Genomic DNA, 72,089 nt, shown 5'->3' with positions numbered 1-72,089 from the left:
AAATATTTTTGTACAATTTCCCCCTTTTCTCTTTTTCATGATTACGATTGTTAACTGTTTCCCTTCCATCCTATTCCCTTCCCCTGATATTTATTCTATTATCCATCTTCTTTCATCCTGTCCCTCTTCAAAAGGGATTTGCTTCTGTTTGTCCCCTTCCCCAATCTGCCCTTCCTTCTTTTGCCCCTCTGTTTTTATCCCCTTCCCCTCCTATTTTCCTGCAGGGTTAGAGAGATTACTACACCCAATTGAGTGTCTATGTTATTCCTTCCTTGAACCAATTCTGATGAGATTGAGGTCTTTGAGCCAATTCTGATGAGTGTTAAACTCATTTACTGCCCAGATTAAGTAGATTACTCCACCAAATTGGGTGTGTGTGATAGTCCCTCCTTGAACCAATTCTGATGAGATTGAGGTCTTTGAGCCTTTTCTGATGAGTGTAAAATTCATTTACTACCTTCCTCCTCCCCCATTCCATAAGCCCTTTCCTTGTGACTTTCATGTAGGATTTCACCTCATGCTACCTCTGCCCTTTCCCCTCCCCCAGTGCATTCCCCTAACCCCTCAATTTAACCCTAAAGATGTCATCATGGGGCAGCTAGGTGACAGTGGACAAAGCATCCACCCTGGACCCAAGGGGATCCCAGCCAAAACCCAGCCTCAGACACAAGACAGTCACCCACGGCACGGTCCCAGGTATGACCCTCAACTCTAATTTTTTATGGTTCTCTAGGGTCTTGTATTTGAAAGTCAAATTTGCCATTCAGTTCAGGTCTTTTCATCACAAATACCTGAAAGTCCTCTTTTTCATTAAAGTTGCATTTTTTCCTTTGAAATATTATGGTCAGTTTTGCTGTATATGTGATTCTTGGTTGTAATCCCAATTCCTTTGCCCTCTGGAATATCATATTCCATGCCCTCCAGTTCTTTAATGTAGAAGCTGCTAGATCTTGTGCTATCCTGACTGGGGCTCCACAGTACTTGAAATCTTTCTTTTTGGCAGCTTGCCATATTTTCTCCTTGACCTGAGAGCTCTGGAATTTGGCTATAATATTCCTAGAAGTTTTCCTTTTGGGATCTCTTGCTGGAGGTGATCGGTGGATTCTTTCAATTTCTATTTTAGCTTCTTCTTCTAGAATTTCAGGACAATTTTCCCTGAGAATGGCTTGGAAGATGGTGTCTAAGCTCTTTCCTTGATCATGGTTTTCAGGTAGACCAATAATTTTCAAATTCTCTCTCCTGGACCTATTTTCCAGGTCAGCAGTTTTTCCCAGAAGATATTTGACATCGCCCTCTTTTTTTTTTATTCATTTGGATTTTCTTTATTGTGTCTTGGTTTCTCATAAAGTCACTGGCTTCCATTTGTTCAATCCTAATTCTTAGGCAGTTATTTTCATCAGAGAGCTTTTTTACTTCCTTTTTCATTTGGCCAATTTGACTTTTCAAGCTGTTGCCTTTTTTCTCATGTTTTTCCTGTATCACCCTCATTTCTCTTTCCATTTTTTTCCTCTACCTCTCTAACTTTATCTTCAAAGTCCTTTTTGAGTGTTTCTATGGCCTGAGACCAACTCATATTTTTCTTGGAAGCTTTAGATACAGGGGCCCTAACATTGCCATCTTCCTCTGAGGGTGCACCTTGGTCTTCCTTGTCACTGAAGAAAATTTCTATGGTTGTCACCTTTCTCTGACTGCTCATCTTGCATTTCTTTTACTTTGACTTTTAGCTCCTTAAAGTGGGGTACTGTTTCCAGGCTGCACTATCCCCAACTTCAAAAGTCCCAAGTGGTATGGTTTAAGGAGAATCAGGTTCTTCACTCATCTGGCCTGTTCCCTGGTCCATGGATGACCCCAGACCAACTTGATAATCAACCAGCTTTGTGTGTTGTGGTTGTCAGCTCTGATGAGCCTGTACTCCTTCCCCACCTGGGACACTGCTACTTGATCCTACCTCCTGGTTCCCAACAGGGGTGAAAAACCCAATTTCTGCCTCAGGACCAGCATAGACCCCTGTAGTCTCCCCCCTGCCAAGGGCTCAGCCCTCTCATCAAACTGTGAGCTTAGTTCCAGATGGCACTGGTGCTTAAGTTGATTCAGAGGTTCTGGGGGTCTCCTTCTCTGGTGAGGACTTCCTGGGACTGAACCTGTGTCAGGGTGACTGTGGGGTTGGTCTCAATTCCTGTCTCAGCACAGCAGCTCCCTCCTTCTGATCTTCCAACCATTTCTTGGTTGGGAAATGATCTTAGCATATTCTTCTGTTGGTTTTGCTGCTCCAGGGATTGTCCTAAGGCATTATTTGGATTTTTTTGAGCAATCATGTCATGAGTTCGAGAGCTCACTGCCTTTCCTCCACTATCTTGGCTCCCAGGTTTCCTGTTCTATAAAACAATGGGGTTGAGCTAGTTGCTCCCAGGTCCCCTCCAGGGACCTTTACCTTCATTCCGTGCCCTCCTAGAGCCATATCTAAAAGGAAGCAAAAGGAATGGGAGAGCCCATGGAGAACAGCACTGAGACCAGACAAGGAAAATTCTCAGTCAGTAGGCAGAGGATGTGAGTCACTTGAGTCTTGTCTGAGGATGTAGCTGTGGTTCTCCAACAGTTGTTTCAAATTGATTTTGCAGATTTTATTTGGTGACAAAGCATTCTTCACGAATACTCATTTGAAGAAATTCATTGCCACCCAACTCTGTGGCCGCAAGATTCTTGATGAAATTTGTTTAAGAGCCTTATTCATCATAGGTGGATACAACCAAAAGAACTTTAATATGGTTTGTATGAATTATGGCTCCTCCTCTGACCCCACCCCTGGAGTTTTTAAGCTACATGGTTGCAGAGAATTTGCCCTGTCCTTCCATGAAAAGAGTCCTTTGGGGCTCTCCTATCCATGGGACATGGATCCTGCCCCCACCCCCAAACACCAACTCTCATCCCAACCATCTCCTCAGGGCAGCAAGGTGGTGAAGTGGATAAAGGATAGGACCTGGGATCAGGAAGGTGAGGTCAAATCTGGCCTCAGATTCGAGTTATGTGACTCTGGGAAAGCCACAACCTCTGTTTCTTTATCTGCAAAATGGGAATCATGACAGCACCCACCTCTTAGGGTTGTTTTGAGGGTCACATGAGGTAATGATTGCTCACACAGTGCTTGGAACATAGTCAGCACGATGTAAACATTAGCTCTTATGACAAGTATTCTGGGGACAGCTCTAGGTCCATGGCTATGAAATAGCCAACCATAGCCCACTGGGGTCACCTACTTTCCTCCTACCCACTACTTGAAGAAAATGGCATGTGGAAGAATACCGATTGTGGGGCATGACCTCGTCTTCTCTCCCTGACAGCATCCAGCTTCCTTCTCAGCATCCTCTATGGCCCAGTGGAGAGAACAGGTCTGGGGATCAGAGGACCTTCATTCAAATCGTGACTCTGTCCCCCAAAACTATGACCTTGGGAGGGGGTGGGGCAGACCACAAGTGAAGGAGCATATCTTTTTCATGGTGTCCTGAGGTTTAACAGATTTACAAGGAAAACCGGCCTCATCTAATGACCTTCCAAGCAGCCTTGGGCCCCTGCTCAGTGCTGCTCCAGCTCCCCTCCTTGAGACAATCGCCTTCCCCTGCTGTGTGTTTCTTCCAGAGTCGCTTGGATGTGTACTTTTCTCATATATCGGGAACATCGACACAGACTATGTTTCACTGGCAGCAGGTAAAGATTGGCGAGGAAGCAACGGATCCCAGGACCCTTGCTCATGATTCCACGTCACTCTGAGTAAAGGAGAGACAATTCCCTCAGCCGGACAGGGCATCCAAGTCTCCTCCATAGCCCCGCTGACCTGTCTGGCCTTACTTCACATTCTTCTCCTCTCTGGACTCTGTGCTCCAGCCAAACTGATCCCTAAACTTCCAAATTCATCTCCTCCCTCTGTGCACCTGACCTCATGGCTGTTGTGCATCTCTTTGGCACCTCTGCTTGTCTGAACTGTCATCCCTCACTCCTCTGTGAGGCCTTCTCTGCTCCTCCCTGCCCAAACTTTGCGCTCTCCCCCTTGCAGATTCAGAGATTCCTTTCTCTGCTCCCTTGCTGTGTCCTCTCAGCAGACTGGGCTCCTAGAAGCCTGGCTCATTTGTATGTTTAGCACAGGGGGCATTTGCTTGGTAAGAGCTTGGTTGATTGAAATGGGACACATTAAGCCTTTTTCTCGCATGCATTTCTCTAATGCAGGAGGTTTTGCCCTTACTTGTGTCTTGGACCTGTTGGGCAGGTTAAGCCCGTGAGCCTCTTCTCAGAGTCAGGTTCCAAATGCATGAAACAAAATACATTGGAAAACACAAAGGAAATTAATTCTCTCATGAAATACAGTTATTGGAACCCTAAAGACTCCACTACTACCACAAGTTCTTGGGCCCCTTGTTAGATCCCCTGCTCTAAGGAATTCTTTGACCATTCATTGATAGATATAACAATTCAGCTAAGGCCTTTGATGTCACCTAGAGAAGGACACTGATGTAGGGGCTGGAGGGGGCGGGGGCTCATCTGTTGTTTTCTTTCTCATTCTAGTATTTGCAAACCGGAGAGTTCCAAGCTTATGATTGGGGAAGCCCAATCCAGAACATGATGCACTTTAATCAGGTACATCTGCCTGAGCATTTGGCTTGTGACCCAAGATCTTTCTGTGGCTTTAATCCTGAGAGATGGGAGGGTCCCAAACTAAAACCTTCCTCATCTAATCCCTCATCCCTGGTGAGGAGGGGACCCTGGTCACCAAAGGGTTCTGCTAGCAGATAACAAGCACGAAGGGGAACAAGACTTCCCTAAGTGAAAGTCTCTGAATCTGGACAGTAAATGGATGGCCACAGTTGGCCAGCCTCATCCTCAATCTGACCCCACAATGAGGCATTTTTTGATCAAAGTAATTTTCAAGTACAATTGCCAAGCAGTTACAATTGGCAATAGTGTATGTGTGTATGGGGGGGGGGGTGGTCATTTATTCTTTGTCTTTGCCCTCTCCATACAGTATCTGGTACACAGTAGGTGCTTAACAAATGTTTGTTGATCGATTGATTATTATCTATATCAAAGAGATCCTGCAGATATGAGAAGAATGGAAATCTATTATGCCCCAGGGCTGTGCCAGGCATGATTTTACTCTGGCCCCCTACAACCAGCTTCCTCAGTGCCATTGTATCTCTACTCCCTATTTCTCTCCTTCAAATTTAGCATCTTTGTTCTCTTACGTGGCTATCTTTACTTGGGCTAGTCTATCCTGTTTGTTTCAGGTCTTCCCTTGCTTCTTGGTACCTTTCCAAGTTTGAGCTCAACTCCAAACTCTTCTCCATCTCTTTAGTTGCTACTCTTTGTTTTACATGGCTAAAATCTAGGAATTTGATCAATGGTCACATTATGAAGAGTTACATTTGTTCATTGTACCCCTTATAGAAGAGGGGCAGTGGGTAGAATAGCTAGAGGGCTGACTTAGGGGTCAAAGAAACCAGGCTTGTGGTTCTGCCTATGATTCATCTTCTGGTTGTATGACCCAAGGCAAATTGCATTATTTCTCAGTGTCCCAGGCAACAATCCATGACCATAAGTTCCAGAGCTAGTGCTGATCTGAATTGGTAGATGAATTTCCTGACTGGGAGTTATGGATACCAATGAAAGCAGAGATCTGTTTCAAAAAATAAGAAACCAAAAGATATTTGTTGACTTATTGAATGGAGCTAACAGAAGAAGCTATTTGCAGCTATGGGTCTCTGGGCCTCATTTATAAAATGAGAGGCTTGGATTTGACAATTTCTAAGATCCCTTCCATCTCAGATCTTGAGATGGGATGGGATGGGATCTTGAGATCCCATGACTGCTTGGATGTTCCTCCCTTCCGAGAAAAGAAGAATCAATAACACTTCTCAAGCAACCCTGAGGTTTGCAAAGCACTGTACCCACATAATCTCATTTGAGCCTCCCAAGCTCTTGTAAGATGGACATTGAAGACATAATCCCCATGTTAATCAACTCTGTGATAACAGAACTAATAAACACTGGAGAAAATCAATGAACCGAGATCTCTCCTGACTTGAAGTCAAGAACTCCACCACAAGAGACTCCATAGCTCATACTCACTTTAAAACTGATATTCTGCACAAAATTCCCTCCCTTAAAAAACAACAACATTGAACCCAGACACATGGCATGGGTGGTAGGCATGTCAAGATTAGCATAAGGGAGAAGTAGATCCATCCTAAGGACAAATATGGCAGGATTGGAGCTTGTAGATTCTTCCAAATTTTTTTCTTGAACCAGACTTGGAGCAGAGAATAGGAAAGAAAATAGAGAATTCTCCTGAAGAAATCTTTTCACTTCAAGCCTTTAAAGATCTGGGATTCAATCCAAGAAGCTGCTTTCTCCACCCACCCACACCTCACATAGGTCTACAAATAGAAAATAGTTTTAGAAACACAAAGGACTCACTTCCCTTCAATCAGTGTGGAATAAGATTTTTCAGTGCTTGTGGGAAGTATCTATATGGAGAGGAAGTTCAGTGCAGTAGCCAGGGTCAGGACACGGGATTTGGGAGACCTGAGTACAAATCTTTTGGAATTTACTAGCTATTTGGACCCTAGGCTAGTCTGTAGATTTCAATTTCCACATGTGTAAAATGAGAATACCTATCGGTATAATATTATGGTAAGATTCAAAAAAGATCATACCTACAAAGTATTTTACCAACCTTAAAGTGCTTAGCACAGTGCTTGGTACACAGTAGGTGCTTAATGTTTATTTACTGACTCTACATAAATGTCAATGCTGTTATGAGCTATGGAGGTAGTTCTCCTAGTGTTACTCATTTTTAGAAACTCATAAACCAAGCAATACCTGAGGCATTCCCTTAAAGAAAGGGTTCTTAACTTGGAGTCCATGAACTTTTTCTTTTCTTTAAATATTTTGGTAACTATTATTTCAATGTACTTGGTTTTCCTTGTTATCCAATATAGTTTATTTTATGTATTTAAAGATGTGATTCTGAGGCATGCATAGATTTCATCAGGACACAAAGAAAAATGAAGAACCCTGTCCTAGAGAATTAATGTTGGATTTGCCTCAAAGCTCTCACTGAAAATGTTCATTTGTCTTCTTTTTGCCTCCAGACCACACCTCCCTTTTATAGAGTAGAGGACATGAAGGTACCTGCTGCCCTGTGGAGTGGGGGCAGTGACTTTATGACTCCCAGTAATGATACGGAGAATTTGCTCCGTCGACTTCCTAATGTCATTTACCACAAGAAGATTCCCTCCTATACCCATATGGATTTTATATGGGGCATGGATGCCTCAGAACAGATTTATAATGAACTCATTCAGATGATGAAGCAAAATGTGTCAAACTTCCCAATGCTTTAGATGGAAGGAGTTCTGTTCTCCTTTGTCATTGATGTTTCCTATATTGGGCATTGGAACATGCATGCTGTCTTTTCCGGAATACTCCAGACTCAGTGTTGCTCATGCTTGAAGAAATAAAGCTATGGAAATAATCCATTATTAACTGTTTTTTTCATTGGTAATTTTTAGTCTCAGAGAATTTGATTTTCTTTTTGGCATTCACAGAAACTGCTGTGGCATAACAGCTGGCTAGATAACTAGCTTTAGAGCAAGGGAGACTTGGGTTCAAGTTCTCTCTCTGACACAGACTTGCTGTGTGACACTGGGCAAGTCATTTAACATCAGTCCTACAGGTAACTCCCTAAGGCTATAAGTGCCAATTGGCACCAATGGAAGGAGTTCCCCCTTTCATTGACATCACAAGTTTGGTCCCTATCCCCCAATTCACTGAGGAAATATGAAGTTGAAGATAGAAAAGCCTAGTCCTGAGTAGAATGCCCCTCTAAATGTTCATCTGAAGCCTGAATGATGTAAGACTTGAGGAGAGGACTTATCTCTTTTTTGTTTGTTTTTTGAGACAATTGGGGTTAAGTGACTTGCCCAGGGTCACACAGCTAGTAAGTGTCAAGTGTCTGAAGCCGGTTTTGAACTCAGGTCTTCCTGAATCCAGGGCCAGCGCTTTATCCACTGTGCCACCTAGCTGTTCCATGAACACTGATTTTAGAGAGTAGTGGAATAGCTAGAGAGTAGAATAAATGGTTACCTTTATAGAGGAATAACAAAACAGATGGGACTTTAACAAATTAAAGTAAATTAGCATGATTTGTTTTGAGAATGCCATGGTATCATTTTAGGTGTCCTTGTATGGACCAATCCTGTATAACCTATAATAAAGTCTCTTCAAAGGCATGGGATGTGATTGTTATTTCTATATATTGCTCACAGTACCAGCATAGTGTCTTGTTCATCAACATCAATAAGAGGTGATTAATGGGGAATACTATTGTGCTATAAGAAATGATGAGGGGCAGCTAGGTGGTGCAGTGGATAGAGCACCGACCCTGGATTCAGGAGGACCTGAGTTCAAATCCGGACTCGGACACTTGATGCTTACTAAATGTGTGACCCTAGGAAAGTCACTTGACCTCAATTGCCTCACCAAAAAAAAAAAAAAATGATGAGCACGATGTTTTTTTTTAAAACCTGGGAAGACATATAAACTGATGCAAAAATAAAGTGAGCAGAACCAGGAGAACATTGTACACAGCAACAATATTGTAAGGATGATCAACTATGAAAGACTTAGCTGCTCTAATCAAAGCAATGATCAATACAATTTAAAAGGACCTATAATGATAAATGTTCTCCACCAATGCAGTCTACCGATACTCAGTAAATGATACTATGTCTACTGATACTCAGTAAATATTTCTCGGGTTAGTCTGGTATTGTGAACATAAACAAAATTAACTTATCAATGGCTTCATTAATCACTTTAAAAATATTTTAGAATGTATTTTGTTAAATATTTCCCAATTGCATGTAAATATTTTAGCATGTGCTTTAAAAATTGTTTCAAATTCTCTCCCTCCTTCTTACCCCTTGAGAAGGCAAGGAATAGAATATTGATTATATATGTGAAATCAAACAAAACATATTTCCATATTAGACTTGTTGTGAAAGAAAACATATATACACACAAAATCAAGAAAAATAAAGTGTTTTCTTTTAAACAGTATACTTCAATATGCACTCAGAATACATCAGTTCTCTCTAAAAATATTTATCTTTATGGGTCCTTTGAAATTGTGTTGGATCACCATCTTGATTAGAGCAGCTAAGTTTTGCACAGTCGATCATCCTTATAATAATGTTGTTGCTGTATATAATGTTCTCTTGCTTCTGCTCCTTTCCCTTTACAGTGGTTCACATGTCTTCCCAGGTTTTTCTGAAACCATCCTGCTCATCATTTCTTAAAGCACAATACTATTCTACATTGATCACCTTTTGTTGATGTTGATGAGTTTTTAAATTTTATTTTTTATTGGTGGAATAAAACAAACATAGTACAATAAAAAAGATGATTACACATGAAAGAGTAAATGTATTATGCACAACTTCCTATTCCTTTCAAATGTACAACAAAATTATCATGTACATTTTTTTCTTCCTCCCCCACCTCACCCTAGAGATGGCTACCACTAGACACAAATAGGTATAGGTATAGGTATAGGTATAGGTATAGGTATAGGTATAGGTATAGGTATAGGTATAGGTATAGGTATAGGTATAGGTATAGGTATAGGTATAGGTATAGGTATAGGTATAGGTATAGGTATAGGGGTGTGTGTGTGTGTGTAAAATCATTCCATACACCTATTTATCAGTTATTTCTCTGGATGCAGACAATGTCTTCCTTCATATCTTCTTTACAGTTAATTTGGGTATTTATAATAGTCAAAATAACTTACTTGCTCAAAATGGTTCTTAAAATAATATTGCTGTTACTTTATGCAATGTTATCCTGGTTCTGCTCATTTTGCTCTTCATTATTTCATGCAACTCTTTCCATGTTTTTCTAAAATCATTGAGCTCATCATTTTTATAGCATGTAGTATTCCATCACAATGATATACTACAACTTATTCAGCCATTCCCCAAGTAACAGACATCCCCACAATTTCTAGTTCTTTGCCACCACAAAAAGAGCTGTCATAAACATCTTAGAGCACATAGGTTCTCTTCCTCTTTCCCTGATTATCTTTGAAAATATACCTAGTAGTGGTATTGCTGAGTCAAAAGGCATAGGTAGTTTTGGGGTTTTTTTTGTTTTGTTTTGTTTTGGGGTTTTTTTGGTGAGGCAAACAGGGTTAAGTGACTTGTCCAGGGTCACACAGGGGTATAGGTCATTTTATAACTCTTTGGGTATATTCCAGATTGCTCTCCAAAATGGTTGGATCAGTTTACAATTCCACCAACAATGACTTAGTGTCCTAATTTTCCCATATCCCCTCCAACATTTTCACTTTCCCCTTCTTTAATTTGGGTAATGTGGTCGATGTAAAATGATATCTCAAAGTCATTTTAATTTGCATTTCTCTAATCATTAACGACAAAGACTTTTTCATATGACTATAAATTATTTTGATTTCTTCATCTGAAAATTGCCTGATCATATCCTTTGACCAATTATCAATTAAGGAATGACTTGCATTCTCATAGATTTGACAAAGTTCTACACGTATTTGAAATATGAGACCTTTATCTGAGAAACTGTGTATAAAAATTACCCCCCCCTTGAATTTTCTGCTTTCTTTCTGATCATGGCTATATGCTTTTATTTGTTCAAAAAGTTTTAAAATTTAATGTAATCAAAATTGCACATTTTACACCCCACTGCTCTCTCTTCTCTATTCATAAATTATTTGCCCATCCAAGAGTCTGATAAGTAATATGTTCCTTATTCTTCTCTTTTTCATGCAATATCTCTCCTTATATCAAGGTAATGTATCCATTTTAACATCTTGGTAAATGGTATAAGATATTGTTCTATGCCCCATTTCTGCCATACTGCTTTCCAGTTTTCCCAATAATTTTTATCAAATAATCAATTCTTATCCCAAAATCTTGTCTTTACAATTGTCAAATACATGGTTATTATATTTATTTCCTGCTACAAATTATATGTCTGGTCTGTTCCACTGATCTACCTTTCTATTTTTTAAGTCAGTACCAAATAGTTTTGATAATTACTGCCCATTAGGGCAGTTATAGTTTAAGGTATAGTACTACTAAATCTTCTTCCTTTACACATTTTTCATTAATTCTTTTGATCTTCTTGACTTTTTGTTCTTCCAATTGAATTTTGTTATTATTTTTTTTCTAATTTGGTAAAATACTTATTTGGTCATTTAATTGGGATGAAATTGAATGTATAAATTAGTTTAGGTAAAATGTCATATTTATTGACCCTACCTACCCATGAAAAATTAATATTTCCCCAATAATTTAAATCTGGTTTTATTTGTATAAAAAGTTTTTTTTTTACAATGTTGTTTATATAGTACCTGTATTTGTGTTGGCGGGTATATTCCCAGGTATTTTATGCTCTCTAGAGTTATTTTAAATGGGGTATTTTTTGCTCTTCTTGCAGGGTTTTGTTTGTAATATATATCGAAATGCTGATGATTTATGGGACTTACTTTGTATCCTACTACTTTGCTAAAATTATTGTTTCAACTAACTTTTTAGTTGGAGCTTTGGGATTTTCCAAGTATATTATCATGTCATCTGCAAAAATAAATAGTTTTATTACCTCGTTCCCTCTTCTGATTCCTATTTCTTTTTCTTCTCTTATTGCTTATTGCTAGGATTTCTTTCTTTCTTTTTTTTTTTTCAGGGCAATGAGGGTTAAGTGACTTGCCCAGGGTCACACAGCTAGTAAGTGTCAAGTGTCCAAGGCCGGATTTAAACTCAGGTCCTCCTGAATCAGGGCCAGTGCTCTATTCACTGCTCCACCTAGCTGCCCCCTGTATTTCCAATATAATAATAAATAGTATCAGTGACAATGGGAATCCTTCTTTCATACCTGATCTTCCTGAGAAGGCTACTAATATCCCCATTACAGATAATGCTTCCTGGTGGTTTTAGGTAAATGCTTTTTATAAATTTAAGGAAAAATTAATTTATAACTATACTTTCAAGAGTTTTTCATAGAAATGGGTGTCATATTTTATCAAAAGCTTTTTCTGCATCTATTGATGTTTTTTTAAAACATTTACTATTGATACAATCAATTGTGTTAATAGTTTTCCTTTTGTTAAATCATCCCTGGTATTAATCCCTCTTGGCCATAATGTATAATCTTTGTAATTTATTGTTATAATCTTTTAACTGATATTTTTATTTAGGATTTTTGCATCCATATTCATTCATTAAATGGTTCTATATTTTTTTCTGCTTTTCCTCTTCCTGGTTTAGGTGTCAAATATTATATTTGTTTCATAAAAGGAGTTTGGTAGGATGCCTTCTTTGCCTATTATTTCAAACAATATATTTGATATTGGAATTAGCTGATCTTTAAATGTTTGATAGAATTTATTTATAAATCCATTTGGTCCTGGTGCTTTTTTTCCTCTTGGGAAGCTCATTTATGGCCTAAGTTCTTTTTCTAAAATATGTCTATTAACATATTCTTTCCTGGTTCTGGTAATCTACACAATTTACATGTTTATAAATATTCTTCTATTTCACTTAAATTGTTAAATTTATTGGCATATAATTGGGCAAAATAATTCCTTGTAATTGCTTTAATTTCATCTTAATTGGTGGTATATTCACCCTTTTCATTTTTGATACTAGTAATTTGGTTTTCTTCTTCTTCTTCTCCTCCTCTTCCTCCTCCTCCTCTCATTAAAATAACTTATTATTTATTTTGTTTGTTTTTTTCATAGACCCAACTCCTAGTTTTATTTATTAATTAAATAGTATTTTATACTCAATTTTATTTATTGATACCATTGTCTATAGCATCTTAATTTTTAAGATGTCTAATTTAGTGTTTAATTAGGGATTTTTACTTTGTTCTTTTGCTAGTTTTTTTAATTGCATACCCAATTTATTGTTCTGATTTTTCTCTATTTTAATGATGTAAGCATTTAGACATTAAAAAATTTCTGATCATTGCTTTTTCTGTATCCCATACATTTTTATATGTTGTCTCATTATTGCCATTCTTATCAATGAAATTATTTATTGTTTTTATGATTTGTTCTTTAACTCACTCATTCTTTAAGATTAGGTTTTTAATCTTCAATTAGTTTTTAATTTATATTTCCATGGGCCATTATTAAATATAATTTCATTGTATTGTGGTTTGAAAAGGATACTTTTCATATTTCTGCTTTTCATTATAAAATGTTTTATGTACCAATATATGGTCAATCTTTGTAAAAGTTCTATGAACCACTGAGAAAAAAAGTGTATTTCTTTCCATTTCCATTCAATTTTCTCCAGATACCTATCATATCTAGCTTATTTAAAATTCAATTCACTTATTTGGCTTCTTCATTATTTATTTATTTATTTGGTTAGATTTCTCTATTTCTGAGAGGGGAAGATTAAGTCCCCCACTATTGTAGTACTACTGTCTATCTCTACCTGTAATTCATTTGACTTTTCTGCTAAAAATGCATATGCTATTATATTTGGTACATATAAATTCAGTATTGATATTGCTTCATTGTCTATAGTATCCTTATTTTTGGTATTTTATCAAAATGTAATCATCCTGTTCCTCTCTTTTAATTAAATCTATTTTAGTCATAACTTTGTCTGAGATCATAATTGCTACTCCTACCTTTATTTTTGCATTTCCTGAAGCATAAAAACTTCTACTCCAACCTTCTATTTTAACTCTGTGTATATCTCTCATTCTTAAACGTGTTTCATGTAAACAATATTATTGAGTGATGATTTTTTAAGTTTTGGTTTTGTTTTGTTTTGGGGGGGCAATGAGGGTTAAGTGACTTGCCCAGGGTCACACAGCTAGTAAGTGTCAAGTGTCTGAGGTCAGGTTTGAACTCAGGTCCTCCTGAATCCAGGGCTGGTGCTTTATCCACTGTGCTACCTAGCTGCCCCCTGGGTGATGATTTTTAATCCACTTTCCTATCCATTTTGATTTTATGGGTGAATTCATTCCATTCACACTCAAAGTTTTAATTACTACTTGTTAATTTCCCTTCATCTTATTTTTACTCACTATTTTCCTTGTCAGCCTCTCTTTTTACCCTATTACTGTTAACTTATCTTCTCTCTCCTTCATATTTCTTATTTTAAGTGTTTCTCTAATAGTCCTTTCCTTATCTTTCCTCCCACCCTCCTCTATACAGTCTTCTAAAAGTCCCTCCTCAACCCTGTCCCCCAGTTTTCTTACCTCTCTACAAATTCATAAGATATCTATGCCCTTCCAGATGTACACTGTTTCCTCTTCAACACAGATGAGAGCAAAGTTCCAATATAACCAGCTCTCCACCCCCTACCTCTGTGCTAGTTTTCCCTTTCATACCCCATTTTTATGAAATGCTTGCTCCTTTTTATTTTTTCCTACTGAATTTTGTTTTTTTTTTTAAATCAGACCATCACACATAATTCAGCCCCAACCTTTCTTTCAATCTATACCTCTAATGATGACAGTTTTAAGAATACTGATATCATTTTCACATGTGTGTACATATACATATGTGTATGTGTATATATGTACACACATATAGATGTACTTATGCATGATATACATACACATACATGTACATATACAATAGTTTGACCTTAATGAGTGCCTTATCATTAGTTTTTAATGTTTTCCTTAAATTTCCTTTGAATTCTTTATATTGAAATTTCCAGAGTTCTTTTATTTTTGTTACAAATACTTGAAAGTCTTTCCGTTCATCAAATGTCCATTTTTTTTTTTCATTCAGAATTATACTCAACTGTTCTGGGTAAGTTATTCTTGCATGCAACCTTGGTTTTCTTGCTTTTCAAGATATGTTTCAAGACTTAAGGTCTTTTTAGTATAGAAGCTGCTCGGTCTTCTGAAATCGTGACTGTATTTTAGCAGTATTTATTTTTTCTCTTGTTGCTTATAACATTTTCTCCTTAACCTAGAAAATTTGAAATTGGCCTATGATATGCCTATAATTATTCCTAGTGGGATCTCTTTCAGGTGGTAAATGATTGTGGGGTTTTTTCCTATTTCTACTTTACCTGCTTGTTCTAGAACTTCAGAGAACTTTTCCTTAATAATTCTTTGTAAGATTGTATCCAGATTATTTTTTTCATCGTAACTTTCAGGTAGTCTGACAATGCTTATGTTGTCTCTCCTAGATCTGTTCTCCAGATCATTTGTTTTTCTAATGAGGTGTTTCAGATTCTTTTCTATTTTTTATACCTTTATTATTTCTTATTGTCTTATAATGTTATTCAGTTCCTCTTGCCCTGTCTTTTCTGAGGCCCTTTCAAGTGGTTGGAGGGGAACAACTGCTTTACCCTTTTGTTTTTGCTGCTCTCAGGTTTGTTTGTCTTCCTGAAAAGCGTTGCCCCGGGTTCTCAGACTCTGTGTTCTCTTCACACTTTCTTCTCTTACACCAAAAGCTATAACTTAAGCTCACACTCATCATAGCTAGTACCTCCTCTTTCATGTTCAAGTAGACTGCCTTTTAACCATACTTTGTCATACACACACACACATGTTTATATATGTGTAGACATTATATATAGCATATATTTGTGTATAGCTATATATCATATAACTATATAGTATATATCATATAGTGATATATGTATGTATATATATGTGTGTGTGTGTGTGTGTCTATGTATCAGTCCTCTGGTTACTCTAGAAGACTCCTAAACACTACCATTCCATTTCTGCTTTTAAATACTCATTATATAGTATAATTTAGTGCCCTTGGTAAAAGTCTTTGGTCCCCCAAGCTCATCCACACAGTCAAAATCTCAAAAGGATGATGTCCCAATGTTCTTCCTTTCTAGCGTCTAATTAGTCTTGAATCTCATCTGTCTTTCTTTTTAGAAGACAATGAAGTTTGGAGAGAGTTTGAGATCCTTTGAACCTTAAGGTTAAGTAGGAAGAAAGTCTTTTGGGTGGACCTTCCAACATTATTATCGCTGTTATTTTGTTAATGAGTCCAAAACTCTACCTAGGGCTTCATACTTCTGCTTTAGCTTGGCAAACTTTTGTCTTTGTTTCTGAATTCTATAAACATGTGTGAAGACCTACCCTGGGAGGAGAGGATTTCAATTAGCTGAGGAAAATCCTCTTTGAATATGCCTCTAAGCAGTGTGTTTGTAATATACATCTACATGTATATGCATATATATTTATGTGTGTATCTATACATATGCAGACATGCAATGTCTATAACAGACTTGACACCAAGAAATGCAGAGTCCTAAGTTTTTCTTCCACACTAATTAGCAAAATGCTTTCAATAACACATTGAAAGCAATCACCGCCCTTTTCCTGAGCCCTCCCAAGTACAAGAACTGGAGAGCAAGTTTTTCTACACACCCAAAAGCATCTGCGAATCCCCCCTCTCTTCCAACTAAGCTGTGGCTTAGTCAAGAGAGAGACAGAGAGAAAAGGAGACACAGAGAGAGAACCTTACAAGGTATTTAAGTTTGCATATTTTTCTTTATTATACTAACTAGTTCATAGAAAACTTGCTGAGGTGCATCCATTCCCAGGTAAAAGTCCATGTGGTTGTAGTAGGGAATCCTCTTGTGGTAAATGAGGTTAGAGATATTGGGAAGCCAACTGTCCACATCTAATGGGTCAGCCACTGTATCTTCTCCCCCGCTCCATAACAGAGTTGGTACTTTCATCAATGTCACATTGTACAAAGGAGGAGTGACCTGAATATGATTAAAAGGGGGAAATGTTTTCTCAGCAAACCACATACTAGCAGAAACTTTTCCTAAAAAGTAAATCACTTTCTCCAATGCTCCGAGGCTTACACAATTTTTATGAGAATGGTGAGAATGAAGCCATATTGACAGCATAGATTACACTTACAGGAAGTGCTATGAGAACTATCCTTCCAGTAAGAGCTGAAAACCAGGAGTTCCGCCCCCCCTAACCCTACCCCCTGCTTATCACCAAAGGAGCACCAGAAATTGTCTTTAATATAAGTTTTTCTTTTTTAATTACCTATTTCTAATAACCAGTTGCTGAGATGGAAGCCAGTTTACCATTAGGATTACTGAACTGTAACTGGATCCTTCCTTGGCGTCAGAAAAGAGTAATCCAGAATTGCTAGAAATGCTGAGGGAGATGAGCAGAACCCAGAGAACATTGTACACAGTATCAACAAATTGCTAGAAATGCTGAGTGAGATGAGCAGAACCCGGAGAACATTGTACACAGTATCAACAACATTGTGTGATGATCAACTGTGATAGAAATAACACTTCTTGGCAACGCAATGGTCCAAGATAATTCCAAAGCACTCATGATGGAAAATATTCTCCAAATCCAGAAAAAAAGAACTGTGGAATCTAGATGCAGATTGAACCATGCTATTTCTCCTTTTTTTGTTTTTGTTTTTTCTTTTTTGAGGTTCTTTCACAACATGACTAATACAGAAATATGTTTGATGTGAATGTACATATATAACCAATATCAGATTGCTTGCTGTCTTGGGGAGGGGGAGAGAAGGGAGGGAGGGAGAAAAATTTGGAACCAAAAATCTTATGAAAACAAATGTTGAAGGGGCAACTAGGTGGCACTGTGGATAAAGCACTGGCCCTGCATTCAGGAGGACCTGAGTTCAAATTTGACCTCAGACACTTGATACTTACTAGCTGTGTGACCCTGGGCAAGTCACTTAACCCTCATTGCCTTGCCAAAAAACAAACAAAAAAACCCAAATGTTGAAAACTATCTCTACATGTAACTTGAAAATAATAAAATACTCTTATGCTGGTTCAGAATTTCTAGCACATGTCCTTCAAATGATGGATAGACTCCAGGCATCTAGTTAGTTGAGGACTTCATGCCTATATCCTAATCTGAGGAGGGAAACTGTCTTCCTATCATAGATTTTTGTCCCCAGAGTCGTTTTTCTAGCTAGAGATAACCATCAGAGGATCACAGAGGAAGGAGGGCCCTCAGAAACCTTCTAATCCCACCCATACTGGAACAGGAATCACTATTGCTGTATTCCCAATATGTGAGCATCTAGTAAGATCCAGTAAGAGAGAACCCACCAGCTCCTGAGGCAGACCATGCTGTCTGGCATCCTCTTCATTGTTTGGAAGTTTTCTAGTACATGTAGCAGATCTCTCTCCCCCCACCCTGGTCCCTGCATCCTGCCCCCCACTGCCAGCTTTTCTACCCACAGTTTCCACTTTTGCTTTCTGGTATCAAGCTGAGAACCAAATCCCTATTTCACACATCAGCTTTAGAAATACATGATATGGGGGCAGCTAGTTGGCACAGTGGATAGAGCACCAGCCCTGGAGTCAGGAGTACCTGAGTTCAAATCTGCTTCAGACACTTAACACTTACTAGCTGTGTGACTCTGGGCAAGTCACTTAACCCCAATTGCCTCACTAAAAAAAAAAAAAAGAAATACATGATACTATCATGTTTCCCCCCCTCCATGCCCTCTTTTCTTCAAGCCAAACAATCCCAGTTCCTTGCACTGATCACCCTATGGCATAGTTCCCAGGTGTTCTGTTTGTCTGCTTGTTCCATGACTTCTACTTGTCACCATACTCCCCATAAATGTGCTCTGGTTTTAGACCCCCAACTGAATGTCTTCCCTACAGGGCAAGTCCCCCTCAGGTTGGTAATGCTTCCCAACTCAGATTCGTGGAGTGCTTTAAGGTGGACAAAATGCTCTCTTCATAATCACCCTGAGAGATAGGGAGAGCCAGAATGACTGTATCCCTTTTTTTTTTTTTTTTTTAGTGAGGCCACTGGGGTTAAGTGACTTGCCCAGGGTCACAAAGCTAGTAAGTGTTAAGTGTCTGAGGCTAGATTTGAACTCAGGTCCTCCTGACTCCAGGGCCAGTGCTCTATCCACTGCACCACCTAGCTGCCCCCGCTTTTAAAATTTAATTTATTATTATTATTATTTTATTATTATTTTTTTTTTGCCGGGCAATGGGGGTTAAGTGACTTGCCCAGGGTCACAAAGCTAGTAAGTGTCAAGTGTCTGAGGCCGGTTTTGAACTCTGGTCCTCCTGAATCCAGGACCAGTATTTTTTCCACTGCACCACCTAGCTGCCCCCCTGTATCCCTTTTACAGATAAGAAAACTGAGGCTCAGAGCTGTGGAGTCATTTCCCGCCCCGCCCCCCATGGTTACTGACTTAGGAAGTGGAAGAGCTGGGACTCAACATTGGCTCTTTTGATTTCAAGTGTGAAATGTGACTTTTCCCACTTCCTGGAGGTTATGGCTCTACCCATTAAAGGAAGCCTGATGGAGCCTTTAAAACAGACTTAGTCTAGGGGCAGCTAGGTGGCGCAGTGGATAGAGCACCGGCCCTGGAGTCAGGGGTACCTGAGTTCAGATCTGGCCTCAGACACTTAACACTTAACTAGCTGTGTGACCCTGGGCAAGTCACTTAACCCCAATTGCCTCACTTAAAAAAAAAATTAAAAAAAAAATAGACTTAGTCTATCCAGGCAATGTGACTGACAACCCTCTGGGAGACCTCAGAGGTGAAGGAAAATAACACTAGATTGGGAATCTCAAGACATGGGTTTGTTCTTGGCTGTACTAATCACTAGCTGTGTGACCATGGGCAAATCATCTTCCCTTTCTGGAAGTCCACTTTCTTCTCTGAAGGGGAGTAATTAGCTAGATGATCCAGAGAGTCCCTTTCACTGCTAAGTCCTATGATTACATTGGCGATGCAATCCAACTGCAAATGGATTCTTTCTGTTCCCTGGTGTTGATCTGAAATGGATCATATGCAGGGTCTATGCTACAGGGAAATATGCCATTTGGTCGGGGATAGGCTTTCCCAAACCCTGACCATGTCTGACGGCGCATACCTGATTATAATGCTCCATGTTCAAAGCTGGGTTTTTCCAGTCAAATGCTTGCAACTGCCCTGAAGAGATGAGCTAGAATGAAGAGAAAAAGAATGATCGCATTCACACACGTAGCAGTGCAGCACAGTGGGTAGAGGGATGGTCTCCAAGCCAAAAAGACATAAGATAAAAGTCTTGTCTCTGGCACACAATGAGTACCTGACTCTCAATAGCTCTTTAGACTCAGCATAAACTGCTCAGAAGCTGCTGCCCTGCATGGGGAACAGGACTTTCTTCACTGAGCACCTTGTACCAGTGAAAATCACAAGCCTAGACTTCATTCCCTACTGCTTCATAGGCATGGAAATGCCTTCTCCACAAACCATTAAAGAAACACAGACCAAAGGATCCAACCCTGGAGAATCAGAGTGAAGAAAAAATATGTGAGACAAGACAGTTGTGTTAAGTCTGTGTCCATAGCTGAGAGACCAGCAGACCAAGGAGAATAAGTGGAGGTTACATTCTGCCCACCTGGCTTCATCAGTACAACTGTTCCCACCAGAATCATACCCTATGGCATGTGTGTGTGTGTGTGTGTGTTGTATATGTGTGTTACGTACATAGACATATATGGATGCGTACACTCTGTGTGTATATGTTGTATATGTGTGTTATGTACATAGACATATATGGATGCGTACACTCTGTGTGTGTATGTTGTATATGTATGTTGTGTACATAGACATATATGGATGCATACACTCTATGTGTGTGTTGTGTGTGCGTGTTATGTACATAGACATATATGGATGCGTACACTCTGTGTGTGAGGTGTGTGTGTTACGTACATAGACATATATGGATGCGTCACTCTGTGTGTGTGTTGTGTGTGTGTTACTGTGATAAAAAAATATGAAAGTTTTTTAACAGTCGGTTAGGATAACTGAAAGACACCAGTTTTTTTTTTAAGGACCACCCTTTCGGGGAGGAGACCAATGGCATGAGCTACGCACGCCAGTCTGCCTGCTTCGCACGTCAGACTGCCTGCTAGCACTCCACTTCTGGGGTGCAAGCTTAAAAGGCAAGGAGAGAAGTAGGAGTTTTTTCCTGCTCTGCTGGTCTCCTGACTGCGCTGCACAGGCTGATGCTGATGAGAGTTCGAGTGGGCCCGGCTCGCAATTAGCAGCAGCACTCGCTTGACACGGTCTCTCTCTCCCCAAAGGTGGCCTTCGGCTTTTGGTGAGTTTTATATGGAATATAGACTAAGCTTAGACTTAAGACGATTTGTATTGTGTTTCTACTTTCCTATCCTTCTAATCAACATCACCTTGTGACTACCATACAATAAAAGCTCTAACTAGAAAACCAGAAGCTTCTTCCATTTACTAGTCTGGGAGATAAATTAAAGGAAAGGTTAAAGAAGGGAGATTTATGATCTAATATCCAATTTTAAATCTCACAGTTCATAGACATATATGGATGCGTACACTCTGTGTGTGTTGTGTGTGTTACATACATAGACATATATGAATGTGTACACTCTGTGTGTGTAGGCTCCTACTCTCCCAATGCCAGAGATATTGATTCCCCGGCTGACTAAGAGAAAACTACCTCCTTCCAGCTCCCACCGACTATTCTCTCATTCCCGTCCACTTCAATCCTACCCCTCCAGTATCCTACTCCATACCCCACATCCCTTCCTCTGAACTCCCTGGAATGTTCCTTCCATGATAACCAACTTTTCCCATTGAATTAAACTTCTTCCTTGTGTTCACCCTGTATTCTGTCACTCTCAGACACTAGGGTACCACTGGATGGGATTGCATTCCTGGCCATCTTCTCCAGCCCTGGGTACATCCTCTATCATATTCCATGGTATACTAGTCTCAAGAGAGAGAGTCAGAATGCTCCTCATTGCCTCTTTCAGATTCTCCTTCAGCTGTAGTTGCTCTCCTCCTTTGAAGTTCACTCTATCCAAATTCATCACCCAAATCCAGAATCTAATGGCCATTATCTACTGAGAATCAAGTAATTCTCTGGACTTTCTTCCTGAGTTTTCTATCTGGCTCACTGGCTTTCTCTCCCAATACATCTTTGTACTAAAGGACTTCCACATAGCCATCTCCTCCTAAATATTCTCCCCTTGTTAGTTTTCCATAACACTGTTCTCTCCTGGCTCTTCTCCTACTTACTCTTTCTCAGTCTCCTTTGTTGGGTCTTCATCCATTTCATGCCCACCAAACATGGACATTCCTTAAAGCTATGTCCTGGGCTCTCTTCTCTTTTCACTGCAGGCTATACTCTCTCACTTGGTGATCTCATCAGCTTCTGTTGGTCCAATTATTATCTCTATACAAGTGGCTCCCAGGTCTTAATATCCAGCTGTAGTCTCCCTGCTGATCCACCATTATGCAACTCCAACTGTTTCTTGGACATCTAGAATTTGATGTCCTGGAGGCATCTCAAATTGACTGCAGCCAAAAAAGCTCATGTTCTTTGTCCCCCAATTCTCCACTATTTCCATTGAGGGGACCACCATATTCTTAGTTAACCAGTCTCACAACCGTGGTGTCATGCTTGAATCATCTCTCTAACCTGACATATCTAGTCCATTACCAAACTTCAATCCATTCTCTGCCTCTGAGTCTTTACATGAGTGCTCTTCTCACCCTCTCCAAAGTGACGGATGACCTCTTCATTGCCAAACTAGGGACTTTTTCTCGAGCTTGATCTTCCTTGACCTGCCTCTATAACATCCCTCCTATAGGTCCCTTTCTCTCCACTGACACAACCACTACCCTAGTCCAATCTCTCATCGCTTCTTGCCTATGGTACTATAATAGCTTTCTAACTGTCCCTCCACTGCATTTCACCTGATCCCCTCTAATGCATCCTTCTTTCTACTGCCAACATGCTTTTTCTAAAAATGAGCTGTCAATCACCCTCCCTGTCCAATGAGCTTCAGTGGCTTCCTATTTCTTCCTGGACCAAATGTGAAATGCTTTGTTCAGCATTCAAATTCCTTCATAACCTAGCCCCCTTCTACCTTTCCAGTCTTCTTATATGGTACTCCCCACCACCCTGATCCAGGGCCTGGCCTCCTGTCTCTTCCTCACACATGATACTATATCTCTAGGTCTACATGCCTTTCCACTGGCTACCCCCCATACCTAGAATACTCTCCCTCTTTCCCTTCACCTCGGTTTCCCTGGTCTCCTTTGGGACTCAACTCACAAACGACCTTCTGTTTTGGGAGGGCAGGGCAATAAGGGTTAAGTGATTTGCCCAGGGAATCAGGGCCAGTGCTTTATCCACTGCACCACCTAGCTTGCCCCCCACAAATGACCTTCTGCTGAAGGCCTCTGCTGGTCTTCCCAAAGATTCATTGACTTCCTCTTTCAACTAAGCTCCATCTCCTGTGTCGATATCATGGACAGGCTTGGGCATTGGCATTGGCATGTTGTGTCCTCCATTAATCTGGAAGCTCCTTGGGGAAAGGAACTGTTTGGTGTTTTTTCTTTGTATCCCCCAGTGCTTAGCCCAGTGCTTGGCACATGGAAGGTGCCTTCCCTGGCTGACGGCCATTTCTGGAATGTTCTTGATCCTTGTTCTGCCACTGCCCTGGAGAAGCCCAACCCCAGTGCCACCTCTAACATGGGGCCTTTTCTGATCCCCCACTTCTTCAGGCTAGCTTCCTTTCAGAATTACTTTCTATTTATATATACTTTCTATTCACTGACTTCTCCCAATGGACTACAAACTCCTCAAGGGTAGGCCCTATTGAGTTTTTCTGTATGCCTAATGCTAGCACAGAGCCTAGGGCCCTTAAGATATATCTGTGGAGGGGCAGCTAGATGGTGCAGTGGTTAAGCACCGGCCCTGCATTCAGGAGTACCCGAGTTCAAATCCGACCTGTGTGACCCTGGGCAAGTCACTTAACCCCCATTGCCTGCCCCCCCCCAAAAAAAAGATATATCTGTGGAATTGAATTAAATCTAGTAGAACCATCTCACTTGAAAAAAGGTGCTGATGTCTTTTAAACAGCATATTTCCTCATGTAGCCTCTGACATTCAACACCCTTTTGCAGAAATAAAAGCAGGTCAACAGAAACAAGTGGGCAAATGCTCTCCTGTCTGACACTGTATGCAGTATTCTGACACCATGGGCTCACACCTCCTTAGTGAGAAGAGGGAAGTATTATGTTCTCTGCAGTTTCTACATCCTTCCCACCCCTGCCCCCACACATTGTACAGAATAGAAAATTGAAGCCTGGAGAGAGGGAAAGATCACATGACTATTCAAGTGAAATTTTAGGAAAACTAAGATTGGCTAATAATAAGTCAGATTTACATTGTTTTCTTTTTCTTTTTGAAGCTTATGCACTCTGTAAGGTCAGTCATGTAATTATTCTAATCCCCATTTTATGGCTGAAGAAACAGGCTCAGAGAGGTTTGCTAAAGTGCTCCCAACTCCATCCTTTTAAAGACAACTCTGAGTTAGTAGCATCATCCTGATTACCTCCATTTTGTGGATGAATAAACTGAGCTAAAATGACTTCTCGGGGTCACTCACACTCTTAGCAAGAATAGGAGAGCCAAGATTTGAACACAGATCTCGGTAAATTCTCCTTTGAGATCAGGTTCTCTCAAGTGTTCTGGGGTTGGGGACCTTCCTACAGCTATGTCAGTGCTTCTTCAGGAAGGTTCTTTGAAGACTCTAGGGAAGGAGGAGGGTCCTGGGGGTTGCAGAAATAAGGACTTTGGGGTTGGTACCTGCCCCCAGTGGACCAGGTTCTGGACAGATGCTCCTGCAGGAAAATTGGCCATGTAGACATCCAAGCGACTCTGGAAAAGAAAGATGTGTCTTTCTCTTGCTTGATTACAAGTTGCCAAACTGCTTGACTTCTTGGAAGAAGCAGCTCTAATATAAGTAATGTCTTTAAAGATACATAATAAAATATGTGGAATGAAAAAGGAAACCAGTGATACTAAGATACGATCATGAAAAAAAAAAGAATTTAAGCTTATGGACCTCAGGCCAAACGCCTCTGATCTAATTCGATGCCTTCATTTTATAGATGAGGGAACTGAGGCTCACTGAGACAAAATGACTTCACAGAGATAATGTGAGACGGAGCTGAGATTAATAGAATTCCACATTTGGAAAGAGGAAAAGCGAGGCTGCAGGAGGCCAGCAGAGGGTACCACAAGTTTGGTACCATTAAAGCAAACTTTGGTGGGGCGGCTAGGTGGCGCAGTGGATAAAGCACCGGCCCTGGATTCAGGAGTACCTGAGTTCAAATCCAGCCTCAGACACTTGACACTTACTAGCTGTGTGATCCTGGGCAAGTCACTTAACCCCCACTGCCCCGCAAAAAAACAAAAACAACAAAAAAAAAAAAAAAAAAAAAAAGGAGAAAAGGTAAAAAGGCATTGAATTGAAGTGAGTTGAATTGAGGGGGTGCTACATCCATCCCCTCCCCCATGGGTTCTGATCATCCTGGGTCTTGCTCTCCAGCCCTGCAGCAAAGCTCAGCCCACCGCTCCTCAGAGAAGGCATGCTGTGCCCGTTTATATCCAGGCGGCTATGAGCTCACCCAGGTGCTGGCTTTTTCATTGTCGGCGGGGGACCTCCCTTATTCCAAAGTAATGAAGGGAAAGGGCGAGATTTCTGATAACTGAGCAGTTTGGGGATTTGGGATGAACCTTTCTCAAGATAGCATCGGGGTGGCCTCTCCCTCAGAACATCTCTCCAATATTTATCCAACTTTAGAGTAGCAGAACTTCCTTGAAATCAGTCTCCAAGAAAAAAGGGGAGTGCGAGGGGCAGCTAGATGACACAGTGGATAGAGCACCAGCCCTGGAGTCAGGAGGATCTGAGTTCAAATCTGGCCTCAGACACTTGACACTTACTAGCTGTGCGGCCCTGGGCAAGTCACTTAACCCCAGTTGCCTCACACACAAAAAAAGAAAGAAAGGAAGGAAGGAAGGAAGGAAGGAAGAAAGAAAGAAAGAAAGAAAGAAAGAAAGGAAGGAAGGAAGGAAGGAAGGAAGGAAGGAAGGAAGGAAGGAAGGAAGGAAGGAAGGAAGGAAGGAAGGAAGGAAGGAAGGAAGGAAGGAAGGAAGGAAGGAAGGAAGGAAGAAGGAAGGAAGAAGGAAGGAAGGAAGGAAGGAAGGAAGGAAGGAAGGAAGGAAGGAAGGAAGGAAGGAAGGAAGGAAGGAAGGAAGGAAGGAAAGAAAGAAAGAAAGAAAGAAAGAAAGAAAGAAAGAAAGAAAGAAAGAAAGAAAGAAAGAAAGAAAGAAAGAAGAAGAAGGAAGGAAGGAAGGAAGGAAGGAAGGAAGGAAGGAAGGAAGGAAGGAAGGAAGGAAGGAAGGAAAGAAAGAAAGAAAGAAAGAAAGAAAGAAAGAAAGAAAGAAAGAAAGAAAGAAAGAAAGAAAGAAAGAAAGAAAGAAAGAAAGAAAGAAGGAAAGAAGGAAAGAAAAAGAAATCAGTCTCCAAGGATTACTCTTGTTTTCCTAGGGACTCTGGGCTCTCAAGGGCTATACCAAGAGCATTGGGCAACCAGCAGCTCCTATTGGAAACTGCAGAAAGCTAAGTTGGAGCTGCTATAAGGTAAACATTCCCAAGTGGGATGGACTACCTACATTCAGAATGGGTCTCCCCTTTCTAGAGGTCCCAAGCAGAGACTGGAAGACCATTTGTTGGGTATATCATGAAGGGGATACTTGTTCAGGTATGAATTGGCCCAGAAGGCTTTGAGGTCTCTTCTAAACTGAAGGTTCTGTGATTCCATGATCATGAGTGGGAAAGGTACAGAGGCCAGGTCTGGGGAGAGATAGGGTGTCATCCAAGGACCTGCTCAGTGGGGAAAGCTTGGCCATTGAGTTCTGAAGTGCTTGGCCACCCAAGGACATCTATCTACCTGAGTGACCTTGAGCAAGTTAATCATTCGGGGTCTCAGCTTCTTCATCTGTAAAATGAATAGAGTTGACTAAGAGGACCTCTAAGACTCCTTCCATCTCTAGATCCATGAGCCTATGTATGATGTTAGGCAAGACAAGTCATCTCCTGAGGCCTCAGTTTGCTTATCTGTAAAATGAAGCCATTGGGCTAGATGACTTCCAATGTTCTTCCTAACTTTAAATCTCTGATCCCATGAGCCTATAATCCAGGGAAGCCCGTCTGATAGGTTAAGAGCTGCCCCCACACCTATGAAAACAGGTTTTGTTGTTATTGTTGTTATTTGGGGATGTATTAAATTAAGGAGGAAAAATATTAGCCCTGAGTATCATTTCCAGATAATTCTAATATAAGTAAAGAGAAGAACTTGTTCCTCAACCCTCTCCCCAGTGAAAGGTGCCTCCACATACCTCATTTAAGTTCCTATAGTCAGATCCATACATGTAAAGGAATATGTCTTTACACAGCCAGTGAAAAATTTGGAGGGTACATATGTCAGTTGCAAGGAATTGTTTAAACTTGGTTTGTGAAAACATATCTTTGTTGTTAAACAGAACCTGCAAAAGAAATGATAAATATATTCAAACTTCAATTCATAGCAAAAGCACTGGAGATTGTAGGATCCCAGATTCAGAACGAAAGGCAAACTTGGAAGCTATTGAGTCCAACCCCCTTAATTTACAAATGAGAAAATGAGGCCCAAAGAGATTGTAACCTGCTCAATATGTCTACACCCTCAAGGAATGCACACTCTAGTGGAAGTGGGATGGAATAACATATGCATAGAAGGAAATGCAAACTATAGGAAGAGTAATTTGGGGTAGGAAAAAATGTTAACAATTGGGGGCTCAGGGAAGCTGATTCTTTAAGGAAAGAAGCCTTGAAGGGTAGAGGCAAAACCACTCTGGAGAGCCAATTGTTAAATTTTTAATGTGAGCATTGACACTTTGGAAATCATTAGCACAGCAAACTGGGGCCCCATTTCTTCTTGTTGTTTTTATTGTGACTTTAAAAGGTGATGGAGAAAACATTAATAATTCAGATTAAACTTAAAAGTGTGTCATGGTCACATCAACCCTCCCTCCAAGTGAGTTGCTAAACATTTACCAGCACACCTCTGGGCAGAGGTGAGGAGAGAGTGCATTTCAAGCAGGGAAACAGCCTGGGCAAAGTCACACAGGTAGGCTATGGGATGTTATATACAAGGAACATCAAGTTGGCCCAATTTGTCAGGAAAATATATTACATAATATTGATTGACAAGGGGGAAGAGGGGGAAAATAAGCATGTATCCTACCCCAAATAAACATGCCTACTATGTTCTAGGTGCTGTTCTAAGTGCCTTACAAATATTTTCATTGTTGATTTTCACAACTCTGTGAAGTAGGGTCTATTCTTCCCATTTACAATTGAGGAAACTAAGGCAGGCAACTTTCTGAGGGTCAGCTATTAAGTGTCTGAGATTGGATTTGAACTCAGGTCTTTTTTACTCCAGGCACCCTCTCTAGTAGCTAGAGAATAAATCTGGAAATATGAGCTGGACACAAATTGTGAAAGACTTTAAACGCCAAACAGAGAAGTTTGTATTTGATCATAGAAGCAAGAGAAAGCCAATGAAGCTTCTTGAGCAGTGATGAAGCACATTGATTCCTCTGTACTAGGAATCTTAATTTAGCAGCTGGGTGGAGAGGGATGAAATTGGATGAGGAGAGACCTTTACAATCTGGTCTTTCTGATTCCCTCAGATAGGGGCTGGCTTGACACTAACAATTGATAGGTGCTGATAGGAGAGGTGAGCTAAGCAAAATGGTGAAGTAGAGAGAGGTTGTCTTGGCAACTCCATTGCCCCTTTCATTGCCGATCACTCCCTCCTCATCTTTATTAGTGGCTGACAAAGATTCATGAGCTTATCCCTTCATGATTATTTACATCTTACTAAAGGATTCTCGTTGGTTCTAGAGATCAAAGTGACTTTTGAGATGATCTAATCCAATGGCCTTATTTTACAGAAGAGGAAGGAGGCTGAGGGAGGAGAAATGACTTGCCTCCAGTCACACAAGGAATAAGCAGCAGCACCTAAGGCTATGTATTCGTTTTGGAGCCAGGAGCACATGGGCAGGACATTGTAGAGTTTTGGATGGCTGTCAAAGAATGGGATGGAGATTTAGGATATAGATGAAAAACTGGGTCTGGCAAGGGAAAGTGACTTGCCTGAGGTCACACAGGAAGCCCAAGATGACAGGACTATAGGATATAGGTCAAAGGTGCCTTAGAGTGCATCTGGTCCATGTGCCTCTTTTTTTTTCAGGGTAGAAAACTGAAGCTCAAAGAGAGGAGAGAGGTCAGAAGTGCTACACCTTCGATCCCAACCAGTCCACAGCTCTTTCTATCCCACTATTCCTTCCTGCCACCCCGCCATCCTAGCCAATGTCACAAGGTCCTTCATTCAATAAAATGTAAGTTCTTTGAAGCTCTGAGCTGAATTGTTTTTCTGTTTCTGTACTTTCAGTGCCTGGCATACAGCTGGTAATCAAGAAATGTTTGTTGTGACTAGCAGTGTCCAAGAATGAAAATAATGCAGACTCTGGGGGAAGAGAAGGAGGGATGAAGACTTACATCTCAGAGATTGGGGGGGAGGGGCTGACCAGCCTCCCCTCCATTCCAAGGTTGCCCTCAGAGGGAAAGGTCTATGGATTTCAAGTTTGACTTCCTTCTGGCCAATGGAACTGCTGTTGGACTTTCCATGGTCCTGAATAGTCTTGTCCCTGAGCTCAACCACCTCTGGAATATACTTCTCCTGAGGGGGACTTCCCCGACTCTACAGGGACAATGTTAAGGACAATGAAAATAATGTTAATCATATCATATCATTCTACATCGTATAATGTGGAAAAGAGATCTGTACACAATGTTTGTTAATATGAGCAAGGCCTTTGATATTGTCAATCATGAGGACTTACGGAAGATCATGGCAAAATTTGGTTGCTTGGAGAAATTCATCAGTATTGTACACCAGTTCCATGACAGCATGCTTGCATGGGTTCTGGATAATGGACAGTGCTCTTGCATTTTTCCAGTCATCAATGGAATGAAACAAAGTTGTGTACTTGTTCCCATACTTTTTTTTTTTTTTTACAGGGCAATGGGGTTAAGTGACTTGCCCAGGGTCACACAGCCAATAAGTGTCAAGTGTCTGAGGCCGGATTTGAACTCAGGAACTCCTGAATTCAGGGCCGGTGCTTGTTCCCATACTTTTTATCATGGTGTTTTCAATGACGTCAAAAGGATGAAACAAGGATGAAAATGGCACCAAGGTCAACCACTGCACTGATGGTAAATTGTTTAACTTGAAAAGGCTACAAGCCAAGACTAAAGTAGAGGGAGAATTGGTGCATAACTTTTTTGTTTTCAGATGATTGTGCACTCAGTGTAGCCTCTGAGAATGAGAAGCAACACAGTATGGATCTATTCTCTGACACTTGTACTAATTTTGGCCTGACAATTGTGAGATTTAAAATTGGATATTAGATCATAAATCTCCCCTACTTAACCTTTCCCTTAATTTATCTCCCAGACTAGTAAATGGAAGAAGCTTTTGGTTTTCTAGATAGACCTTTTATTGTTATGGTAGTCACAAGGGGATGTTGATTAGAAGGATAGGAAAGTAGAAACACAATACAAATCGTCTTAAGTCTAAGCTTAGTCTATATTCCTTATAAAAACTCACCAAAACCGAAGGCCACCTTTGGAGAGAGAGAGACCGTCTGTCCAGCGCAGTCAGGAGACCAGCAGAGCAGGAAAAAAGCCCCCACTTCCGTTCTCTCCTTGCCTTTTCAGCTCTAACCCCAGAAGTCGAGTGCATAGCAGGCAGTCTGACATGCGCAGCAGGTGCACTGGCGTGCGTAGCTCATGCCATTGGTCTCCTCCCCGAAAGGGTGGTCCTTCAAAAAACTGGCGTCTTTCAGTTATTCTAACTGACTGTTAAAAAACTTTCATTTTTTTTTTTTTACCACACAATGAATACCAAGAAAACAGACATTCTTTTCTAGCCTGAACCACACCATCCATATATGGAGCCATCAGTTATAGCAAATGGAGAAATCTTGAGTGCTGTGGATTAGTCACTTATCTTGGCAATCTACTTTCCTGGGATGTCCACACAAATGATAAGGTTGATACAAACATTACCAGAGGTAGCTCAGTGATTGAGAGGCTCCAAAGAAAAGTGTGGGAGAGCAGTGGGAGAGCTGCCTATGAAACTGAAGGTCTACAGAGTCATTGTTATGCTCTTATTGTTGTGTGCCTGTGAAACCTGGACATTATACCAGTGCCATGCCAGGAAAGTGAATCTCTTCCATTTGAATTGTCTTAGGAAGATTCTGAAGATTACCTGGAAGAATAAGATACAAGACACTGAGATCTTTTCTCGAGCTGAGTTGTCAAACCCTCAAACTTTACTACAGAAAGCACAACTCTGAAGGCCTGGCAACATTGTTTGAATGTGAAACATATGTTTTCCTAAAAGGCTATTTTACAAAGGATTCACACAAGGCATGTCCTCACACAAAGGTGAGAAGAAGCAAAACAAAGACACTTTCTTTTTTTTGTGAGGCAATTGGGGTTATGTGACTTGCCCAGGGTCACACAGCTAGTAAGTGTCAAGTGTCTGAGGCTAGATTTGAACTCAGGTCCTCCTGGATCCAGGGCCAGTGCTTTATCCACTGTGCCACCTACCTGCCCCAAAACAAGGACACTTTCAAGGTCTCTCAGAAAAATGTTGTAATTGATTGTGAGACATGGGAGACACTAGCAAAGGACTGCCCAGTATGGCGTGCCTGCATCAAAGAAGAGATTGGGTTCTATGAACAAAGCAGAACATCAGAAGCTCAATGAATATAAGCTGCACAAATTTAGAGACATCTCCACTCCAAATGTTCATGTGTACTCTTTGTGCCCAACCTGCAGTAGAGCCTTCCCAGCTTGGGTTGGTGTGATCAGCCACAGTGGGACATGCTGGACCTTGACCCTGACATAATGCTGCCATTTTGGTCATCTTTGAGCATGAAGGACAACAACCAACCATAATGTCATATGATATAGAACTGTATCTACCTAGGCAAAATAGCCCCCATGCAGCTTCTTCTGGGACTTGTCTAACTGTCAAAGCTGGTTTTAACCATGGCGCCCTCCTCATTCTCCTGCCCCAGGACCTCCAAAGTCCATGATGAGCAATGACCCTTCAGGTAACATAACGGAACAGTGTCTGATGACCTTGAATGAGGAACATACTGGGTAAGGGAGGAAGAGGCTTGAGTTAGATCCTATGCCAGCCTCCTAGACCCAATACAGAGTGAATGAGGTGATGTCCTCATCTTATTTTCCTTCTGGGTGACTGCAAACACTTACTAGCTGCCTGAGACAACTGGTGTAACTTGATCCAGGGACTCATAATGTTTCCTTCATCCTTTGAGTGAGGCAAAGTTGCCTGGTGCCCAGAATCCATGCAAATGGTGATCAGTTGAGTCCCTTGTTTATGGAGCTCAGGTGTGGTAGAGGGATGCAAGCTTTCCATACCAGGGCATGGGTAATAAAGATTAAATCAGGAGCCCTGGGTGAGGCAATAGGAACATTTTGCCTTTACTAGCACTGCTGAATATATTAGGGAGGTAACAAATGTCAGATCAATGAATAGGTCAGGGTTCAGGAGGCAAGCTATGGCCAAGGATCAAGGAAAATGGGTCAGGTGCTAAGGAGACAGACAAGAAAGACTTGGTGCAATGGGTTAAGTCATGGAACCCCAGCCCTCAGAGATGGGAGGGGCCTCAGAGGTATCTGGTCCAACCTGGATCTCCCCAAGAATCTCCTGTACAGCATTTCCATGAAGCGGCATCTGGGCATTGCAGAAAGACCTCCAGGGGGCGGAGAACCTATGCCTCCTGCAGCAGCCCATCCCACTTGGGGCATAACTTCCATTATTGGGGAACTGAAATGTGCCTCTTTGCATCCTCCATCCATTCTTCCTAGCCCTGCCCTCTGGGGTAATTCCCTGTCCACATGACAGTGCCTCAGTTCTCTGCAGATATTTCCCATCTCCCCTGTGACTCTTCTTCTTCAGGCTCAATATCCCCATTGATTCTCATTTAGCAAAGCCTACAGCACTGTTGCCTTTCTATTTGTCCAGAAAGGTAATCAGAACCAGGAGTGCTTCTGGGTTCATGTTAGGAAGAGACCCCATAACACAAGGGAAAACACTTCAGATGGGAACCAAGAGTCACAAGCTGAACTCCATTAAGCTAAACAAGCATTCCTTAAGTTCATAGCAGGTAGAAGCACTGTATCATCCTCAGCTCTGCCACTACTAGATGGGTGCCATCTTGGACAAGTCACGTCCTTCTCTGGCCCTCAGTTTCTTCCATTGTAACATGATGGTATTTGGCTAGATGGTCCCTAAGATCTGTTGTGACTCTGTGATTCCTTCCAATAAGGACAGATTCAGAGAAGTCACAGCTTGACAAAGAATCTCAGTATTCTCGAGGGAAGGCGAGCTTCTTGAAGGTAAGATCTGTTTCTCTTTTGTCTTTGCTCCCCACAATGAATAATACAGTGCATGGTCCAGAGAAGGTGCTTAAGAAAGGCTTATTAACTGATTCACCAAAGCAAGAGAGTGCTTTGGGCTGAACATCTTGCATTTCCTGTGAAGGCTGGACTCCATAACTAAAAATACCTGGCCTGACTGAAGCTTAAAATCACTGGGAATAGCAAACTCATGGTTGGCAGAGTCACCCGGTAATTCATTCATTCATTCATTCATTCATTCATTCATTCATTCATTCATTCATTCATTCCAAACAAGTACCCACTGAATACAACCCTGTTATACATTGTAATAACAATGCAAAGTTTCTTTAAGACATAATGTCCACCTTCTCATGTATGAGTCTGCAGTCTAATGGAAAATAAAAATGTCTCCTAGATTTCTCAAAATCATGTACAGAAGTAGCAAAGCCTGCAGCCTGGTATGCACAGAATTGACCCAATGTATAAGTAAAGTAGGAAGCTGCCTGCATTACATCATTCCAGAGGAGTAGAAGGACCCACAAATATATCACAAACTGCCTGGCCTGATTTTCCTTTAAGACTTTGAAATTCCCTATTAAAATGCAAATGTGCTGCTGAAATCCATCATAGCTTAACCCAGGAGTACCCATTAACCTGAGCTTTATCTGATAGCTTGCTAATTCCTATATTAGATACACCTGAATGGTGTGTTACTGCCTTGTTGTGGGGATGACAGGAATGGGCAGAAGTTAAGTGACTTGCTCAGGATGGGATATTGAAGTTACCAGGACCAGGGAGGGGAACAAATGGAAGAGGTGGAGACTGGAAGAAGGCAAAGGAGGCTCACTAAAGGGAAGGTCAGGATTTGAGAACAGAAAGAGACTTGAAAAGCCATGGGCTCCTTTCCTCATTGAGCAGAGGCTGAGTGGTATCCAGGAGAGTGATGAATTAAGGAGTTAGGGAGACTGAGCTGCAGTTTCCTGGTCTATCAAAGAGGAAAAATAAAACCTGGGTCCTTGCTCAAAGGTTTGTGAGAATCCATTAAAGTAATCCATGTACTGTGTGACCCTGAGCAAGTCACTTAACCCTCATTGCCAAAAAAAAAAAAAAAAAGGTAATCCATGTAAAATGCTTTTCAAAGCTTCAAGTGATATATAAAGGTTAACAAAGTAATTCATTCATTGTTGTCTGTGCTTGAAGAGGACCAAAATGATATCACTATGTCAGGGTCAAGGTACAGTGTGTCTGACTGTATCTGATCAGAACAATCCATGCTGGGAAGGCTCTACCCCAGATTGGGCACAATGAGTCCACATCAACATTTGGAGTGGAGATGTTTCTAAATTTGCTCATCTCCTGTGTCTTTTGAGCTTTCCTCGTATATCACAACATCTTCTTTGATGTGGGCATACCATGCTGGGCAGTCCTGTGCCAGTGTCTCCCATGTCTCACAATTAATATCAAAGTCCTTCAGAGAGACCTTGAGAGTGTCCTTGTATCACCTTTTTCTCACTGCTGTGTGAGTGCCTGTCTCGTGTGAGTTCTCTGCAAAATAATCTTTTAGGCAAACATATGTTTGGCATTTGAACAATGTGGCCAGCTCATCAGGGTTGTGATCTCTGCAGTAGTCTGAATGCTTGACAGTTCAACTCAACAAAGGACCTCAGTGTCCAGTACTTTATCTTGTCAGGTGATCTTCAGAATCCTCCTAAGACAATTCAAAAGGAAGTGATTCAGTTTCCTGGCATGACACTGCTATACTGTACAGGATTTACAGTTGTATACAGGCATACAGTAATGAGGTCAGTACAATGGCTCTATAGATATTCAATTTGGTAGGCAGTCTAATACCTCTTTTCTCTCACACTTTCCTTTGGAGTCTCCCAATCACTGAGATACCTCTGGCAATACGAGCACCCACCTCATCATCTATGTGTACACCCCAGTAAAGTAGACTGCCAAGGTAAGTGAACTTATCCACAGCATTCAAAATTTCTTCATTTACTTTAACCAATGGTTCCACATATGGATGGTGTGATGCTGGACGTTGGAGAATATTTGTTTTCTTGGTGTTAATTGTCAGGCCAAAATTAGTACAAGTGACATAGAATAGATCCATACTCTATTGCAACTCACACAATTATCAGTGAACAAAAAGTCATGCACCAACTCTCCTTCCACTTTAGTCCTGGTTTGTAGCCTTTTCAAGTTAAATAATTTACTGTCAGTGTGGTAGTTGACCTTGATGGCATTTTCATCCTCATTTAAGACTTCTGACAAAAAAAGTGAAAACATGATGCTAAAAAGTATGGGAGCAAGCACACAACCCTGCTTCACTCCATTGGTGACTGGAAAAGTGCAAGAGCATCTTCCATCATCCAGGATGCATGCAAGCATGCTGTCATGGAACTGGTGTACGATATTGATGAACTTCTTTGGGCAATCAAATTTTGCCATGATCCTCCATAAGTCCTCATGATTGACAGTATCAAAAGCCTTGGTCAGATTAATGAACATCTTGTACAGACCTCTCTTTTGCTCCTGCCATTTATCCTGGAGTTGTCAGGCAGCAAAGACCATTTTTGACCATTCCTTGGTCCTTTCTGAAACCACACTGGCTCTTGGGTAAAATCAGCCTATTAAGGAAGACTCCAGCAAGAATCTTTCCAGCAATGACTAGGAAAGAGACCCCCGCAATTGTCATAGGACAACCGATTTCCTTTTCTTTTATAGAGATGGACAATGGAGGCATCCTTGAACTCCTTGGGGATAGAGAAGTTTTAAGCCCACCCATCTTTGATCCTATTCTTATTCCTAATCAATGTGGCTCCATCTACACTGAGTAGTTGAGATGTACCATAGGTATTTGGCCCCATTAAAAGCCTTTAAAGTATCATAAAAGTGATTTAGATTGTTACTATCAACAATAAACTCAATTTTATCCACCTTCTTACTGAGCCAATAGTCTCTAAACTTGGCTTGTACTTTATTTTTGATGGATTTAAATGTTGCCTTCTTAAAGATGGATGAACTTTCTTGCTGGTAAAGCCTATGAAGTTCTCATTTTTCATTTAGCAGCTTCCAAATTCCCCCATCATTTTCACAAAACCAATCTGGATGTTTGTTAGTGTTCTGAGTCAGATGAGTAAAGGTGATGCTGTCTACCAAATCTCTGAAATCTGCCCACTCCTTTTCTGTTCTACTGTTGCCAACTGTGTGTTGGGTCAGATTTCTCTCCAAGTTAGCAACTAATTTGCTTGGAGAAGCTCTCTAATCTGTTGATATTAAGTCTTCTGGTAGTTTCCCTGCCTTGCTGCCCCAGCTTTTATTGAATGTGAGTATTTAGGTTTGAGAGGACATTTTTGATTGGTCCAGCACTCTGCGTCACACATAGCCTTCATCACTCTAACAACCTGGCAATCTCTTCTCCTTACAAAGACATGGTCTATTAAATGTCAAACATGCTACAGGGAAATATGCCATTTGGTTGGGGATAGGCCCAACAAGGGTGCACCCATGCAATTTTATTGCATTTGGGCAAATGGAAGACAAATGCTGGTGGTGAGATCATGAGATGCACAAGTCTTCAGTAGTAAGTGGCTGTTACTACTGCTGTTTCTGACTCCATTCCTCCCAAGGACTCCCCGCCATATCTGATAGTCTGTACCTACCCTGGCATTAAAGTCACCCAACATTACAAACTTATCTTCATTCATCACATTGATGTTGAGGGTCTCCAGGCTCTCATAAAACTTTTCTTTGACCTTATCAGGGTTCATCATAGTAGAAGCATATGCACTGGTGATGGTGGTACAAGCACTTTCCTGTAGTGGAATGCTATTATAACAGGCAGTACAATGAATAGAATGCTGAACCTGGAGTCAGGAAGACCTGATTTCAAATCCTGCCTCATACATTTACTTAGCTATCACTTAGTTGCTATCTGCCTCAGTTTCCTCATCTGTAAAATAGTCATAAAGTAGCACCAACCTCCCAGTGTTTATGAGGATGAAATGAGATGATATTTTTATGGCATTTTTAAAGCACTTTGAAAACCTTTAAAGTGCTATATAAATGTTGTCATCGTGATTACCAATGAGGGTAAGGAGGCCTGGGAAAGACACATCATTTGTCCAATGCAACACAGCCTGCAAATAAAGAAACTGAGGAAAGGCAGCTGGTACATACTTAGGAAATGCCTTGGAATCTGGGCTCTGACATTAATGTGTGTATGACTTTGGGCAAGGCCCTTCAGTCTCTCAGAGACCTAGTTTCTTCATCTGTGAACAGAGTCAATGTTACTGGTATTACTTGCTGCCCCCAAGGAAGACTGTGGGCGAAGCCTTTTGTGAATGGTAAAAGAAATGTGAATAAAAAGCAGGTCGGGGAGTCAAACCCAGGTCTTCTTATTAGTGCTCTTTTGTCTAGACCTGCTGTTTTGGAATAGTCTGGCTTCCATCCAGCCTTGTGGCCTCTGTCCAGATCTTTGACTCTGGCCACCTGCCGAAGCCTAGGGACCCCTTCCCAGAATCATGTTTTTAAAAAAGAAAATGGAACACATAGGATGAAAAAGGAAACCAGTTACATTGAAATAAAGATGTGATTATTTTCTTGGTCTAAGGTCTAGGTTGGAAGAGGAATGAAGCAGGAGGTGAAGTATTGGTCCATTCTACCTGGTGTTCTGGTGTGTAGCCTTAACTGCTTTTCTACCCATTGCTGGGGATTTGGTGAGAAAGCTTCTTGAACTAAAAATACAGAGAGATGAAGAGGAAGGTGTTGGAATGGGATTACCCAGGATTTGTGCAATGTTGCTTATACAGAGAATGGAAACTCCTTGAGGGTAGAGTCTTTCACTTTTGTCTTTGTTTTCCCACAGTGCCTTGACAGAATTAGATGACTGATTGATTGAATGATCAGTCCATTGATAAGATAAGCTTTTGTATGAGGGAAAAACATCTAAGTCCTGGACTCTGGAATCTGAGTGTTGTCTGGACCAATGTCTTCACCAGCAAAAGGAGAAGGTTACATTAAGAGATCTCTAAGGTTCTACATCAATGATCCTACAGCATGGAGAGAAACCTTATTTGAGTCACCTTGGAGAGCACCCTGGTTTATAGGGAATGATGTAGCTGATAAAGCAAGCAATGTGTGAATGCCCAAAGACTGACTGAGTAGCTCCTGGAGCACCATTGCCTGCCTCAGTGATGTCACCTAGGGTTTTTGCTCCTTGGGTCATTATTGGTTTCGTGTCTGGGACTCACATACCTTCACTAGTGACTCCAGGAAGGGGAACAGTTTTTTCGGAGGACTTTTAGTGTGCTTCACTGATGCAACAGGAGCCAAACCAAAAAACATCTTGATTCTCTGAGACAGCTTTGGATTCGTGGAGAATGATACAAAAGCTGGAAGAGAACAAGAGACTCATGGTTGGGCTGTTCTTGGTTAAGGTTAAAGTCATCCTGCCCAATAAAAGGCAAACCCAAAGGTAGCAAGGATAAGAACTCCAGAGAGAAGAGGGGAACCACCTGGTGAAGCCTAGGGACCTTTTCCTAGAATCAGGTTTTTAAATACATAAAATAGAATCTATAGGATGACAAAGGGAACCAGTTATGTTGAAATAAAGATGGGATTTTTTCCCAACCAAGTTCACAGACCTCCTGCAATCCATCCACAAGGACCCCAAGTTAAGAATCCCTGGCCTAGAGGAAAATGAGTCTCAGAGAGGGAAAGCAACTTGCTAGGTGTCACACAGCTTTTGATAAACTGAGTTGGAATCACTAATAATAGAAAAGGGGAAAGAAAGGTGGAGTTCAAGTTTTATTTCTGAGTAATCTCCATAGGGGAAGGAGGATTCAAAAAGAGATGGAAGATTTGTTTATGGGTCTTTGAGGTCACCTGAACTTTTTTTTATAATTCCAAGGGAGTGAAAAGGTTTAATCAGCTGCTGCTACTGGAGCCCCTGTGAATGGCTGAATGATCTAGAATCAAAGAGAATTTCCCAGCCTGCCCTGGAGGGCTAGACCATAGTCTGAGGCTGCAGTCCCATCACTGCCAGCTGGGCCTTTGGGGCCCATTCTTACTGGGTTAAAGACATTTTTCAGTTTTCAATTAGCTACATCTGTTAGAATAAAGATTCTAAGTTATATTAGGGAAATGGCCCCAATTTAGCTTAGGGAAAGGGATCAGCCTGCAAACCATCAGTTATATATACTGAGACAATCTCAGACATCTGGGCCCAGGAGATTGGTGAGGTCTCCATGGTAAATAACAGGCCAGTATGTCTCTGTGGACACCTCAGAGATGAAAGGGAGTCTCACGGCCCCCCTTATATAACCTGTATATGAATAAGAATTCCTTCTATAGTTATCCCTTCCATATTGCAACTTTCCCTGTCGCAGTCTTGGCACAAGAAATTAAATGGGAATTTGGGGGGAGTTTTGCAGATGACACAGATGACACAGATGACACAGATGACACAGATGACACAGAAAAAGTTTAGAAATTCAGAACTGTAAAAAATCTATGTATAGTATTGTATGATGCCAACATACTTTACATTTTAATCCCATGATAATTTAGACTTCTTTTCTGGTATGAAGGGAAGGCCACAAAATGTTAAGCAGACTTTTCAGATGGAGGTGGTGCTGTGCCCCTAACCCCCACAACATGGAAGGGATAACTGTACTTGATACCTGACTAGTGCTCATCTGACCTTTGTTTGAAGACCTCCAGTGAGAGGGAGTCCCCATGGCCTGATGCAGCCCATTGAATAGTTCATAGTTTTAGGAAGAATTGCCTCATATCAAACCAGAGTCTGTCTTTCTGTGAGTTCCTCCCTTGCCTTCTACTTCTTCCCTCCAGGACAAAGAACAAATCTTATCCCATCCATGTGACAACTCTTCAGACACTCCTTTCTTTGAATCTCCAGAACTTAGCACAGTGCCCAGCAGGTAAGAGGCACTTAACAAGTGCTTGTTGACTGGCCTGTGCTTCCTAGGCCTCTTCTTCAGACCCAACATTCCAAAAGTCTTCTCGCAACCTTCTTTCCTAAGGAGAGATTTTGTTTTCTTAAAGGAAAGAAAAAGGGCATTGGTGTGAGAAGCAAGTCTTGACAGAGTTCTGAGGACCTGAGAGAAAACAGCTGCTCAGATGAATATGATGAGAAGCCCTCTGACAGCAGCTCAGAGGAAAGAGCACTGAGCAAGGTGCAGATAGACAAGTACGCATTGTTTTCTGTCACTCATTCACATATCTCTGTTTTCAGTATTTTGAAATTAGAAATTAGAAATCATAAAACTATTTGGGGAATGTGAGGAACTTGTTTATAAGATATAAATGCATATATACATATGTATATATATAATTTATATATTATATAAACTTGGCTTATATTATAACAGATAGGACTGTGGACTCAACCTATGCTGGAAATGAGTCCCAACTCATGAAGAGGCTCCAATTCAAGGTGATTAAATAGAATTTAAAAATGGGAAGACAGAGCAGCCCCCAGAAAAGAGAAGATGATGGAGATTTACACAGAGTGGAGCCTGGTCTCTGGGGCTTGAAAGTAGCCCAGAAGAGAATCAGAAGAGAAGAGCCGTTGTCTCTGGCAGCGATCTCTCTAAAGCCAGACAGTCTCTGTGGTGCTACTGGAAGCTGGTTGGAGGAAGCAGAACCCTCCTGAAGAGCCCCCTAGGTTGTCCAAACTTCTCCCAGACCCCCCTTTTTTGCACCATCTACACTTTGAGAAACTATTGAGGAACAACAAATACTTGAGTGGATCTGTGAGCTGTCCTGATTGGAGGAGAGCTTGGAAACTGCTGGGAACTGATTGGAGAAATCAGAATGTTCTTACTGTATGAAGACACGGTTGAGCTTACCTGTTTACTACCAGTGACAGCCTGAAGTGCCAAGCAGTTTCCTGGCTGTTCCCGCTGCTCTAATCTCTCTCCTCCTCATTTAGGTTTCCTGGCTTCCTTCAGGTCTGAGGGGGCCTTCCCTTTATTTGTTATTCCCAGTTTATCTGGTCTGTACTTGTCTGTGTATAGGAGTTTGTTGTTTTGCATGCTGACTCCTCTATAGTACTGAGATCTCCTTGAGAGCTAGGACTGTCTTTTACCTTTCTCTGTAACCCCAGCACTTAGCACACTGCCTAACATTTGGTAGGCTCTTAATAAATGCTCACTGACTGACTGAGAGGGGAGAATGTTTTCAGGGCTCAGAGAGAAGAAGCTCTCAGGCTGAGGGAACTTTTTGTTACTGAAATTTCACTTTGAGAGTTGATGGGGGTGACACGATGGATTTGTGTATATCGGAAGCACCACGTTCAAGGGCAACACTGCTGGTGTGAGCTGGTAGGGAGCTGCCCCACCCACCAAGCCGAATGCATTTAGAATGGGAGGCTCAGAAGTGAACTGATTACACAAGGTCCATGTAGATGCTGGGGCAGGTTCCAGCTGGCCTCCTCAAACTTCCTTTTGGGGATTGAATCCAGGATTAGCAGTTCCCTGTGCCCAACTCTAACCCCATATAGGAGAGTGCCCAGAGAGGAGAGAAGCTGGCTGCTGCCCAGTGCGCTCACGCACCCAATCAGCCCACACATACCAATGGTGGTACCCTGGGAATGGCCCAGGTAATACAGCTGCTTCTGCCTGGTTTTCTTCACAATGAAATCAATTGTAGCAGGGAGGTCGTAGTTCGCCATTTCATCAAAACTGCCAAAGAAAGAGACATGAAATGGGATGTACATTCTGGCTGGGATGTTTACTTTAAACAAATGTGCATTTGCAGATAGACCTATGGACCCTCTCCACTGAGGCAGATCCCCTGCTCCCTGAAGTCTTAGGAGGTGGATGAGATGGTTAACTCCAAACATCTTCTGGGAACCAGCTATGTAATGGGGGGCCCCTCTTAGCCCAGCGAATCTGCTCCCCAAAGGGCAGATGCACTGTCCTCATGCTCCCCTTCCCCTAACTTTGAGAGCCCAAGGGCACTTCTCCACAATGAGGAGGCATCAGAGAAGCAGAGATGGCAATCTTTAGCTTTGCTGAAACATCATGATTTTTAAAACACTGGCCTCCCAACTTCCCTGGCATCAGGGGCTCCCAGTGAGTAAATCACCTCTGCTGAGCCAGATCAGCAACTGTCCTATTATTTATAGGCATACAGAGGTTTGGTCTTTTGAAAAGAATGTTTTACAAGTCAAAGCCTGTCTTCTCCACTCAACTGAGAGATGAATGCTCAGGGTCACACAGCTAATTTGCAACTAAGGCAGGACTTGAACCCAGGTCTTTCTGATTCTGAGACCAGCTCTCTATGCTCTATGCCAGGCTTCCCCTCCTGGCCACTAAGGTGTTTTCACTTGGGGTCTGGTATCTTCAATATTTTGGATTTCATTGTAACCAGTTGCCTTTGTAACCCTACATATTTTATGTATTTAAAAACATTTTTTTCTGAGGTTTCCATAGTTTTTTGTTTTGTTTTGTTTTGTTTTGTTTTGTTTTGTTTTTGTTTTGTTTTTGGTGTGGTTATGGGAGTTAAGTGACTTGCCCAGGGTCACACAGCTAGGAAGCGTCAAGTGTCTGAGGCCGGATTTGAAGTCCTGAATTCAGAGCACCACCTAGCTGCCCCTCCAGTTTCCCATAGTTTTTGACAGCCTGCAAAAAGGGGTGCATGTGCACAACACAGAAGACGTAAAGAGTCCCTATGTAAAACGTTGGACCTGCTTTTCTAGATGTCCATGCCTATCGACTTCTTAGACATTCAGAACACTACAATGATCCAATTCAAGATGTCCAACTGGATTGTAAGTTCCTTGGGAGAGAGCAGGGACTTCTCATTGATCTTAATAACTTGTCTACTTCCACTAGCCTGGCAAGGGGTTATGCCCAGAGTATTATCTTCCTACTGGGGAATGAGCCTAAAGAACAAGTGAGAGATAGTATTTCTGGACAATAAGAAGCCACCACGGGGGGCAGCTAGATGGCGTAGTGGATAGAGCACCGGCCTGGAGTCAGGAGTACCTGAGTTCAAATCCGGCCTCAGACACTTAACACTTACTAGCTGTGTGACCCTAGGCAAGTCACTTAACTCCAATTGCCTCACTAAAAAAAAAAAAAAAAAAAGCCACCAGACCACAATTTGGGCCAAATCATGGAATGTCCGGAGGTAGGATTTCCCTGTCTTTACCATCGAAGTTTTTCTGGCCAAGTTGACCCAAACACAGAGTGTTTGCTGCTTTCCCTTTGGAGATAAGTAGCATGTGAATGGTTCATATTTGAAGCCCAGGCCCAGGATGCTACAGCCAAAGCCCCATCTCCTTCCTGGATGATGCTAAGCCCTCCACAGGACATGGCCTCCTGGGCTGTGGGAGGAAGGAGTCCAGGGAGGAGTCACTATGCTCACCTCCTGGTGACATTTATTTACTCCCTTACATAGGCTTGGAATGGTTGCCTGTGTGCCCTAGTAGGTCTGGGAAGCCCAGGCATCAACTAGCTCTTGGCAGATCTTTGGAGAGTCTGTGGCTGGCTCTTCTTGGGGAATCCACTGGGTTTTGAGAGCTGCCTCCTGGAAGAGGTCCTCTGGGTGGAGTGGAAAGAAGCCGCTTTGAAGGCAGGGGACTTGAGTTGAAATCTGACCTCTGCCATACCAGCTGTGTGGCTGTGGATGAGTCACTTTCCCTCACTGGGTCTCATTCTCCTCATCTATAATGTAAGGGCTTGGACCAAATCATCTACAAAGTCTCCTTGTCAGCTCCCCACCTGCCCCTGCCTGTTGGGCATCTCCCTGGGGTGTCCCAGGGGCACCACAAGCTTAGCATGGCCAAGGTGTGACTCATTCCATTGCCCTCCCTGGGATGGATCTCCAGGGTAACAGAAAGTCTGTGCCAACATTCCACTCCAGCCTCGTCACCTGTCCTAAATGGAACCTGCTGTTGCTCACAGTCCATAGTGTAGGACCTCACATTCATCCATTCATGGCTGTAGGTGGAAGCAGGTGTAATAAAGTGGCAATTCCTGCCCTGATCCTGAGCTGCTCCCAGTCTAGTCCTACTTCCTGCCTCAATTATCGTGGACTCTGTGGATTTTATATTTGGAAAAGAGAATCTTGAAGGTTCCTTGGGTTCCATTACCCGTGAGGTCCTTCTTCTCTCCTATTCCACACTGAGTCCCCCTCTCGGTCACCCTCATTCTCTCCTCCTTTGCTTCAGGTTCTCATGAAGAACTGGCTCTTCTCCTTACCAAGTTACCTACACTCTGGCTCTCGCCATCTTGATGTGCCCTCTCTCTCATTTTCATTCTCTCCTTACCCACTGACTCCTCCTTTGTCACTTATACACATGCCCTGCTTCTGGTCTCTCTCCTCCTTAAAAATGTACTCACCTGACCCCACTATCTTTTCTCCCTTCCCCAGCCAAACCAACAGCAAAGGTTGCCTGTAATTGTCGTCTCCATAGCCTCACCCCACCACTTACTTCTCAATCCATGAATATTGAATTCATCCTGGAGAAGAGGGGTGTGTGTGTGTGTGTGTGTGTGTGTGTGTGTGTGTGTGTGTGTGTGTGTGTTTCTAGCAGTGACCTCATCACTCAGTCAACAGTATCTCTCCACACCTACCAGCAATCCCTAAACAATAAAGCCTCTGCTAACTCCTCATCCTTCAGAGCCTTTTGTGGGAGAAGCTGGGACTCCCAGATACTAATGGGAGAGCCTGGAATGAAGAAGGACGAGTCAAGGTTTCATTTTTTCCAATTTCAGTAAGGGAGTAGAGCTTATATAAATAAACACCAGAAAGGGCCTTAGAGATCATAACATTCAATTCCATCGTTTGACACTGAAGGAAACTGAGGCTCAGAAAAGAGCTGTGACTGATCCAAGATCACACATGAGTCTGAGAACCCTGGTTCAAACTGAGTCTCCAAATCTAGTGCCGTCCCCAGGCCCCCCACCTACTTAAGCATATTCTTTCATGGGGAAGGGATGCAGGGCCAAGGACCAAGAAAACCAAGGGGAAATCACATGGTGAGTCATTGCCTTGCTACCTGAAAGCCCAGAACTCTTCTGAGTCTGGAGACAAGGACACGTGTCTCCGAGACCAGGTGCTCCCCCGGCTGTTCCCCAGCCACACGTCACAACCAGCATCTGCCAGCACATAGGCCAGGCTGTTTGGGGGCAGGTTGGCAATCCAGTTAAAAGCAGATGCAAACAAACCATGTTGCAAATACACAACGGGACGATGGGGAGCTGTGCAAAAGAAGAGGAACAAAGTCACATGAGCAAGATTCAGACCACCTCCAAGGACCCCCTTAAAACTGATTCCTAAGGATGTAAGACAGACAGACAGAGAGATGGGAGGGAGGAGGAGGGAGGGAGATAGACTGAGGCATGAGAACACTGAGAGAGGCATGAGGGACCTAAGAAGTTCTGGAGTCCAACCCTTTCACTTTATGGAAGCAGGCATAGAGACCCAGAGACACTAAGTGACTTGCTGGGGCACCAGAAGGAAAGGCAGGATTACACCCAGGTCCTCCAACTTCAAAGGCCAAACTCTTCATTGTGCCTTCCTGCCTCCTACTAGAAGGTCCAACCCCAGGTTGTCAGTGGATTTTTTGATTCTTATTTAGACTCCCTGTTTCCAGAGCTAATGGCCAAGCACACAAGCTGAGTCCTAAGCTTGGCAGGACAACAATCCTTTGTGATCACCCTCTGGATGATCTAGCCCTCTGGGCTAGTCACACAATTAACCAGGTGTTCTCTGATCAAAGACCAACCCCGTTCAGTCAAACTTGCCCCATGCTTGCTGCTCCCTCACTGTTAGGGCTACATCACTGAGCAGTCACTAGTATAAGTATTGAGATCTCCCCATGTTACTGGGGGTCCCTCCCAAGGGTGGAGCCCCAGCACAAGTGGTCTATAGCTCCACCTTGCTTGAGAGCCATTTTTCCTCACTTAGAAAATGAACTTCCTCTCTAATTCCTGACACCTATCTCTGGCCTATTCTGTGCATGCTCAGCCATACATAGGTTAGAGACTGACAGGTTCTGGAAAAAGTCCAGTTGACATTTTATCTACAATGTTTCCTCTTGTGTGGTTTGGTAGGAAGCTAGTCTGGAGTCAAAATGACTTGGGTTCAAGTAAGTCTTGCCTGTCTTGTACAGATTGTATGACTTTGGGGAAGTCATGTGACCTCTCAGTGACCACGGCCACTCCCCCAAGGATCTCTGTTAAACAGAGGGTGACAATCTGCATTGACAGAGGGGCTTTCTTCATCAGGAATCTTAGGTCCAGTTCCATTTATAAATGAGACAGCTGAAGGGGCAGCTAGGTGGCTCAGTGGATAAAGCACCGGCCTTGGATTCAGGAGTACCTGAGTTCAAATCCTGCCTCAGACACTTGATACTTACTAGCTGTGTGACCCTGGGCAAGTCACTTAACCCCCATACCCCCGCAAACCACCCCCCAAAAAAATATAAATGAGACAGCTGACGTTCAGAGTGTAAGGGACTTGTCCAAGGTTACGAAGTTTCAGCTGGTTTTTGAACCTTGATCTCCACTCCAGGTTTAATATCTTTCCCCATAACTCTCTAACACTTGAATCATTTCAAGGCAGTTGGTCACTTTAGTTTCAGATCTCATCATGTTTTAAATTTCAAAATGAATTTTTTTTTGGGGGGGTGAGGCAATTGGGGTTAAGTGACTTGCCCAGGGTCACACAGCTAGTAAGTGTTAAGTATCAGAGGCCAGATTTGAACTCCAGGTCCTCCTGAATCCAGGGCGGTACTCTATCCATCTAGCTATCCCCCAAAATGAAATTTAAAACATCTAGGTGTTGGAAGGGAAGTCAGAAGCATCTGAAGTAACTTCAGCCTAGGTCAGAAATTCCTGGGCTTACAACTAGGCTGGGAAATTCATTCCTTCAGCTTTGAAACTGGGGGCTTGAGCTGTCCTGATTAGTGAGGAAATGACTCCAAATGTCCTGCTTCCCATCCACCCACCCACCCACCTACCCCTGGGTATCTTACCACCTTTCCTCATCTACTCATGTTTTCTTCCCTCCCACCCCAGCCTCATCTTCCACCTCTTGCTCCAGAAACAGTAATTCAACTAACACCACCATTGCTTCAGGGAAGGGTGTGACAACTGAATACCTTATGGTTCCACTCACCATCTTTGGGACTCCCCAGCCCCAAACTCCTTACTTTGCCACCCTTTCCATAAAAGTTTGTTCTCTTATATTGAAATGTAAGCTCTTTGTGAGTGCAGACTATCTTCTTTTTTATATCTCAGGAACCCAGCCCAGTATCACCTCACTTCATAGATTCTTAATAAATGCTTTTGTATTCCTTCCTCCCTCCCTCCCTCCCTTCCTTCCTTCTTTCCTTCCTTCCTTCTTCCCTCCCTCTCTCCTTCCCTCCCTCCCTCCCTTCCTCCTTCCTTCCCTTCCTCCCTCCCTTCCTTCCTTCTTCCCTCCCTCCCTCCCTTCCTTCCATTCATTCACCAGTGTTCCTTTAGCTTTTGCTTGAAGACCTCCAATGAGAAAGGAACCCATTCTCTTCCAAGCCCATCCCATTTTTAACAGCTCCTTAAGTTAAGAAATTTTCCTGACTCAAGCCCAAATGTGTCTTCACCCATTGGTCCCTTCTCTGCTCTTGAAGACCAAGCAGCACTAGTCAAATCTCTCCTTCCATGACTTCCCTTTCCATACTTGAGAACAGCTGTCAGGTCTCCCCTGAGCCTTCTCTTACCCAGGCCAAGCTCCTGAAATTCCGTTAGTCAATTCTTGTGTGAATTTCAGGTTTCTTCCTTTCTTGGTTTCCCTCTTGCTGGTGCTGTCCAGCTCCTCAATGTCCTTCCTAAATGAGGCTGCGTCCACACCTGGACCCCACCTTCTAGATGCTGAGTTCCCAGGGCTAAGACATCAGGTCTACGACCCCTGCCCCCCAACCCTAGCCACTCTTCCTCTCTCTCAGGTGCACCCTGACAGTCCAGGAGGTCTGTGGCGGTCAGATCACAGGTTGTCGTGCCAGGTTGGGGTTCAAACTAATTTATTTTCAGACGGACTTTAGTACACCCATATCCTTCTCATCTTGTCCTTTGAAGCTAATGTTTTACATTTACCTCAGTTCATTTCATTGGTTAGAATTAGGCACCATGTCCTAGCTTGTCAAGACCCTTTTAGATCTTGACTTCTTATCCAGCGTGTTAGCGTTCTCTCTGCTAAAGCTATTATCTGAAAATAGGATGTGTGCCAAGTCATTGACATACTTAGCATTGGGCCCAGCATAGATCCCTAAGGAACTCCACTAGAGACCTCCTTCCAAATACCTCTTCCTGCTCTTACCGATTTCTGAACATCCTTTCCCATGAGGAATCCTGTAAAGGTCCAGAATATAACCATCTTCCGTCACAATGGTCATATTGTTCATTGGGGTAGCCCCAGTAAGAAATAGTCTGGCTCTGTATGGAAAGAAGACATTTTTATTGGTCTCATGGGCTGTGGAAGCCTAGTGCAACCTGTGAATCTTGTCAATGTGGCTGTGTTCATTCTCTGTCCATCTCTATGGAACATGAGTGTGCAGTATGAGCCCCAGGAGTTCTCTGCTCACTGGAGGTACTGGAAGCAAGGGGAGGAATGGGGTAGCACTGGGTGAGAGAGGAGAGAAGGATAAGCCAGGAGGACATTCTTGGAGACTTGAAGGGCCTGGGAGAGGAATAATAGGAGGTACATAAGACAGTCATCTTAGGTATCTAAGATAATAAGATATCATACCTAAGATAATGGGAATACCTTTCATTTTATGGGACCCAGGCAGAAGGAATAATCTCTCCCTTGTTATAGGGGCACCCTGGGTGGCACAGTGGATAGAGCATTAGGCCTGGAGTTAAGAAGATTCATCTCCTAAGTTTCAAATCTTGCTTCAGACACTTACTAGCTGTGTGACCCTGGGCAAGTCACTTCATTCGCTTCAGTTTGCTTATCTGTAAAATGAGCTGAAAAAAGGAAATGGCCAATCACTCCATCATCTTTGCCAAGAAAACCACAAAGGGGATCACAAAATGTTGGACACAGCTGAAATGACTCAGCAACAACAAAATAGATGAGGAGTTTGAGGATCGAGTGATGACTTGTCCAGGGGCACAGAGTGGCTAACAAATGTCAGATCTGGGGTGAAGTGATTCTATAAGAATAAGGTCATTCCTACTCTGTCTGCGGTTCAAGCCATCACAGTTATGATGGCATTTAGGGTCTCCCTCAGTGAATAGCAAATTGTGGATCCCACCCTGACATCATTTTCCCAGCACCCCATGTGCTGTGTAGGTGAATGAAAATTCCCCAATACCATGGCTTACAAGATTCATTCTAGCTTCTGGATTCTTGGGGATTCTGTTTTTCATCTTGTAACCATTTGCTGTTCCAATAATGAGCATCCAACAGGCAATGACTAGAAGACGCTGCATTTGGAATCTGCATGAAACAAAAGCAGAGGGTGTGGGCACAGCTAGGTGGTGCAGTGGATAAAGCACGGGCCCTGGATTCAGGAGGACCTGAGTTCAAATCCAACCTCAGATACTCGATACTTACTAGCTGTGTGACCCTGGGCAAGTCACTTAACCCTCATTGCCCTGCAAAAACAAAACAACAACAACAACAACAACAACAACAACAATAATAATAAAATAAAATTTTTAAAAAGCAGAGGATGAGTGATGCTGTGGAAACCAAAGGGGAACCTTTTCCTTTATAAGAACATCATCCCTAGTAATGTAGCTCTGAGTGAGTCTCAGCTGCCAATGGGGCTCAAAGCCATGGGGACAGGGGGCAACTGGTGGTGCAATGGATAAAGTACCAGCCCTGGATTCAGGAGGACCTGAGTTCAAATCTGGCCTCAGACACGTGACCCTGGGAAGGCACTTAACCCTCATTGCCCCACAAAAACAAAGAAACAACAAAAACAAAGCCATGGGGTTGTGGATGAATAACTAGTGTCTTGAGCTAAGACAAGTATGAACACAGGTGGGATTAAAACCTAGATGTTACAAATTGTGGGGTTTTTAAGTATAAGATTGAAAATTATGAAACAAGGCCTACAACTGGTATGGCTTCATCATTAAATCCATGTGACATACATGTTACACACACACACATACACACACACACACACACACGTGACAGAATGTCCATCCTGTAGCACCAAAATTAATTACACTGAAAGATAATGTGAGCTAGTGGATAGAGCCCTGACACGAAGAGTCATGAATACCTGAGGTTCCAAATCCTGTCGCAGATACTGGCTAGCTCGGTGTCTCCGGCAGTCTGGTTCATGTCCTTCTCCCTCCTATAAATGAGGGTGGTCCAGAAGGCCTCTAAGGTCTCTTGAAGCTCTAGACAAAGCAGGGTGCTTGTGGGGAAGCCACCTTCCTGCTGAGACGCTGGGGAGTCTCCCTCCACCGCTGCTCTTCTAGCTAGCTGGTAAAGAAAAAAAAGTGTGGTGGACTATGGAAAAGTGGTCATGTCTGCAGGGGGCACCTATGGATCATTAATGAGGTGAGCATCACAGATAAATGCCTCCACACTGAAGCTGCTATTTCTAGCTCAGCTGCACCCAGTTTGGTTCCTTATCTATGGAGGCTCATCTCAAATACGTGGGAAGATCTAACTTGGTGGGTTGGTGAGTCTGGATGTTATAGCAGCACCTGGGGCCCTCCTGCCTGTGATGGCTCATGCCATACCGCATGTGTGACCTTGGGCAAGTGACTTCCCCAGGCTAGCCCTGATCTTCCTCACCAAGACTGCTCAAGCGATGTCTTTTGTGTGAAGGGCCCTCCCTTCCAAGCTGGGTCCCACTCCCTTTGTATCTGTACTGTGCACACATAGGTATTGTAGGTGTGTTCTCCCCCATTAAAATGGAAGCTCCCCAAGAGGTAGACTGTTGAACTTTAAAAAAAGAAAAGAAAAAGAAATCCCAGGCTGTGTGATCCTGGGCAAGTCACTTAACTTCGCTTATCTCACCAGAAACAAAAAAATCTAGCCTGAAGCCTGGTACATGGTAGATATGTAATGAATGCCAGTTGATTGATGGACTGAGTAATCTGACATCATGGGATTTGACTAGTACTTAGCCTGGACTTGGTCTACTATTAGTAAAAATAATAATAGAAGACATTCACATGAGGCTTTTAGGTTCTCGAAACACTTGACATCTTGTATTTGATCATCACAGCAACACTGGAAGATAGGTGCTCTTGTTATCCTCATTTACAGATGAAAAAACTGAAGCTGAGTACTGTTAAATGACTTCCTGGGGCAATAGAGCTGTTAAGTGTCTTGGGTAGGATTTGAATTTGGGTCTCCTTGAATTAAGTCCAACATTCTATCCACTGTACCACCCTTTCTCCCAGAAGACTTATGGTCTAGTCCTGGCTTTGCCAATTGGAAGCTCTGTGACCTTGAAAAACTTAAAGATCTCTGTGTTTCAGTCTTCCCTCTTTTTAGAAGGGGAGAAGAGTCCTCACTTTATCCACCTCAAAGGGCTATGATGAGGTTCAGAAGTGCTCCTACATGAGATGAGGATACTGAGGCTCAAGAAGGACCATTGACTAGTAATACCTGAGCAAGATTGTAAAGTTGGTATGAGAGCTTTCCAAGACCAGGGTAATGAGAGTTGGATTTGAAGTCAAAGGACCTGGGTTTGAATCTTACTTCTGGTGTTAATGACCTGTATTGTCTTGGACACATTTCTGTTTCTATGTTCTATTAATTTTACTTTTCTATTATCTCTTGCAGGGTGAATATAAGATATATTAGGAAGGTCTCTGCTTATCACTGGATAGATAATGGATAGGACATTGGTCTAGGAATTAGGAAGGCTTGAGTTCAAATCTAGTTTCAAATACTTCTTAGCTATGAGACTCTGGGCAAGTCACTTAACCTCTATCTACGTCAGTTTCTTCAATTGTAAAATGGAGATAATAATAGCAGATAGATCAGATGAGACAATATTTGTAAAGTGCCTTATGTGATAGCCATTTAATAAATGCTTATTTCCTTCCTCTTTTCCATTTTTGTTTCTCTTATAGGGCTCCCTCTCTCTACTCACACACCACCAAACTAGATAAGACCTATGTCACCTCTTAATTAGATTATTGTAATAGTCTCTTAGTTGGTCTCCCTGCTTAAAGTCTCTCTCTACTCCAATCTGACCTCCACTCAGAGGCCAAAGTGATCTTTCTAAAGCAAAGACCTCACCAAGCCTCAAAGAAAAATGTGAATTGGTCTCAAGCCCCTAGAGAATTCCTTAAAGAGCTTAAAAAAGGTTTTTAAAATTAAATAAAAGAGGGAGAGGAAAAACTGGGGAAAAAGGTTAGAGTGATGCAAGAAAATCATGGAAAAAAGAGCCACAATCATAATAAAAGAGGCATGAAAAATGCTGAAGAAAATAACGCCTTAAAATGGAATAAATCAAATGGTAAAAGAGGCACAAAAATCTACTTAAGAAAAGAATTCATTAAGAAGCAGAATTGGCCAAATGGAAAAAGAAGTACAAAAATCCACTGAAGAAAAGAACTCCATAAAAAAATAGAGTGGAAAAGGAAAAACTCACCGAGGAAAATACTTAAAAATCAGAACTGGACAAGTGGAAGCTAACGACTTCATGAAACATTAAGAAACAATAAAACTAAATTTTAAAATATTTAAAAATAGAAGAAAATTTGAAATATCTCACTGGAAAAACAACTGACCTACAAAATAGATCAAGAAGAGATCATTTAAGAATTATTGGACCACCTGAAAGCCATAATTTAAAAAAAACCAAACACCTAGATAATATCTTTCAAGAGATTATCAATGAAACAAATTTCAATCTAAATATTCTAAAGAAGGCAGTATGGTCTCTCTAAAAGATGGAGAAAGGAAGATCTAGGAAAGGTCGTATGAGAGAACTTTTATAGATCTTTAATCATTCCACAACTGAGAATAAAGTCTTAAAGAATATTTGGGAAAGGTGACTTTAGCTCTTTTAATCCTTTTGACAATTTGAAGACATTTAAATTCAGGATGAACTTTGACAAGGAAAGGTACCTGATTATTCCTTTTTATTATGCTCAGGAAAAGAACTCAGTGATATATGAGTATTGCTTGCAAAATGAATCTGGTTAAGAGTTGATTTTTATGACCTTTATACATTAATTTGGATATTTTGTGTTCAATTGTAATGTTCAATGGTACACAAAAATATAAAAAGTTCTACTGCTTACTCAAAGGGGGGGGGGATTATCAAGGAAAACTACCCTGACTAGAACCAGAGAATAAAATAGAAATTGAAAGAATCCACCAATTACCTCTTGAAGGAGATCCCAAAATGAAAATTCCTAGGAATTTTATAGCCAAATTTCAGAGCTCCCTGGTCAAGGAGAAAATATTGTAAGCAGCCAGAAAGAAATAATTCAAATATTGTGGAACTGCAGCCAGGATGACATAAGATTCAGTAGCTACTATATTACATGATCAGAGGGGTTGAAATATGATATTCTGGAGGGAAAAGGAGCTAGGACTACAAGTAAGAATCACCTACCCAGCAAGACAGTATATTCCTTCAGAAGGAAAAACAATGAACAATTAATGAAATAGATTGCAATACAAGATCCCAAAACAATTCCAAAGGACTTATAATGAAAAATGCTATCCACCTCCAGAGAAAGAATTGGTGGAGTCTGAATGCAGATTGAAACATACTTATTTTTCACTTTATTTTTCTTGTATGATTTTGGTTTGGTTTGTTTTTTTGGTCTGTGCTTTCTTTCACATGACTAATATGGAAATATGGTCAGCATGACCACACATATATGACCTATGTCAAATTGCCTGCCTCTTCAATGAAAGGTGAGGGGAGAGAATTTGAAATTTAAAATAAAAACCAGACAAACAAATATCAAACATTGTTTTACCTATAGTTGAAAAAATAAAATATTTTTGAAAATATAAGCTGGCCCCTTCTTGCCTTTCCAGTCTTCTTATATTTTACTCTCATGAAGTCTCCAATCCTGTTACCATGATTCCTTGCTGTTCCTCACACAAGACACTTCATCTCCGGACTCCAGGCATTTGTCCTGCCCATCCCCCCATGCCTGGGGGGCTCTTCCTCATCATCTCTGCCTCCAGGTCCTTGGATTCCTTCAAGTCTCAGCCCCAATTCTGCCTTCTACAGGAAAGCTTGCCTGGCCTCTTTTTCTCTCATCCCTTCCTCTCTGGGATTATCCCCAATCTAGTTTATCTCCAGTTTGTTTGGATGCTTGTTTCCATGTCATGTACTCCATTAGACTGTGTGCTCCTTGAGAGCAGAGACTATTGGCTTGTTTTGAACATTTCTTTGTATCCCCTGTGCCTAGCACAGTGCCTGACATATTGTAAACACTCAATAAATGCTTGTTGACTTACTGACTGACTGAGACAGTAGGTCTGACTAGAAAAGTAGAATCTGATCAGGAAGGAACTCTCATTGACCTAGCTCTCTTGACTGGAGACTGGTTATGTTGGAAGGATTCAAGATGAATGATTGTTTCCTTATTAAAGAACTCCCAGTTTAGCATTAAAACATATACACTTCGTGTTAGGAAACATGTCTTATCTGGTTCTATGACATCTACAGAAGCCAAATGGTTACCTTCCTTGGTGTCAGGTTCCCCTCCTTGGGGCCCTTGAGCAGAGCTAGAGCTTATTAGGAAGAGCATTCCACTCCAGCTTTGCCTCACAGGTCCCTTTCCACTCTTGGTTTCTGGCCCTCTAGTCTGCTCTTCCCTTTGGGACCTGCTCAGACAGGCCAGGATCCAACTGTCCCCTCTGTCCCCACTATCACTAACACTGAAGGGATCAGAGGCATGGTTGATGAAAGCTGAGAAGCTCCATTTCTGTTCTATGGTGAAGCATGCTTTGAATACTGAGCCCCCTCCTTTGATGCCCAGGGCTGAGCAGTGCCATGGCTGGCAGCAGTTTCAGAGTATCCAGTCAAACTCCCAAAGCATAGCATGGTATAATGGAGACCCCACTGGATCTGGCCTCAGAAGACATGTGTTCAGACCTTGCCTCTCATGTGTTTTCCAGTGGAGCCTTGGACAAGATGGCAAACTTCTCTTGGCCTCCATTTTCTCTACTGTAAAAAGAGGGCATTGGGCTAGATAGAAGCAAAGTATAGACACAAATCCCTGGATTTGGAGTCAAAGAACCTGGGACCCATCCCCAACCCTACTACTCTTTGTGTCTATGACTCTGGATAGGGTTCTGACCTCTCAAAGTCTCAGTGCTTCCTCTGGGAAAGGATGGGGTTAAACGAGTTGACCTCTGAGGTTCCTTCCAGTTCTAAACTCATTCTCCTTAGGGCTTTAAAGTCTTTTTCAGCTCTAAATTTATGGCCATTGATCTGTGTGACCTTGGGCAAAACACTTGACTTCCCCAGCCCTCAGTTTCATTATTTGAAAAAGAAAAAAGAAAAAAAGGGGAGGGGGTAGTTTTGGACCAAATGGCTTCTAAAGTCTCTCTGGTTCTAAATTTCTGAATCCATGATAGAACAGGCGTGTGTCACCCATCTCTCCTACATGCTTGGCCCTGTGTTTAACTTCTACCTGCAATCCACTGATACCAGCATAGAAACCACAGAAGAGTAAACAGAAACAAGTTGAGATGCCAACGAATAGTTCTGCTTGAGTAGCTGAATTTCCATATATCTTGAGGCATCTGAGAGCAAGATTTGACTTGTAGAATGGAGAATCAGTCCTGTGTGTGGGCCATGGGTCACACCAAGATGGGAGCATCCAAGATGCTGAGAGATGTAGTGCATGACAACAGCAACAGTACTAGCCAGCTTTTACATGGCGATATAAGATTTGCAAAGCTCTTTAAATGTGCTTTCCCATTTGATTCCCACAACAACCTGGTAAGGTGATTGATTATTGAATAATTTTCAGTCAGGTCCAACTCTCCATGACTCCATTTGGGATTGTCTTGGCAAAGATCCTGGAGTTGTTTGCCATTTCCTTCTCCAACTCATTTTACAGATGAGGAAACTGAGGCAAATAGGGTTATGTGACTTACCCCGGGTCACATAGTAAGTGTCTGAGATAAAATTTGAACTCAGGTCCTTCTGACCCCAGGCCAGACTCTCTACTCACTGTTCTACCTAACTGTCCTTAGAGTCTAAAGTGGGGGACTATTATTTAATGTATTCAAATAATTTCACCTTCTTTCCTTTGGTATTTTCATCTTAAAAGTGAGTGAAGGGCAGCTAGGTAGCACAGTGGATAAAGCACTAGAATTCAAATCTGGATTCAGACACTTGACACTTACTAGCTGTGTGACCCTGGGCAACTCAACTTAACCCTCATTGCCCCACCAAAAAAAAAAAAAAGTGAAGAGTGACTACATCCTCCTACAGGGGTTGGAGATACAATGAAAGAACAACAACAACACTGTGACTCAAGTCCAGGAGAGAAAGGAAGGAAAAGGAGACAGGCAGGGTACGAGTGAGAGATGAGAGTTGGACAGTGGGGGTTAACCAGCTCATCTCTGCACCAGAGGCAAAGCTCTGGGCATACCTTTGTTTCCCCTTCTGCCTGCCCTGATGGCAAGGAATCATCAGTTCTACTCTGCTCAGTAAAAGAGTTCTTCCAAATCATTTTTTTTAAATATAAAAGGAGAAAGGTTGGGCAGTAATCATTTTTTATTATCTTCTGCAAATATGGCAGACAGAATAGAGGATCCTAAGAATTTAGAGCTGCAAAGACCATTAGAAATTGTCTAATCCAGGAGCTCTTCAACTCTTTTTGTGTTATAGACCCGATCTGACAATCTAGTGAAGTACATAATATTGTAATACTATAATTATATTATATTAATAATATTTAAATGCCTAAAAAGAATATAAATGACTACAAAGGAACCCAAAAGTTAGTTTAGTTTTTTTTTTTAATTTAACTGTTTCCCCAAGCAAATTCACAGACCCTTGATAGCTATTCATACACCCTTGGGGGAATGTGGACTTAAAAAGTTAAGGATCCCTGCTGTAGTCCAGTCCCCTTACTTTAAAAGGCTGTAAACTGAGGGCTATAAAGAGGAAGTGACTTGTCCACAGTCACACAGCTACTAAGTAGAAGAACAGGAATTCAAAAAGTGCTTTGATCCCAAATTCAGAGCTCTTTATACTGAAAAAAAGTCTAAGTGATATATACTATACTGCATTTTTTTTTAAAAGTTCCCTACATGCAAGGAAGAAGGGGAAAATATGGTATTTGAAATGTTGGCATCTGTTATACTTCTGAAATTTTCTCTCCTATTGTAAAAACTTGATTTCCTTCAAAAATTATTCCCTTTAAAGAGTTAGTATAGGATGCGAGTATCTTTAACATAGACCCCCTCTTCCCCCAATTCCCCTTCCTCCTGCCCCTTCTGCACTCCACATTTTGCATTTTTAAAAATGTCTATGAAATTTTAGAACCATGGGACAAAACGTTTCCTCGGAGGCCATTTACCCCAACAGCACCATTTTATAGGAATTACAGAAATGGGAAGGGATTTCCCCCAAGGTTACACGGGTAATAAGCATCAGATTCGGAATCTGGTCTTCGGCCTCGAGATCCAGTTTCCATTCCACTGTACAGGCTGACCCCCACCACTCACTCACACACGCGCACACACACACACTTACACATATACAGTCTTTCTCTCACACACACAAGATGAAGGTAATACTGTCAAGTCAGATTCTTTGCATCTCAAGACAAAGAACAACCAACCCTGCCCCAGGGGAAAGGCTTTTTATCAACCGTTATTCCTTCTCAAATATAATTCTTCCCCATATGGCACAATTCTGTCACATACTTGCTCGGGTCACATGCCATTGCTTCTCAGCAAGGTGTTGAATTTCTAGTGGAAATAGAGCAGTCTTTGTACATACCCCCCACCCACCCACTGCTTCCTCTCCAACGTCCACCTTCCCATCACATTGCAAAGGACTAGAAGAGACCAAGAGCACCAAGTGGCACCTTGCTGGGTTCCCACTTCACAGGCCCAGCTGCCCCTCAGGTATGGACAGATGAGGCCTTAGGCCCAGCTCCTGAGCCCCAGGCAAGTGTTGACTTTGTCTATAGACAATCATAGAAGGAATCATGGATCTTTTTTTTTTAAAGACATTAAAAGCCTTTTCTGAAAATATTAATTAAAAAAAACAACAACCCATCCCCACAATCTCCACTGCCAGACCACTCCCAGATAACCTTATGAATTTCTAGGCAGGAAACCACCTTCTTACAAGAAGAGCTGGGGCCAGTTTTGCCCAGGGGAGGTGCACACCAGCCAGTCTTGCTGAGGTTCGGATACCAAGGTCCACTTTGTTGGTGCAGTGTCAGCTTTCTGTTTGAGGAGAGGGACTGGACCACATAGGCAATGAGGGCAAGCCCACACTCCATTTCCTCCTACTGGGAGTGGCCAAGTGGATGGTTACTCTCACCCTATTTTTCCCAGCTGATTGGCATTCAGACATGTCATCTATTAGGCAACCACACATATTTGGGTCCTCCCTAGCTTGCTAGAACCTTTAGAGGAATGGATCGATAAATGCCCTGTGGTGATAGCCACCAATTACTGAGTATTCTAAGAGGTTGATCAGCAGGCTCTGTGGATGGGGCCCTGTGGCATCTTAGAAGGAGTCAGTCACAAGGAAGTGAGTGACTCGGCAGGACCTTCTGCCCATCCCATAGATGGGGATGCAGCCTCCCATGTTTCCCAACCTGCTTTTACTGACTCATGGTTTCGACAGCCCTAAGGGTTCTTTATTACTGAGTTCATCTTTCTTAGACACGAATGAGAAGGGAACCATAGACATGCTCCATCTCTCCCTGTATTCTTAGTGGTCTCACTAAGGAAATAGGCCAATCAGGGACCTTTTAGAACAAAGCTTCTTAAACTGTGGCTTGTGACCCCATATATGGTTGCAGAACTGAATGTGGGGGTCACAAAAAATTTGGCAAGAGTAAAAGTGTCTATATGCCTATTTTATATGCCTATATACCTGGGGTCATGGAAAAATTTCTCAGGCAAAAAGGGATCACGAGTGGAAAAAGTTTAAGAAATCCTGGTCTAGCATTCAAGAAATGAGAACCATTAAGGAAGAAGAGAGTAGCAATCCCTGTGGGCCTCTTCCTCACTTCCTTTAGAATATTTGGTATAGAAGAAAGAACTGAGGTTGGAGTCAGTAGACTCAGGTTTTAATCTCAGTTCTGGAACTTACTACCTGAGTGAATATGGGCACATCAAGCCATCTCTCTTGGTGCCTCAGTTTCCTCATTTGTGAAATGGGGATGGTGGTGAAATGAATAGAACCCTGGGCTTCAAATCAGAAAGACTCCTCTTCCTAAGTTCAAATCCAGCCTCAGACATGTACCATGTTATTCTAGGCAAGTCATTTAACCCTGTCTGCCTCATTTCCCTCATTTTTAAAAGAAGCTTGAGAAGGATATGGCAAACCACTGCAGTACCTCAGCCAAGAAAACTCCAAAGGGGGTCATGGAAAGTCACACACGACTGAAACGACTGAACAGCAAAATCCTTGTACTACTTTCTTCAGAGGTTGGTCATAGAGAAAGTGCTTTTCACAAAGCTCATCACAAGTTATTGTTATTACAAATCTTCATTTAATCTGCTGAGGCAATGGATAGAGGCAAGTGGTAGGATGAGCATGGAATTAGGTCAGGGTTGGGAAGACCTGGATTTACAGCCACTCTTTTATGTATTCTGGTTGTGTGACCTGGCCAAGTCACTTGCTCAATCAGTCACTCCATCTTGTTGGTTCTGTGTCCACAATTTCTCTCACAGAAGTATCCTTCTCTCCCCATCTCTGACCCTTCTTCCCCACAGCTTCCACAGGTGGGCCAAAAGATAGGAGAGATCACCTTAAAACATGGCCAGGGGCACAATTTTCCAGCAGGTATCCATCACTTGCCTCCTGTCTCCTGCTAAGATGTCCCCTCCACGTCTAATACGTTCTAGTAGATACCTAATCCCTCTAGGACCAAGTTTAAACCTCTTTTGCCATTGAGGTTTTGTCACGATCTTTTGAGCCATATTTAACAACAAATGGATAGCACTTATATAGAATGCTAAGGTATTGAAAGTGCTATACAAATATCATCTCATTTTATCCTCACAGAAACCCTAGACGTTAAATGCTATTATTATCCTTATCTTGCATATTAGGAAACTGAGGCAGACAGAGTTCTGACTTACTGAATGTCCAAACCCAGGACCACAAAGGTAGTGAGTATCTGAGACTGAGGCTGAATTTGAATTCAGGTCTTCCTGACTTCAGATCAGCATCACCACCTTACTCTTCCACATGCCCCCAATATCCATCTGACCTCCCTAGAGACTTCAGGGAGTTTCTCTTTGGGTGAGAGCCAGGCCTCTCTCTTGGTGGAGCTGAGGTCTCACCTGCTCTTTTCTCCATCTCATTCACTTTTCCATAGTTTTTGTTATTTTCTGGTATATGTATTTTCTGTTTGCTTGGACAGAGGGAGTTACTCAGTATTTTCTATTTGTATTGGACTTTTGTGTAACCAAGGTCTGGTGAGGAGTAACATGGGTCAGAGTAAGCAAGCAGCTAGAAAAGAAGCTTTTGTTCTAAGCCCACACTGTGGCCAGGCCCAGTGGGAAAGACGGATAGAATTCCAGTCCAGGATCCCTCCCAGAGATGATAGCAAAGGGCACCAAGACTTGTGGCCCTTCCCCTGCTTCCCTTAAGGCAGGGAATGCAGTCTGTTGTGGAAAGGGGTGGGCAGGGTGCCAGAGATCCTATCAACACCTCCTGAAGGCTGCCTTTGGATGATGCCCAGCATGGGGTTCTCCCAGGTGAACAAGCTGCCATGATCCATGTGTATCAGCATCTTCTCTTCAAATTACCATCTGAGCAAATTGTCTAGAGCAGTAAACAGGGGCAGGACCTGCACGGGGCCACACAATGGGTGACTGAGCTGGGACCTGGACCCAGGTCTTCCTGACTCTGATGTTCATTTTCTATCCATAAGCTGTGCTGCTTCTCCTTTTAAATTGCTGTTGGTTGGTTGAATGAGAGCACTGGCAGCAAAAATGCAACATGTGCTGCACCTGGTGGGTGTATCAGAATCAGTCAGTCCATAAACACTTCTTAAGCAATCCCTTTGTACTATCACTGCGCTAAGCACTGGGAGTTTGGAGAAAGGTAAATGGAAGTCCCTGCTCTCCCAGGCCCATGAGGTTCAAATGAGATGTTGCAGGCAAAGTGATATATAAATGTTAGCTGTGATAAAAAGAATCTCAAGCCACCTTCCCTCACTCTCCACCATGATCCATGCTAATGCGTGGATTTATATTGTATTCATCACAACAGCATCGATACACCTTTGAAAAGAAAGCAAAATATTGTGTGTGAGCCCTGTTGTTTAATCCATGTAAAAGAAGGTGGGATTACTTATTACAGAGTCAACACTCCATCTCAGAGTCAGTCGGTGAACAAGCATTTATTAAGCACCTGCTTTAACACTGAGTTTACAAGAACAAGCTCATCCCTATTCTCAAGGACCTCCCAATCTAATGGAGAAGACTGCATGAAAACAATTGTGCGAACAAGCTACAGACAGAATAAATTGGGAATTATCAACACAGGGAAAGTGCTAGAATTCATGGGGGGTGGAGGGGTGAAGAATCTGGAACTCAAAATTTTTTTTCCAGTTAATTGGGTTTTCTTTGTTTTGTTTTGTTTTGTTTTGTTTTTAGTGAGGCAATTGGGGTTAAGTGACTTGCCCAGGGTCACACAGCTAGTAAGTGTTAAGTGTCTGAGGCTGGATTTGAACTCAGGTCCTCCTGACTCCAGGGCTGGTGCTCTATCCACTGCACAATCTAACTGCCCCAGTTAATAGTTTTTACATGTACTTAGGAAAAATAAAATATTGTATAAACAAGGGACTGGGAAGGACTTCTTGCAGAAGGTGGGATTTCCCCAGGCTTTGAAGACAGCCTGGAAAGTCAGGGGGCAGAGATGAGCAGGGAGGGCATGCTGGGAATAGGGAATGTGGCCAGTGACTATGCCCAGAGGCAGGAGGAGTGTCTTGTGTGAGGAACAGAAAAGAAGTCACTGTTGTTAAATCACTCACTATATGGTGATGGGGGTGAGATTAAGGTGTAGGAAGGCTGGAAAAGTCATGAAGGGGCCAGTTTATGAATGGCTTCGAATGCCAAGCAGAGGATTCTGCCTTTGCTCCTGGGGGTGATAGGGAGCATGAGGGGAGGGGCAGGGTGACACAATTAGAGCTGTGCTTTAGAAAGGTTGCTTTGGCGGCTGAATAGATGGGGAGAGGCTGGAAGCACCAGACCCCACAGCAGGCTATTGTAATAGTCCAGACATGAGGTGATGCCCCAGGGTGGAGGGCCTGTGTCAGGAGAGAGAAAGGAGCAAATTCTAGACTTATTGCAGAGATAAGATTGATAGAACTTGGCAACAGATTGGTATGGGGTGGAGGCAGGGTGAGAAAGTGAGGCATCCAGGAGGACCTCTCAAGGATGGTGGTGCCCTTTCCAACCATTGGGAAGTTTGGTGGGGGAAGGTTTAAGGGAAAAGACAATGAATTCAGTTGGAGACCCGAGAGTGTTGAGTTTAAGGTGTCCACAGTACATCTGGTTCTACTCGCCCAATAGGCAGCCAGGATGAGAGGCTGGAGGTCTAGAGAGAGGTTAGGGCTGGATAAGTAGAGACCATCTCCCGGAGTCTACAGTCTGACACATGCAGTGAAACAGAGCAAGGCCAGGAGCTTGTCCAGACACAGCTGCATTTCTCCAGGAGATGCCCAGGGCAGTGAGACATTTCTTGGTGCCTAGGACCACATCATAAAACAGCATCTTGTAATTTCTACAATAACAAACACATTGTGGAGACGAACCACTCTGAAAGCTGTACAAACCATAACCAGTCTAATGACCATTCCTGATTCCAGAATGATGCTGAAACTTTCTCCCCACATCCGGACAAAGGTGATGGTTTGGGGGCTGAATGATACAAATATCTTGGTGTAAAGCTAATGAGGACATTTATTTTGCCTAATTCAGCATATTTGTTATAAGGAATTTATTTTTCTTTTCTCTCTTTTTCAGTGCACTGTAGTATGGGGGAGAGAGAAAAGAGATTTCTATTAATAATAAAAAAAAACCTTTTAAAATACTGAGACACAGTCCAGCAGGTGGAGAATGCTGCGTGTACTTTCCAATGAGGTCACTATTGTTCTGCTGAATTGTTTTCTAATGGAGTGGGGGAAATCTGGCAATGTTTGTAACTTCAAATCAAAATATCAAACTTAATAAAAAAAATCATTCTCAATATTTCCTGCCCAATAGCTCACATTATTTTTGTTGTATCTATTGCTTTTGTAGTGGTAACAAAATGATTCCCTAAACTGACTGAGCAGAGGCCCCAGGTCAACTTTGGGACTTGATAGAACATGGTTCAAGGTCAAGTTGTTCACCTGTATCAAACTTCAATTTATTTCAAACAAATCAGATCCAGAGAAGTCATGATATCCAACAGCTCGGAGAAAACAAATAGCTTATAGCAGCTTTCTGCAATTTCTCCAAGTCAAAGTTTCTTTGAAAAGCTACTGTGTTGGCCGGAAATTCAAAGACTTGACCATTACTTCCCCATGAGGGGCTGTGGGCCATTGAAGTGAGAATAAGATTTTATTAAGATAAAAGGAATAAGTTTGTTAGTTCAGTATAACTCACCATGTGGTGAGAATCAGAACTTTCATCCTGATAAAATCATTTTTCACATTAGCATAATTCGTTCCCATTTTTAAAAACTCATTTGTAATTGTTTTGAGTATGTTTTTAATAATTTGTTTCTCAAAATTGAGATGAGCATGCTTGTGGTACAATATATTAAGCACCACTTATATATTCTTAAACAACTGATAAGCATATGTGGAGCTTCCTATGACATAAATCACCAATGGAAAAAAAGAACATAAAAACTTTGATCAGTAACTTAGCAGTAAATTACCAATTAAATTCTATGGTATGAAACTTTAGTTAAATGTATAAAAATTCACCTGAGGGGGCAGCTAGGTGGTGCAGTGGATAAAGCACTGGCCCTGGATTCAGGAGGACCCGAGTTCAAAGCTGGCCTCAGAAACTTGATACTTACTAGTTGTGTGACCCTGGGCAAGTCATTTAACCCTCATTGCCCCTCCAAAACAAAACAAAACAAAAACTCACCTGAGCCCCCAGCCATCAGCCTGTTCCTGCATCATGATCTTGACTGGGGCTGCCTCCTACATTTCTCACACATGAGATTTAAGAAGCAAGTTTGTGCTGACTGGAAGGCAGTGCCAATTGGTTACTGGAGATTTGGGAGTGGTGCCAACCACCCTGGCTGGAAATGAACAGTCTCTAGCTGGGTGGGGAGGGAACTGGCTGGAAAGAAGCCTATTGGAACCTCTAAAACATGGCTGGTTTTTTGGAGGATGTTGTTTTTTACGCTGTGACTAATAAAGTTTTATCGCATGCATTGAGAAGTGTTCATTCTAATTAGTGTTTCTATGATACTAGTTAGCCTATGTAACAGTAAATCAGCTTTGCGTGCATCCTCCATCACTGGGGTTGGGAGGAAGAGGCAGCGGGAAATCCAATCAGCTATCCCCTCAATCAATAAAAATTTATTAAGAGGCTATTCTGTGCTGGCAACCACAATGCAGACAAAAAGGAGCTTATAAGGAGGTGGAAGAACCATCAAAGGTCACTTAGTGGCAGCCCCATCATTTTACAGATGAGGAAAATGAAGCACCAGAAATTTATATGATCATTCAAGGTCACAGAGAGTAAAAGTCACAGGTAGGACTCAAACCCATTTGTCCTCTGACTTCAGATCCAGTATTCCTGCTGCCTCAGTTTACATATCTGTACAATGGCGCTAGAGCTGTGGATTCAAAGAAAGTAAGCATTCATCTCAGCAGAGTGAGGAAGGAGCTCACTCCAGGCTTGGGGAAGAGGAACCAATGCAAAGGTACAAAGACTTTCCCACCCCCTCCATCTCCCTGCACTCACAGAGAGAGGGCTCTTCCCAATGACACCTCCCAATGGCCACTCTTTCCAGCACTGGCTGCACCATATTTTATTAATACTCCTTGTTCTCCATGGCCATTTCCAGACTCTCCCGTTACTACTACCATTCAGAAACCTCTCTTCTTTGGAGTTAATGCAATCCCTCTCTATCAGCCAATCAAGATTCTGGTGTTTGTTGTCTATGATATCTAGGGCATTTCCTTCCTTCCTTCCTTCCTTCCTTCCTTTCTTCCTTCCTTCCTTCCTTCCTTCCTTCCTTCCTTCCTTCCTTCCTTCCTTCCTCCCTCCCTCCCCTCCCTCCCTCCCTCCCTTCCTTCCTCCCTCCCCTCCCTCCCTCCCTTCCTTCTTTCCTCCCTCCCTCCCTCCCTTCCTTCCTCCCTCCCTCCCTCCCTCCCTCCCCTTCCTTCCTTCTTCCCTCCCTCAATGAGTTCAATACTGGGTTCACAGTCTTTCATTCCTCCCTAACACCTGTCCCTATACCAAGGTACTTAGATAAATATTGAAACTTCCTCAAACACCCTAATTTCTCAGTCCCTGAGCTCCTGTTCCTCTGCCCCACCCCACGGTGGCCACACACACAGCCTTGTTCTTCTCATCACCCACAAAGGTGCTACTTCCACATTCATGGACATATTCCTTTACCGGATCATAATTTGTAATGTTTCTGCTTTTCCTCTTCCTTGTAAGCTGAGGCGTTTTTTCCATTATCACTGTGACTTCATATCTCTCTCCTCCTCATTCTTTTAAACCAGTCCAGCACCCTTACACTGACTCCCTTGCCCTTGGTGAAGCAGTTCAACCATACTCCAGCCTCTTCTCTCTTTTTTTTTTTTTGTATTGTTTTTGTTTTTGTTTTTTGCAGGGCAATGAGGGTTAAGTGACTTGCCCAGGGTCACACAGCTAGTAAGTGTCAAGTGTCTGAGGCCGGATTTGAACTCAGGTCCTCCTGAATCCAGGACGGGTGCTTTACCACTGCGCCAGCCTCTTCTCTTGAATGCCTTTCCCCTTTCTTCTCTTTCTGGCCTCATCCTCCAAAGCCACATCCTAGGATGATCCCCACCATCTGTCACCTCGACTCCTTCACAGATGCTGCTGAAGGAAGCTGGAGAGAAGCAGGCAGCCATGCTGACTGGGTCCACATACATGATGTAATCTCAACTGGCCCCTCGAAGTGGCAAGGACACTCCTTTTATACCTTCATAATTGACTCACTATCTCACTCAGTACAGTGACTCTTGTAAACCTTTTGTTTTTTCTTCAAACCTCCCATGACTCTCTAACCTCACCCTATCACTGAGAACCTGCATCATATTTCACTAAAAATACTGAGGCTGTTCACCAAGAGCTCCCTCTTATCCTTGACTCCTCATATCCCATCACTAAAATGCCTTCCCCCACTATCTCCTCTTTCACCTCTCTTTCACATGAAGAGCCGCTAAGGTAAGCCCTTAGGCTTAACTTCTGTGTGCCTCAGTTTCCTGAACGGTAAAATGGGGATAATAATAGCCCTTCCCCTCCCCCCAGGATTGTTGTGAGGATCAAATGAGATAATATTGACAAAAGTGTTTAGTACAATGTCTGACACATAGTAGGTGCTTAATTAATGCTTTTTCCTTCTTCTACCTGTTTGATGACTCAGTCTCTCGATAGATCTTCATCCAGGTCTCACCTGTTTGTCATTGATGTCTCTAGAGGCTCTCCTTGGGCCCTTTTCTCCTCTCCTTCTATATTCAATCATTTGGTAGTCAGCTTTATTGGTCCAGCCCTAACCTTCTTCTGACCTCCAGTCTCACATCTCCCTTCATGGCATCACTCAGATATGCCCTTCCTCTCTGCTTATGTTGCCACCCCTTGGTCCAAGCCATCATAACTTTACTCCTGGAACCTGCTGTTTGGTCTTCATGCCACAAGTCTCACTACACTCCAGACTAACCTTTCCAATTAATCTTCCTAAAGCACAAGTTTGACCACATCAGGCCCTGCCCAATCAAAACCACTGTCACCCCACTGTCTCCAGGATCAGATATAAAACCCTCTCTGGGGCTTATAAAGCCTTCCATATCATGGCGCCTTCCACAACATGGCGCCTTCCTAGCTTTCTAGTTGTCTTACTCTTTATACTCCCAACCTGTCCCCACCATGTACTCTAATATCCAATGACACTGGCTTCCTTGCTGCTCCTCAACTTTGGTCTGTCTTGCATACCTAGACCAGTCTCCTTCCTCATCTCCACCTCCCAACATCCTTGGCTTCCTTTGAGTCCCTACTAAAGTCCTACTTTCTGAAAGAAGTCTCTCCTGATTCACCTTCACGCTAGCGCCTTCCCTCTGAGTCTGACTCAGGTTAGCCTATCTCTGTTTGGTTTGTACATAGTTGTTATATGTTGTCTCCCTCAGTAGACTGTGAGCTCCTTGAGAGTAGGAACTGGCTTTTGCTTCTATTTGTATCCTGGTGCTTAGGACCATGCCTGGCATAGTAGCTGATTAATAAATGCTTGTTTACTGACTGACTGTAAGATGGAGTGTTGGATCTAGAACAAGTAATCAACGCTTCTTTACATGGCAAAGTCTATCAAGGGTGTTGTGATCAATACAATCCAAGTTCATGCAACGTAGATTGTGGTGAAGAGTGAGGGCGGGTGACTTGATATTCTTTTGTTAATTATTGATGTGCATTAAACAGAAGAATCATTGCTGTCTATATAGTGCTTTGTAAACAACTTCTCATGGGATTCTCAGAAGTCGGAAAGGGCGATCCCCATTCTACTGATGAGGAAATTGATTCTGACAAAGGTTAAATCCTTACTAAGGTCACAAGTGCCTGAGGAAGGATTTGAACTGGGTAGTGCCCTGGATTGCTAGATAGAGTACCAGGCCTGGACTCAGCAAGACCTAACCATGTGACCCTGGGCAAGTCACCAAAGTCTATTTTCCTATAAAATGAGCTGGAGGAGAAAATGGCAAACCAGTATCTTTGTCAAGAAAATCCCAAATGCTTTCTAGCAAGTCCAGAGCCAGACCGTTCAAGATGGGCCAGGGGTGATCTGTGGTCAGAGAAAGGGCTCCAGCTCTGTCTTCCTCGCTCATGTGAAACACAGGAAAGGAGCCGCCAATTTCCCCAAGAGACATGGCTACATTAAGGGTATCATAAAGGACATAATCCTTGATCCAGGCCGAGGGGCTCCCCTTGCAAAAGTAGCTTCTGACATCCTTAGCGATTTAAAAAGAGGCCAGAGTTGTTCATTGCTGCTGAAGGCATCCATAGCGGCCAGTTTGTGTACTGTGGTAAGAAAGCTCAGCTCAATATCGGCGATGTCCTCCCAGTTGGCACTATGCCTGAAGGGGCCATCATGTGCTGGTTTGAAGAAAAGCCTGGGGATGGGGTAACCTTGCCCGAGCATCTGGAAACTATGCCACAGTGATTTTCCACAGTCCAGAAACCAAGAAAACGCAGGTGAAGCTACTTTTAGGTTCTAAAAAAGTGCTCTCCTCTGCAAACAGAGCTGTTGATGGTATTGTTGCTGGAGGAGGTCGTATTGATAAACCCCATCCTTAAGGCAGGTCATGCCTACCACAAATACAAGGCCAAAAGAAACTGCTGGCCTCCTGTTCAGGGTGTGTCCATGAATCCTATGTAACATCCCTTTGGAGGAGGTAATCACCAGCATATTGGAAACCTTCCACCATTCGAAGAGATGCCCCAGCTGGATGAATGGTGGGTCTCATGGCTGCCTGTTGTACTGGTCACCTCCAGGGCACAAAGACTGTACAGGAGAAGGAAAACTAAAGTACAAAATCCTGACAAAATTATTTGAAAATTGTATAAATAGAATTATAAGAGTTGGATATAACTGAACAACAACAATAACAGAACTTCCTCGAAATGATGTGGGGCTGGACTTAATTGATCAAATTGATCAGAGGCATTTCAAAGAATTACAAGACTCGGTGACTCAGTTCCCAAATTTTATGATCAGACTGTGATGACCACAAGGAGACACCAAGGAGAAAAGTGTCTCGGTTCGGGAGATGGAAAATGGTTACATTTATAGTGAGGAAACTAGGTCATTATCATAATCTCCTCCTTAAGGATAAGACCGTGGGAGGGCTTATCCTAATATGGACTTCCTGGGTCTTAAGACCTCTTCCAAGGCAGGTACCTTTCTCATTAGAGGGTGTGTTTGGGTGTTAAATGTCATAAGGTGAACCTAAGGACACATTTGGTCCATCTGCACCTGTCCCCAAAGACATGTTTAAACTTGGCAGAACTAGAAGTTCTCTCTGTTTAGGATGTCTATTTACTTAAAGATTTGGTTTCTAGGTGTCCTGTCTTCTAGGAATATGAATGGCTATTAATGGTTAATGGTCCCTTGTTACTGTCTGAGCTTCTGTCGCTAGTGTTGTCTGATAGAAACCCTCTGGTTACTCAGGTCTTAGTTTCTCCGTTAACCCTTCTGGCCACTTTTAATCAAGTCTTAACTGTTAACCCTTTTTAGCTACAGTTAATAGGTTATCTGTTAACCCTTTTTAGCTACAGTTAGTAGGTTATCTGTTAACCCTTTTTAGCTACAGGTAATAGGTTATCTGTTAACCCTTTTTAGCTACAGTTAGTAGGTTATCTGTTAACCCTTTTAGCTACAGTTAATAGGTAATCTGTTAACCCTTTTTAGCTACAGTTAATAGGTAATCTGTTAACCCTTTTTAGCTACAGGTAATAGGTTATCTGTTAACCCTTTTTAGCTACAGGTAATAGGTTATCTGTTAACCCTTTTTAGCTACAGTTAGTAGGTTATCTGTTAACCCTTTTTAGCTACAGGTAATAGGTTATCTGTTAACCCTTTTTAGCTACAGTTAATAGGTTATCTGTTAACCCTTTTAGCTACAGTTAATAGGTTATCTGTTAACCCTTTTTAGCTACAGTTAATAGGTTATCTGTTAAGCCTTTTTAGCTACAGTTAATAGGTTATCTGTTAACCCTTTTTAGCTACAGTTAATAGGTTATCTGTTAACCCTTTTTAGCTACAGGTAATAGGTTATCTGTTAACCCTTTTTAGCTACAGGTAATAGGTTATCTGTTAACCCTTTTAGCTACAGTTAATAGGTTATCTGTTAACCCTTTTTAGCTACAGGTAATAGGTTATCTGTTAACCCTTTTTAGCTACAGGTAATAGGTTATCTGTTAACCCTTTTTAGCTACAGGTAATAGGTTATCTGTTAACCCTTTTAGCTACAGTTAATAGGTTATCTGTTAACCCTTTTAGCCTCCTCCATCATATCCACTGTACCATTAACTGCTTCATGCTAGATTCCTACCAAACTCTAACCACTAACCTGGAGTCAGGAAAACATGAGTTCAAACCTCACCCTAGACACTTCCTAGTTGCATGACTCTGGGTAAGTCACTTAATCACTATTTGCCTCAGTTTCCCTATCTGCAAAACTAGGATAATGACAGCAGCTACTTCCCAGGATTGTTGTGGGAACCAAATGAGATGATAATTGACAAGTGCTTAGCACAGTCCCTGACAGGTAGCTATATAAATATTAGTTATTGACCTATAACAATAACATCTGTCCCCAGAACCACATTCCCCATGCTCATTACCACTTCCAGCACCTCATGCCCATCAAGGCAACATGATGCCCTCATTGTGATCTCGTGGGGGAGGAGGGGGAGTCAGACACCCAGACCCTGACTTTTAAAGTTTCACTACTTGTGAGCCTCAAAAAATTGATTCGTTTGATGGAAGCTCAGGGAAGACAGTGTATCAGTTTTATGGCGCAAATTCCTCTAGTACCATCTCACTAAATAAGTTGCTCATTAAAAAAAAAACACTTTAAAGTTTGCTATGCACTTTGCATATATTATCTTGAGAGAAGTTAATATTATACTATTATATTAGTAATTAATTGTTACTTTGAGACCCCCCTTTCAGTCTAATTTCTATTCAAACTCAACTCCTGAAAAGGTCAAGTCAGTCTCAGAAGGGAATGACTGAATGTTGAGATTACTCCTAGCCCCCAAGGCATAAGGTCATTAGCTAGGTTCGGTTTGGACAGAACTCACCTAGCTGGAAAATCTCATTTCTGTTATAAAGAAAAATAAAGAGTATAAACAGAATCCAAGGTGGGTGAACCTTTGCCTGGGGGAGGATCTTGATGTTCTCCATTAGAGTTTAGGGCAAGCCTACTCATGAAGGAGAAAACTAGCCAGAGAGGTCCCCTGTCCAGATGCCTTGAGGCTGCAGGAACTGAAGACTTTTAACCTATCTGCTCATTAAATGGCCACCAGTCAGGGTCGAGCTTCACTGGTCAGGGGAGTTCCCTGTCAGGTGATTAAGGTGCTCAGAGCCTCCTTTGGCATCTTTGGTTACTAAGAGAAACCATTAACATCAATTTATTGATTACAAGCTATCTAATTAATAACTGATTATTAATTGTCCAGAAACTCTGTGTCTCTGGGGGCTTTCATTTGTCATATCTGAGAATTTACCAGAAAGAATATTAAAATATAAT

General features: G+C 42.2%; 2 protein-coding genes and 1 pseudogene across 2 annotated transcripts in view; 2 read left to right on the top strand and 1 right to left on the bottom strand.

The window, feature by feature from the left end:
- Nucleotides 1-7,391, top strand: part of LOC122742664 (gastric triacylglycerol lipase-like) — a 15,514-nt gene extending 8,123 nt beyond the window's left edge. The window contains exons 6-7 of the mRNA XM_043987065.1: nt 3,634-3,702; nt 7,140-7,391. Of these exons, the coding sequence (XP_043843000.1) occupies nt 3,634-3,702; nt 7,140-7,391 (321 nt within the window). The remainder of the gene's footprint in view (nt 1-3,633; nt 3,703-7,139) is intronic.
- A 9,168-nt stretch (nt 7,392-16,559) lies between these two features.
- On the bottom strand, nt 16,560-66,279 carry LOC122738178 (lipase member K-like). The gene is given in 12 exon segments (XM_043980245.1): nt 16,560-16,799; nt 19,950-20,021; nt 24,702-24,773; nt 27,300-27,446; nt 38,713-38,849; nt 42,052-42,161; nt 45,488-45,689; nt 48,787-48,856; nt 48,858-48,902; nt 49,797-49,911; nt 50,708-50,913; nt 66,139-66,279. Coding segments are annotated over 12 exon segments (1,557 nt in total).
- A 344-nt stretch (nt 66,280-66,623) lies between these two features.
- LOC122738177 lies at nt 66,624-69,360 on the top strand (annotated as a pseudogene).
- Nucleotides 69,361-72,089: the final 2,729 nt, after the last annotated feature.

This window comes from Dromiciops gliroides, chromosome 2 (assembly GCF_019393635.1).
Source record: "Dromiciops gliroides isolate mDroGli1 chromosome 2, mDroGli1.pri, whole genome shotgun sequence".
In the NCBI taxonomy this organism is placed as follows: domain Eukaryota; kingdom Metazoa; phylum Chordata; class Mammalia; order Microbiotheria; family Microbiotheriidae; genus Dromiciops; species Dromiciops gliroides.
The sequence above is the reverse complement of the archived record's forward strand: the minus strand, read 5'-3'. Positions and strand labels throughout refer to the sequence as shown.